We start from the raw sequence: 67928 nt of genomic DNA, 5'->3' as shown, positions 1-67928 counted from the left end.
GTTGTTTTTCCAGCAAAAACGTATTCGTACCGACAGATGTATGGCAAAATAGAAGAGCCAAGGAATGCCTTCCTTCTAGCCACGTAGTTTATAGCTAAATTGTTTTTACTGTTTTTTCTTTATTAAAAAATTCTTTTCTTTGTTTGGTTTTGTTTTTTCCCTCATATTTGCTCTGAATTCAGCTACAACGTGTTTCATGGATACAATTGAATTCAATACTCTTTTTTATTAAAAATTTTCAATGAACGACAGCGCAAAAAAACTTTCTTTATGATTTTGAATATTTTGTTCAAGTACTACAGAAACAAAAAAGAGAAAAAGAGAATAAAAGCTAAAATAAAGCTTTTTTCATATTGTTAAGAAAAAAGTATTTCAAGTACTCGATACATTGAAAACAATTTGTTGAAGCAGTTGTTAGTAGAAGAGCAAGAAGTTGTGGGAAAGAAAATAAAATTTATTATATGGGCAAACGCATCTATGAGTCTCTGAACTGCCATTATTTTCGGTATGCAAAAGAGATGAATGTTTAAATGAATGGATGGATGGATGTATGCTTTGTTTTTTTTTTTCATGTTGTTTTTGTTTTTCAACTAAGTTCGAATGTTAAATTGTCTGCTCGTTGGGGGTCAGAGTTGCACAAACTTTAAATTGAATAAACGAAAGTTTTCCTTGGATTTGAATTATGTCTGCGATTGGATGAATGGTTAATAATAAACGATAAGCCATTTCCTTTGTAGAGTAGCTGTATTAAGTATTTGAAATTTACATTAGAAATCCTTTAGCTAAACTTTCAAATTTATTGGCAGTGATTTTTTTTCTTAGAAGAAATGTGTTTTAATATATAATGCACAATGGGTTGGATTGGAATGAAATTCAAAGTTTATAAACAGCATGCAATAAGAAAGTTACGATACTATCATCCAGAATAAAATTATTGAAAAGCAAGTGACAAGTTACTAACTAACTAACTAACTAAAACTAACTAACTAACTAACTAACTAACTAACTAACTAACTAACTAACTAACTAACTAACTAACTAACTAACTAACTAACTAACTAACTAACTAACTAACTAACTAACTAACTAACTAACTAACTAACTAACTAACTAACTAACTAACTAACTAACTAACTACTAACTAACTAACTAACTACTAACTACTAACTACTAACTAACTACTACTAACTACTAACTAACTAACTAACTAACTACTAACTAACTACTAACTAACTAACTAACTAACTAACTAACTAACTAACTAACTAACTAACTAACTAACTAACTAACTAACTAACTAACTAACTAACTAACTAACTAACTACTAACTACTAACTAACTAACTACTAACTAACTAACTAACTAACTAACTAACTAACTAACTAACTAACTAACTAACTAACTAACTAACTAACTAACTAACTAACTAACTAACTAACTAACTAACTAACTAACTACTAACTAACTAACTAACTAACTAACTAACTAACTAACTAACTAACTAACTAACTAACTAACTACTAACTAACTAACTAACTAACTAACTAACTAACTAACTAACTAACTAACTAACTAACTACTAACTAACTAACTAACTAACTAACTAACTAACTAACTAACTAACTAACTAACTAACTAACTAACTAACTAACTAACTAAGTACTAACTAACTAACTAACTAACTAACTAACTAACTAACTAACTAACTAACTAACTAACTAACTAACTAACTAACTAACTAACTAACTAACTAACTAACTAACTAACTAACTAACTAACTAACTAACTAACTAACTAACTAACTAACTACTAACTAATAACTAACTAACTAACTAACTACTAACTAACTAACTAAACTAACTAACTAACTAACTAACTAACTAACTTAACTAACTACTACCAAACTACTAACTAACTAACTAACTAACTAACTAACTAACTAACTAACTAACTAACTAACTAACTAACTAACTAACTAACTAACTAACTAACTAACTAACTAACTACTAACTAACTAACTACTAACTAACTAAACTAACTAACTAACTAACTAACGACACTAACTAACTAACTAACTAACTAACTAACTAACTAACTAACTAACTAACTAACTACTAACTAACTAACTAACTAACTAACTAACTAACTAACTAACTAACTAACTAACTAACTAACTAACTAACTAACTAACTAACTAACTACTAACTAACTAACTAACTAACTAACTAACTAACTAACTAACTAACTAACTAACTAACTAACTAACTAACTAACTAACTAATACTAACTAACTAACTAACTAACTAACTAACTAACTAACTAACTAACTAACTAACTAACTAACTAATTAACTAACTAACTAACTAACTAACTACTAACTAACTAACTAACTAACTAACTAACTAACTAACTAACTACCTACCTAACTAACTAACTAACTAACTAACTAACTAACAAACAAACAAACTAACTAACTAACTAATTAACTAATAAAAATCTGCAAAGATCTGACATCTCCATTATTTCCAATAAGATCCCCTCGTAGAAATTTTCAATAGGGTAACCTTCACGTTTCTACCTTAAGAGGTAATTTCGTATCCGATTAAACTGAATTTTTCGGAGTTCATTAATATCATTTTTTAATATGGAAATTCGCAGTATTCTAAATTCCTGCAATTAAAAACTTCCAGTATATTAAAACTCTAGATTTTGTCGTCTTTCCCTCTCGTATTCGATCTTGATCTAATTCTACTGTCGTTTCGAACATATTTACATATGTGGAATCTTCACGGCAAGGTTAAGAGAGGTACCATGCGGCTTGAGGGCACCTCTGCCAACATCGCTTAATTTGAAACCGTTTTGCTCTTTTTGCTATAACTTTTACTGTTGTTCATGGTTCATGTGCCATCACTCTGTTAATTTTTCTTCTATCTTATGTTCAGTTAGCTAAGTACTTTAATTCATTTTTTATAATATTTTTTTTTTTAATTTTAAAAGATTTCATACGCGAATATATGTATAAATAAAACTTCACAATTATATTTTGATTTCTTGGTGTTATCATAAAATGTTTATTAAATTTCATTTAATTTTTATTATTATTTTTGTTCTTGTCATTATTAAAACAATTCTTTTACATTACAAGTTTTTTTATTAAATTTTAGTTTCGATTTTTTTTATTAATAGTATACATTTCTTTTGTTATTTTATTTAAATTTATTAATTATTAATGTATATCATCGTCTTAAAATTGTTTTTTTTATTTAATTTTTAATTATATATAAGGTTTTATAAGAAATATTGTTTTTTTTTTTTTTGACTAAAGAACAATTTTTAATTAGTTTAGATTTTAAGGAAAATTTTTGTTAAAAAATAACTAATTTTATAGTTTATAGAAAAATTAACAAATAGTTGTACAGCCAACATAATTAAAACAAATTAACAAATAATAATTTTTATAATTAATTAATAATTATAAATTTTTAAATAGTTTAATATTTATACATAACAAAAAACTTTTTTAGTTAACTTTTTTTAAATTTTATATAAAAAAACCTTAAACAAATTTAAAAAAAATATAACAAAATTTTATTTTTGTTATATTTTAAAAATTTTGTTTAAAGTTTCTTTTTTAATTTTAATTTTTTATCATAAATTTTGATATTTTTTTTTGTGTTATTTTTATATTTAATATTAAATATTATTGTATTTATTTTAATAAATTTTATTGTAAGCGAAGAATATTGTTTTTTATATATTTTTTGTTAATATGCAGAACATCAACAAAAGAAATAAAATTTTATTTAGAAAAGTTGAGTCGTTAATTAATTAAATGCTTTAAAAATATAAAAAAATGTCTAATAGACATTTTTTGAACTTTATTTTCATTACGATCTTTCTTATTTTTTTTTTTTCTTCAACATTTTATTTTTAATTCATTTCCCCCAAAATTCATTTAAACCCCTTTTTTGTAATTTTTTTATTATATCTCAAGCTGCTCAATTTTTTTGTATAATTATGCTTTTTTTAATAATTTTTTGTTTTTATATTTTTTAAGAGTGAATGTTTTTTCTTTAATAATTTCCTGAGGTTTCATTTATTTTTTTTTTTTTTTTTTATTTTTTCAATATATTTTTTTATTTATTAAAAAATTTGACTTAAAAATTTATTATGAATAAAAAAATAAAAAATACTAAAATGTTTTATAATGAATTTACAACCCAGAGCCTAAAGTAGAAAATTATTTTTTAAATAAAAAAGTTCTAATTTCAAATGTTTTCAAAATTAATTTTTAAATAGAGAGACTTAATGAAAACTACTTTTTAAACCGTTTAATATTAACTAGATATAATGAATTTAGAAACTAAATTATTTACAAAATGTTATTAAAAATATTGTAATTTATTACACAAAGCAGAAACCTTCAAGTACCCAAGTGGGACTCGAACTAGAGCCTGAAAATTTTTCAATTAATAATATAAAATTTGGACATTCTTTTCATAATATCGAACTTGCTACAAAATTTTTTCTTTTTCCGACTCTTTGCTCTCTAGAATCTAGATGATCTGAAAAACTATAAAAATATCATTGAAAAATTTAGAGAAATAGTTGGCCCCAAGTGATACTTCAACGCGAACGTGAAGAATATTCAGTTAATAATATGTAGTTTAGACATTATATTGATAATATCGATCTTCCTACGATCACACAAATACAGAATTTGATCTTGCTCTGTACCTTTGATCTCTATATCGATCTGATACTGTAGAACAGTGAAACGCTTCATGAGAACCTATGCTCACACTTGTATAGAAAGCGAACAAAACCAGTCAGAGATCAAATTGTTTACTCTCTGCGATACTAGAGTCTAAAATCTAGATGATCGCAAAAACTATAGAGGACACTTAGCTGGATTTTTAACGTACAAAGCTTTTAGACATTATGCAATAATTCTTAGAGCTAAAATTTGTACTAAACGCTCAAAAACCTAATACTTACTCTCTCACTTTCTCTTTTTTCTCTTTATTTTTAAAACTCACTATTCTGTAAGTCTTCCCTGATGTAACACTTGAGACTCTGTCTAAAAGAATTCTAATCGAAGACTTTCAGAAAGAAATTCTGATCTAAATTTTTGGAAAATTCTACAAAGAATGATGGAAATAGGTTGCTTCTGAATCTATACTAGAGTAAGATGAAAGTATATTGACAACTTATCGCTTGTAGTTTCGAGAATTACTTTCGGTCATTTTGTTTTAAGACCTTTATCGTAACAGTTACTATTCTAAAATAGAAGGTTCATTAGAAATCCGTTGCTTTAGAATCTGCTTAACAGTATGAAGAAATTATATTGAGAATTTATCGCTTGTACTCTCGAGAAGATCCTTAATCGTAATGTATTCTGGAATTTAGTAGAGTTTTAAGAAGAATAAATATGAAAAATCGATCATAATCGTTAATAGTATGGTTTTACTTAAATCAAGTACAAAATACTTCTTGACTCAAGTACGGATCTGTTAAGTATGAAAAACCTGAATTTAAGCTTTTTTTAGGTTCAAAGTGAGTTCATGCACTTGTTGCGAAATTGAATATCATTCTGATTTGATCTTTAAAGAATATAGAATAAAGATTTATTTTCCGAGATTGTCAATCGGATGTAGTTTTGAACTTGTATACAGAAAAAATTAGTCGATAAATCCGTACTGAAATCAATCCGAAACCGTGAATTTTTGTGAGACTGCAATAGTTCCGAGGCGATGTTCGGGAGACACGACAGTAGTTAAATAAACTCTTGAAATATTGAGATTATTTTGAATAAATTGAACTTACATCCTATATGTTCTTTAAAAAACATTATAAAGATTTATTGTGATTTCAAAATCATTTACTTGATCCCTGGCAATACTCGCGACTCACGAATATTAGCTTAAAATCGTAGTGATCGTAGACCAGGCCTCGGAAAATAAGCTCTCAGACAAGTTTTGTTCTTAAAACAGCGAAAGGCAGAGTTCATTTGAGAGCTCACTGCGTTTTATTGTTTTAAAAAATATGCGAGCTTACAGCAGGAGAACAAGAGATCTTTTTGCCCATATTTATCCTAGGCCACGAACTCTTTGAACGAGACTAAAATTGATCAAAAATATGTAGGGGCTTTTTAACGAGCAACTAAATTTCTAAAAGCTCGTGACAATGTTTGGCCGTTGTTGAAGCTTTTTGATGGAGAGAGAGTGTGTAGAAGTCATTCTTTTGGAGGATAATTATGAAGTGCTAGGGATTTCCACTATATTTCTTAAAAGACTAAGATATATAATGTAAGTATGTGTAGCCAACTTAATATCGAATGAAGGCCGATCATTACGAAAATCTAAGCAGTACCGATTTTTGTAGAGATATTAGAACATTTAGCATAATTGTAAGCTCAAAAGCTCTAATCGATTCAGAAAGTGATAGGTGAGCCGATTGGTATACTTTAAGGTGGGTGTAGAACCAATAGGATCTAATAAACATTATGATTATAGTTGATATTACAACCTGCTTTTCGTAGTTTTCTTTCCTTTTATATTCAGATATTTAAACTGACCCTTTTGAGCTTTAGTTCTCGATGTCTGAAAACAAAAGCAACTATAGATTATGGCTGTATCTACAGCTGCTCTCTTTAGTAGTTGTACAAAAATTCTCTTATAATCGTGGACCCATGTGGTTTTAATTCATTTACTTCGATAATAGAAATCATGAAAGCTTTTAAGGAAATCGGAGACTTATTTAAGAAATTAACAAATTGTTGATAAACAAGTAAGAATTTATAGTCGGACATGGCCTAGTTTTGAAGTGATACTAGAAGATTTAACATATTTATGAGCTCAGAAGCCTTATTCGGGGAGTACGGTTGTATGGGTGCTATACGAAATAATGGACCGATTTTAACCATTCCAATTCAATAGGCCTTGGGTCAAAAGAAGAGTGTGTGCGAAATTTCATCAAATTAACTTGAAAATTGCGACCTGTAGAGGGCGCACAAGGTTTACATGGACACACAGAAACAGATTCTGAGCCGATTGGTATACTTCAAGGTGGGTGGGTGTAGGACCAATATTTTTGGTTCTTCCTCCACATTATAGTGGTGTAGGGTATAAAAAAGCTTTGAAGGGAGATTATACAAAGTTTTTACTACAAAGTTTTCAATTATTTTGATACAAATTTTTTCCAAATTTCAAATTTTATAGAAAAAAATTTACATAAAATACTACTTTTTACTTAAAAATTTAGCAAAATTTTAAAACAACTACTAACTACAGCTAATACATAAATTAAACTAATTACTCTACTAAAAGGTGAAATGAAAAACGAAAATTATTTGAAACTAATTTTGAAAACATTTTCATTTTATAGTTTGTATTTTTCCTTAAATATTGTTACTTTTTCATGTTTTTTTTAGTAAAAAAAATGTGTTAGAAACTAAATTAGAAAATACATAGTTTTTTTGTTTATTAGTTATTGTTGATATGTTAAGGATATAAATATTGCTAAGGATTTCATATTAAATTCAATTCCATAATATAGAATCCTTGATATTGAGTTTCAAATCTGTATGTATGTTTTGTTTACTAATTTACGGGCAAACCGTTAAAGGACAGTGTTAAAGGAAACCATAAGTTTAAGGAAAATTTAAAAAACAAAGTGGAAAATAATAAGAAATTCAATAAACTTTAACTTTGGTTTGGAATGATAATAGATTAGAGATTTTCAATATTTGTAGTTGTTTTAGTTAATAATTATAATAAATTATCTACATATTTATATAAATAAATATACATACATACATAAATATTTTTTTTTTTTCAAAAATTTTTAAAGGATTTTTTAGGCTTAAGGGTTTTTTTCATTTAATTTTATACTATTTTCTTTTTGAGATTTTTATTTTTTACTCATAAAGCCGAGTTTTTGTTCTTTAGAAGGATAAATTTAAATTTTGTTTATAGATTTTGTTTTTTGGTTTTTCTTGGCTAATCATAATTTAAAAGAGAGTTATTGAAATAGAGAGAGAGAGACAAAAATAGTTATTATATAGTTAGTTACAGTGTGTTGAAGACAGAAAGTTGGGTTATATTTTGAATATTGAACATCATGATGTTGTTGTTGTAAAAAACAATCGTTTTTATTATTTTTCTATATAAGTATTACTTCAATGACTCTATAAAAAGTTTTTCTTGGCTGCATCCGTTGTATGTTTATCGGTATCTTTAAAGTCTTTCGATGTTATGGGTGGTCCGCGAGATTCAAATGTTGGTTTGCCCATGGCCAAGGCGGGATTTAAATCGAGCATAGTGCGTGGACTCATGGCAACAATACTGGCACCAATGGGACCTATAGAAAGTGTTAAAAGAAATACATAAACAAAATTTTAATAAAAATCTATCTATCGAAAATTTGATTAAAAAACTAAAAATATATTTTATTAAAAATGTATAATACGTTTATAAATAAGTATACAGAATAAAAGCCATTTAAAAGCAAGCTGGAAAAGCTATTAGTTTAAATTTTTTTTGGTAGATAGTTAAGAGAGGAAAATTAAAAACATGCTTTATGGAAATTTATTACATAGGAATAGATTAAAAGCAAACACTATTTACATGCAATTTTGTTTTTAATTATTTTTTAACAATTTAATTTTCTTTTTTATTTACATTTGTTTATTTTTTTATTAATTTTGTTTTTATTATAATTTTTTATTTAAACTAATCAGTTGAACTAACAGGATTTCTAAGGGGATTTCTTTTAATGTGGTTTGGTATTTTTTAAACTTATCTAAGAATCTCTTTTATTTAAGGGGAATAATTAGTTACTAAATATTTGTCTATTTTTTATACAGCAGGTGACAGACATAAAACAGTTTGATCAATTACCGAGCTAGAAGGTCACGATCATAGTTAAGCCTTTGGTCTCGATCATATAATATTGATAGAAGAGACAATAGTTTCGATCTTTCAAGAGACTCGATCATAAAAACGACTATAGACTGTTTGATATATTACAAAACTGATACTATAGAAAGCCTATAGTCACGATCATAGTAAAGTCTTTGTTCTCGATCATATAATATTGATAGAAGAGACAATAGTTTCGATCTTACAAAAGACACGATCATAAAAAAAAACTATAAACAGTTTGATATATTACTAAACTGATACTACAGAAAGCCTATAGTCACGATCATAGTAAAGTCTTTGGTCTCGATCATATAATATTGATAGAAGAGGCAATGGTTTCAATCTTACAAGAGACACGATCATAAAACAGACTATACACAGTTTGATATATTACTGAACTGATACTATAGAAAGCCTATAGTCACGATCATAGTAAAGTCTTTGGTCTCGATCATATAATATTGATAGAAGAGACAATAGTTTCGATCATACAATAGATACGATCATAAAAAAGACTATAGACAGTTTGATATATTACTGAATTGATACTATAGAAAGACTATAGTTACGATCATAGTAAAGACTTTGGTCTCGATCATATAATATTGATAGAAGAGACAATAGTTTCGATCATACAATAGACACGATCATAAAAAAGACTATAGACAGTTTGATATATTACTGAATTGATACTATAGAAATCCTATAGTCAAGAACACAGTAAAGTCTTTGGTCTCGATCATATAATATTGATAGTAGAGACAATAGTTTCTTAAAAGAAGCTTTCATCTCAATCATAAATGAGACAATGGTTTTAATCATAAAATAGACTTTTGCCTCGATCATAGAAGAGACTATAGTCTCGCTCATAGAAATCCTTTAATCTAGATCATGGAAGAAACTTTAGTCTCGTTCGTAGAAAAACTAAAGCATAACAGAAACTATAGTTTTGATATTAAAAGAGAATATAGTATCGGTCACAGTTCCGATCATAAAAGTCCCTTCAGTATCGTAAAAGCGACTATAGTCGCGATCATAGAAGACTCTTTGATATATATCGTATAAGAGACTATAGTCTCGAGCATTGGTAAGACTTTGATCATAACTTATACTATAGTCTCGATCATAGAAGAAACTTTAGTCTCTCGATCACAGATATAACTATAGTTCTGATCATAACATAAACTATACTTTCGATCATAGCAGAGACTTACAGTTTCGATGATAGCAAATACTAAATATAGTCTTGATCATAGAAGAAACTTTAGTCTCGATAATAGAAGGAACTTTAGTCTTGATCATAGAATTAACTATAGTTCCGATCATAAAATAAAGTATAATTTCGATTATAGCAGAGACATATACATAGATCATAGCAAATACAATATATACTTATGACCATAGAATAAACTTTAGTCTCGATCATAAAACAGACGATAGTTTCAACTGTGGATCATAAAAGTAAAATTATTCAATTTCTATCATAGAAGAGACTTTGATCTCGATCTTAGAAAAAGCTTTGATCTCGATCTTAGAAAAAACTTTGATGTCGATCATAAAAGAGTTTTGCAAATCGACCATAAACGATCACTATCGATCACAGTTTTTTAAGCCAAATTTTAATTCTTTTTATAAAAATCACAAACTTGTTTCAATTTTGTCACTTACTGTATGGAAATAAGTAATTACAGGGCTTGGGGAAATACATTTTTAAGTGATGGTTATAGGTGGGGGAATTATAAATGGGGGTGACTACTTTATATTTTATTTAATTTAATATATAGTTTTTTTTAAAGGAAAAAAGTATATTTTAATTTTGATTTGTTAAGAAACACACCCTCCCATTTCATTTTGCTTCCGTTTATGAGGCAGAAGTGTTATTTTTTGAGCATTTTCTTTTTGGAAAAATGTGTCATTTGTGTTTTTTTTTTTTTTTTACTTTTTTGTGATATTAATATGAGCGTTGTCAATTTGAAACTTGTTAAAAGGATTTTGCTATTTTGTTTGTTTTGTTAAATGAGTTTTTAGTCAAAACCAAAGGCCACATCTGTAAGATACAAAATAATTATAGATTTTTTTTAAAATGTTTAAAGATTTTGGTGTTTTGTTAAAAATTATAATAAAATTGTTTAATTATTATGTAAACTAGAAAAGAGATGTTGTATGATTAAGAATCTAATTTTTACAAATAATTTTGTACAAATTTGTTAATAACTAATGTATGAAATAGATACACTCTCCTAACATGATAGTCAACTGATGTAAAATAGTTTTATGAATTTTTTTTAATGTTTTAAATATGTTTTTGAAATTTTAAAACATTTTATTTTTATACAAGTTTACCTTATTTTACTTATTTTTTTATTTATCACATTTGTTTTTGTAATTACACACACTTACATGAAATAACATTTTTATAAAACATACAAATAGAAAAGATTTTGGAAAACACAAATTTTTTTGATCAATTTTTAACAAAACTTTATTTGTTTATAAAATTTACTAGTGATTCCTTAACTAGAGGTCTTCATAATGAGAGTAGAATATAAATAAGATATAACTCGCCATCGTAATCAAGACTATAATAACGATCTTGATCATGGAAGAGACTGTAGTGCCAATCATAAAAGAGACTTACGTCACAAAGAAGGAAGGAAGAGAAGGAAGAGTATCGATTATACAAAAGACTACAGTCTCCATCATAAAAAACTATAGTTTCGATCATAGAGGAGACTTTTGTCTCAATTAAGCAAGATCATAGAATGGACTATATTCTTAAACTTTATTCTCAATTATCTAGGAGTCTCAAGTTCAGATTACGGAAGATCTTAGAAAAATATAGACTATCGAGAGAAGAAGAGTAGACCACAGTGTAGATCATAGAAAGATACTTTATTCTAAATCATGGAAGATACTTTAGTTACGATCATAAAAGTAAACTTAAGTCACGATTAGGGAAAGGCTCGATTATAGAAGATCATAGAATGAAACTATAGTCTCGATAGAAGATACTATAGTTTCGTTAGAAGAGGCTGTTGTCTTGAGAAACTATAGAGTCGATCATAGAAGAGACTACAGTTAGGATTAGAGAAGGGAACATTATTCTCAATCATGGAAGAAATTGTACTACCGATCAAAGAATGGGACTGAAGTCACGATCAAGTAATAGTTTATTTGCGACCATAGAAGATACTCGAGCATAGAAAAAACGATAGTCTCGATCATAAAGGAAACTATAGTTTCGATCATATCGGAAACGTTAGTCTTACACATACAAGTGTCTATTGTATCGATCATAAATGAGACTTTAGTCTCGATTATGGAAAAACATAGAGGAGACTATAATCTGTAAAGAAGATACTAAAGTTTTCATAGAAGATCGCAAACTAGATCTCTTGATCATAGAGGAGACAATAGTATCGAGTGAGACTTTAGTCTCGATCATACAAGTGACTGTCATTTCGATCTTAGAGAAAACTTTAGTCTCAATTATGGAGGAGGAAAACTATAGTCTCGACAGGAGATACTAGACTAAGATCTCTTGATCATGGAGGGAACAATGTGTAAAAGAGACTATAGTCTAGATTATACAAGTGACTATCATTTCGATCTTAGTCTGAATTGTGGAGGAGGAAAACTACAGTCTCGACAGAAGATACAGACTGTAGTCCCGACCATAGTAGAAGGCTTAAGACACGATCAAGGAAATACTATCATCTCGCTCATAACTACAGCCTCGATCATAGAATAAACTATAGTCTCAAGCTTAGAAGAGACAAAAGTCTCGATCATAAAGAGATTCTAGTTTTAATCGTAAAAGTGGATACAGTCTCGATCTCAGGAAATAATATAGTCCCTATCATAAAATACCCTTTAGTCTTGATTATGGAAGATCATAAAAGAGACTATAGTCTAGATAGAAGATACTATAGTTAAGATTGTTTCAAGTTTCAAGCATAAGTCTTGATCAGACAAGTGACCATCGTTGCGATTATAAAGGAGACTACTGACAAGCTCGAATAAGAGCCTATAGTTTCGATCATAAAAGAGACTTTAGTCACTATTATGAAAGATCACATTAGTGACTATGATCTATAGTTTCAATACCATATGAGAGAACAATCTTGTTCTTAGAAGTAACTATGGACTCGATCATAGAAGAGACTATAGCCACGATCATAGAAGACAGTTCTCTTTCGATCATAGAAAATTTTATTTCCAAACGTTTCGATCATAAAGGAGACTACAGCCAAGCTCATATTAGATCATAAAGGAGACTTTTGTCACTATTATGAAAGATCACAGTAGTAACTATGATCTCGATGGAAAAGACTATTGTTTCAATAGAAAATACCATTGAAGAGAGTACAATCTTGTTTTTAGAAGTAACTATGGACTCGATCATAGAAGATAGTATAGTCAGGATCATAGAAGACAGTTCTGTTTCGATCATAGAAAATTATATTTAAGAGATTATTCTTGAACATAAAAGAAGTTATAGTCTTGATCATAGAGTAGATTTAAGTCTCAATCATAGAAAGAAATTTTCTTCCATTGATAGAAGAGACTTAAATCTCGATCATAGAAGACGCAAGATGCAAAGATCACTAGTAAATTTCATATTAAAGCCAATAATAAAACTGAAAAATTATAAAAGACAAAATACAACACACACACACTCAAATTCAATTCAATGGGGAAAAAAAGTATAGAAAAGTATAAAAGAATTTTAAAGTAGATTTAGAAACAAATTCTTCCAATTAAATAATCAAATACCAAATCCAGCGTAGATTAAAAACACATACCGCAGCTGTAGGTTTATCTCAAAACGTTTGATTACTAAACAAAATCTCCAATACAATCCAAGGCAAAAAGCGAGAAAAATGCGATAAAAATGTTTCAGGATTTTCAAAAATTTTCTTTTTCTTTTTTTTGGTTAAAGATGATGGAGTAAAATGATGAAGATCATAATGAAGATGAAGAAAGGAAATGTATAAAATGTTTAAACAAATCCATAATGTTTTAAGCAAACACAAATGGAATGGATGGGTTATCCTGTATTATCCGGGTTTTAAATAGATATGATCTTTAGCGATATGATGTTAATTTTTTTTAATGTTAACATTTAAATATTCTTTTAGTTGGACTAGTTTTGTTGTAGTTACTGTTGTGGTTTTTTAATTATTAAGTGCTTTTTATTTGGATGGTGTGTTGTTGCATTGATTTCATGTTTGTTTTTTTAGGTTTTAGGAGATGATTTACGTCGCAATTGAGCTGGATTTCAAAGCAGTCTTCCCATTTTACCTTCACGATTTTTGCTAAGCATGGCCGTATATTCATCTAAATTTTATTAAATGTTAAATATTGTTGAAATGAAAACATGTTTGGTTATAAATAAATAAAAAATACATTAAGTTATAAATATTTAATTAACAATAAAACAAAATAAATTTAAAAAAAATATTAAATAAAAAAAGGTTTAATATATGTAGTTACGATGGGGTTATAAATAAATATTGTTATTGTTGTTGTTATACAAATATTTATATATGTATATTCAGGTAATATTAAATGCATTATTTGTACAACGTAATTATTTGTTTTAATTTATAGAAATATTTAATTTTATTATTTTAAATTTACAAGTGATTTTAGGTGCAAAATCAGTTTTGGCTCTGGATGCTATGCGAGTTTTTTTTTTTTAATTTAAATACAACAATATTTTATTTTTATTATTATTAATAAATATTTTTACAACTTTGGCTAAGCAGTAGTTAGTTAGTTTGTGTCTGTATTTGTTCTGTAAGCCAAAAATTCTATTCAAAAATTCACTTGTTTTTCATTCATTCCTTAATAAATATTTAATCAAAAATTATTTTTTTTTTTAAATTCAGCTCTGTAGTTTTTTTTGTTGTGTTGTTGTAGAAACTGCAAAAGTGTTCTGTACATTTTTTTTAAATTTTTGTGTTAATCGTTTAAAAGCTTCATTATCTGTATACATTGTTTTATAAAAAAATTAAAACAAATTTTTTGATTTTTTTTTTTTTGGAAAATAAAAAATTTAGTTTGATGGGGCAAAACAACGACCAAAAATATGCCAAATAGTATAGAAGAATTATAATTGTTTATCCATTCAAAAAAAAAAAAACAACAAAATTTAATTTATTTACACTATACACACACACTTTTCCGATTTTCTTCTTTATTTCCAGTTGTACATCGTAAAAAATGCGTTCGCTTTTCCTATATCGGGTACTTGCTTTCGAATCGTAACTAAAAAATTGTTTATAAAATGTACACTGGCCCGGAATTGATATAAGATTTAAATTTTTTGAATCTAGAGTCCCTACACAGATATACACGCCTGGTACCAAATTGACACCAAATTTTTCAATAACATCCGTTGTCAAGTATTTACGTACTACATATAACAGCAACATGTAATGTAGGCCACGCAACTTTGCCAACATTGCAACAATTCGTTGTCACAATCTAAACTTTATGCACACCCGTTGTCTAAATGTTAACAAACGTGGTAAGCTCACGTTTGTTGCGTGGTCTACATTACATATTGTTATTGTATGTATATACTTGACAACGGATGTTATTGAAAAATTTGGTGTCAATTTGGTGTATATTTTTTTTTTTTTTCCTCGGACTCTTAACTTTTCGCCCAAAAAAGGGAATTTTGTTAAGAAATAGATGTGATTACAGATGTTCATCCTTTTGACTCTTAAGCCCCTAGTTTCATCAGATAATGGACTTTAATGTTTCCACCCAAAAAAGTCGAAATTTGCTAAGAAATAGATGTGATCACAGATGTTCATACTTTTGAACCCCTAGTTTCATTAGAAAACGGACTCTTAAGTTTTCATCCAAAAAAAATCGAAATGTAATCTCAGATGTGGACTTTAAAGTTTTCACTCAAAAAATTTAAATTTGCAAAAAAATAGATGTGATCTCAGATATTTATTCTTTTGACTCTAGCGCCTTTAGTTTCACCAGATAATGGACTTTAAATTTGCTAAGAAATAGATGTGATATCAGATGCTCATTCTTTTGGGCTCTAGCGCCTATAGTTTCTCCAGAAATTGAGTTTTAAGTTTTTACTGGAAAATTGGAATTTTACTGGGAAATAGAAGTGATCACAGATTTTTAACCTTTTGAACTTAGACCCACTAGTTGCTCCATAAAATTAAGTTTTATGTTTTCACTCAACTAATGCAATTTCGGTCCATTTTGGCTCTAGTTTCGCTAGGAAATGGACTTAAAAGTTTTCACTCAAAACACCGAATTTGGGTAAAAATTAAATTAATTTTTAAGTTTTCTCTCAACAAAATGCAATTTCGGTCCATTTTGGCTCTAGTTTCGCTAAGAAATGGACACTTAAAAGTTTTCACTTAAAACACCGAATTTGGATAAAAAACTAAATTAATACAAGTTTACGATTCGAAAAAGTACCCACTTAAACTCTAAACCTTTCCAAATACACAATATCGTTTCGCCTATTTATCCTCAACTCATAAGAAATGATCTCCTATCAAATCCCTTTTCTGGCTGCCAACATTAACCTATTAAATACTCACCCGATTTTGGACTAACTAAGTCTTTGGTTTTATTATTCATACGTCTAGGACCGGTACCAGATCCCATGGGGCCGGAGTTAGGTCCAGAACCGGGTGTACCACAACCGCTTACACCTCCTGCTTGACCTAAAGCAAAATGCCACAAAAAAACAACGAAACAACAACAACAAAATATTTACAAACACAATACATAGCAATTGCTCTCCACGCGCCACAAAAACTCACCTGGCAGCCTGGGTGGACGGGGCTGTTCGACCGGAAGCACACGTCTACGTTTCTTTGGCAGTTTGGCTCGTGCCTGTGTATGCGAATAGTACATGGCAAAGTTGCTAACAATAACGGGCACTGGCAGTGCAATGGTTAGCACACCGGCTAGAGCACATAATGCACCCACAAACATGCCTATATAGGTTTTCGGCACCATATCGCCATAACCCACTGTGGTCATTGTTACTAGGGCCCACCATAAACCCAACGGTATGCTATTGAAATCATTGTGGGGATTCGTTTGTATTCGTTCCGCATAGTAGACTAGACTCGCGAAAATTACAATACCCAGCACCAGGAAAAATACCAGTAATGTCAACTCCTTGGCAGAGGCTCTAAATGTTTGTATAAGAATTTTAAGACCCGACGAATGTCGCGTCAGTTTAAACAGTCGCATGATGCGTATAATGGAGAAGAATTCCAATATATCGGCATTCTCCAAATGTGAAGCAAAACGTTGTAATACCAAATCTATGTAAAAACTGAGGGTGGCAATGTAATCAATGATATTCACTGAAGATTTAATAAAGTCACACTTATTCGGTGATGATATAAAACGGACCTATGAGAAAAAATTAAAAATATAAATCTATTTCGTAGTTTTAATTATAAACTAAAGTACTTACTAGTATTTCAAACGTAAACCAGGCATTACAAACACATTCAATATAGAAAAAAGCTATGTGGGCATTTGTCTGAGGTTTATCCAAATACCAGGAGGAACTGCCATTTGATGTGACTACCGTTTTATTCACAATATACGGTACTCTCATATCCGGGTGGGTTTTCAAACAGAATGATAATATTGAAATGCATATAAAGAACACCGATACAACACCAATTATCTAAATAAATTAAGCATAGAGAGAGATTAGAGACGAAAAATAAACTTTCATTAGATCCATTCTTACTTTTGCGGCATTTGAACTATATGGCTCATCGAATAGTGACCATATTCGTGGTTTTATTTCCTGCCACCATGATAGTGTTCCCTTATAATAGTCTTCTTCGAAACCAAATTTTCGAGCTAATTCCTCTTCGGACGGTTTTTCTGTATCTAAATCTAAACGATCTAGTACGGCAAGAGTTTCTTGAGTGTCACGATGCTGTGCGCGGTAGAGAGAAAGAGAAGCATTGAGAGTTATTTATTAAGGAATGGACTTGTGTTTGTACCTGGGTGTAAGTCATCCAACAACAGGGTTCAACTTGATTTGAATCTAAACCCCAAAATTCCAATTCTTCTTCAAATAGTGGTCCACATACATCCGTAGGATAATGAAGTTTACCAGTTCTGAAAAAGAAAATACATTTTATAAATAAATTTTTTCCCGTAGATTTCAACATTTTTTTCTATATTTTGGACAATAATTTCACCTCTATTTAGTATAAGGTCTGGGCTAAAGTTTAGTTCATAGTCTGGAGTATAGTATAGTCTATAGTCTGCACGATAGTCCATAGTCTAGACTATATAGTGTTATCTATAGTTAGAACTATTGTGTGGAACTATAGAGTGGACTATAGCCTAGGCTGTAATCTGGAATATAGTCTAGTCTATAGTCTGCTAAATAGTTCAGCCCATATATACTATAGTCTGAATAATAGACTAATCTATAGTTGAAACTATTGTCTAGTTTATAGACGGGACTATTGTCTAGTCTTTTGTCTGAAGTATAGTCTGGTCTATAGAGTGGACTATAGCCTAGGCTGTAATCTGGAATATAGTCTAGTCTATAGTCTGGCCAGTAGTTTAGCCCATACTCTGAACTATAGTGTAAACTATAGGCTGGACTATAGTCTAGTATATAATCTGGACTATAGTTAATTCTATAGTCCGGACTATAGTTTAGTCTATACTCTGGACTATTGTTAGTCTATAGTCTGGAGTATAGTTTAGTCTTCTGTAGTGTGACTATAGTTCAGTCTATTGTCTGAACTATTGTTTAGTCTATAGTATATTCTGGACTATACTTTTAATTTATAGTCTGAACTATAGTTTAGTCTATAGTCTGGACTATAGTTTAGTCTATTGTCAGAACTATAGTTTAGTCTATAGTCTGGACTATAGTTTAGTCTATAGTCTGGACTATAATTTAGTCTATAGTCTGGACTATAGTTTAGTCTATAGTCAGGAGTATAGTTTAGTTTATAGTTTGGAGTATAGTTTAGTCTATAGTCTCTTGTATAGTTTAGTCTATAGTCTAGACTATATTTTAGTCTATAATCTGAACAATAGTTTAGTCTATAGTCTGGACTACTTTTTAATCGATAGTGTGGACTTTATTTTAGTGTATAGCTTATATATAGATTTATATAAGTTTGTAGTCTGGACTATAGTTTAATCTATAGTCCGGGCTATATTATAGTCGATACTCTGGGCTATAGTTTTATCTATAGCCTGGACTATAATGTAGTCTGTAGACTAAACTATGGTTTTAGTTTTATAAACTAAACTATATTCTAGTCCATTGTCTAGAGTATGGACTAGTCTGAATTATAGTCTACTATATTATATGTACTATAGTCTAGTCTATCGCCTGGTCTATAATATGGACTTTAGTCTAGTCTTTAGTATAAACTATAGTCTAGTCTATAATCGGAAATATTTTCTGTAAACATAAATAACACAATCATAAAAACATATACTCACCTATAATAATTCAACACCTGGGCAAAAACTCCCGGATGTCGATCAAAAAAATATTCATTTAGTAGCGGATCATAGTTGGCCAACGCTTCCGTTAATTTTGACAGTCTAGTGGCTGGGATTTTCTTTAATGTTGCCTTATATGTCTCATGTCTAATGCCGCCAACATTTAAAACAACCCGATTTTCTGAATCCATATTTATTAAATTCATAGCTGTATGAGAGCGGGAATAATAGGAATTTTTTTTCGGTATATAAGTCATGATGATGAGCTAAATTAAAAACAAAAGAAAAACCAAAAACAAAAAGAGCCAAAGGCTCCTTTATATTACTGACCTTACGTTTAAGTGTGTGTATGTTTTGTTTTTTTTTTATTCGCTATATATAAGAGTATGTTATGATGGCGTATTTGCTTTTTTTTAATTAATATTTTAATAAAATTAATTAAATGATTTTCTCTTTGAGTCCTTTTTGAGTGCTTGTTACAAAAGACGACAGCGTAGAGCGTATGATGATATACTATGATGCGATGATTTTTCTTGATTTAATTTTTTTACAGTTGTTGCTGTTTATCTCAAGGATTATATAATGGTTGTTGTTATTAATAATAATATTAAATATTAATAATAAGTATGTATGTATGTTTGTTTTATATAAAAAAATGTTGCCGATGTGTTAGTTAGTTATAGACTACTAAGCATTACAATTATTTTTATTGATACATTTGGAAAGCTAAGTTGCAGCAACAGTTAACAGCATTTGTATAGCACTAAATATGTTGTTGTTTTTTGTTGGTTGTAGTTGTTCTGGTTGATTGATCGATTGATTGATGGACAGACAAACACGCTTTCACACACATACTATTAGCTGGTTAATAAAGCCATTGTTGTTCTTGTTGTGGCAGCAGTTTAAGTTTTTGCTCTTGTTGCACTTGATATTGTTGCATTATAAAAGCCAACACATACACATGCAACAATATTTACACATGTGTATGTGTTTGTGTGTGGGGGTTATGTATATCTATCTTTTTAGTATTATTTTTAGTATTTATTTATTTAATTAATATATAATTTTTTAATTAATTTTTTCTGTTTTATTTTTAATTATTTGCAAATATATCGAACATTCAAGGCGTATGTAAAATCAATGTTCAGCGCTGTAAAAGAATTAAAAGCATATAATTTTAATTAGTTAATTTATAAATGAGATATCTGTGGCAATAAGGAAAAAGTTAATAATAGTTATACTAGACTACAATCCAAATTATAGACTACACTATAGCCCATACTATAGACAACTCTTTAGTCCATAGTCCAGACTATAGACTAGATAATAGTCCAGACTTTAGTCCAAATTATAGACTATACTATAGTCCGGACAAATAACTATAGACTAGACCACAGTTCATACTAAATATAGACTATACAGGCAATAGACAAGAATACAGTCCAGATTTTTGCCCAGACTAAAGAGTATAATACAGTCCAGACTAAAGACTAGACTGTAAACGATACTAAAGACTAGATAGTCCAAACTAAAGTCTCAACTAGACTATAGTCAATAATATAGTCCATACTAAAGTCCAGGCTATAGTCCAGACAATAGACTAAACTATTACTAATACTATTGATTAGGCTATAGTCCAGACTATAGAATAGACTATAGTCCGAACTAAAGACCATAAACTAGACAAGAGTCCATATTGTAGACTAGAATATAGATTAGACTATAGACTGGACTAAAGTTTAGACTATATTCCAGACTATATACTATAGACTAGACTATAGTCCAGACTATAGCCCAGGCAATAGTCAAGACTATAGACTAGACAATAGTCCAGACTAATGTCCAGACAATAGACTAAACTATTATTTATACTATAGATTAGGGTATAGTCCAGACTATGGTCCGAACTAAAGACCATAAACTAGACAAGAGTCCATATTATAGACTAGACTACAGTTTAGACTATAGGCTAGACTATAAACTAGACTACAGTTTAGACTATAGGCTAGACTATAGACTAGACTATAGTCCAGACTATAAGCTAGACTATATTCCAGACTATAATCCAGACTATATACTAGACTATAGCCTAGACGAGGCTATAGTCCTGACTTTAGTCCAGACTATATTTAGTCCTGACTTTAATCCAGGCTATAGTCCTGACTGTAAACTAGACTGGACTATAGAAAAGACAATAGTCAAGACTATAGTCTAGACAACATTCAAGACTATAGACAAGGCTATAGTTCTAGCTTTAGTCCAGACTATAGTAGACTAGACTATAGTCCAGACTATAGGCTAGACTATATTCCAGACTATAATCCAGACTATAATCCTGACTATATACTGGACTATAGCCTAGACAATAGTCAAAACTATAGACCAGACAATAGTCAAGACTATAGGCGAGGCTATATTTAGTCCTGACTGTAAACTAGACTGGACTATAGACAAGACAATAATCTAGACTATAGACTAGACAACATTCAAGACTATAGACAAGGCTATAGTCCTAAATATAGTCCTGACTTTAGTCCAGACTATAGTCCTGACTTTAGTCCAGACTATAGTCCTGACTTTAGGCCAAACTATAGACTATACTATAGTCCGGACTAAAGACTATATTGAGATGAGACTAAAGACTAGATAGTGCCGACTAAAGACTAGACTATAGTTTATACTATTATCCATACTAAAGTCTGTACACATTCTGACTGCAGTCAGAATAAAGACCAGAATATGAACTATAGTCCGGACTATAGACTAAACAATCTAGTCTAACCTTTAGTCTGGATTATCGGTTTATAATCTACACAATATAGTAATGTATAGAGAATCTAGAAATATAAAAACATATTTTTTGTCTAAATCGAAATATGCACTATTTCCTTAAGGACACAGACATACATACATATTGAGTTGTTTTATTATTGCTTAATTAAGCCCACGTGTTTGGGTGTTATTTTTATATCTTCCATTAGGGTTATTGAACTAATAAATAAAACCAAAAAGTGGCCAAATAAAAAAACTTGATAATCAAATAAAAGTTCAAATACTATAAAAATGCTGCTCTGCTTCGCTTTACTTGACTTGATACATACATACATATGTATGTAAATATGTGTGTTAACTACTTTCATCAAGCAAAATACATATGAATGTATACGTGTGAGTTATAAAACGGAAATAAAACTGAAAATTTATAAAAGTTCTGCTGGATTTTATGGCTTTTATTTTTAGCTTTGTTTTTGCTGTTTTTTCCTTATATGTATTTGTATTAGTGTCACTTGATAATTTGTTGTCTTTTTAAACACACTGTTGCTATTGACTGTCAGTGTTTCTTCCTTTAAATAATTTCTATATTTTGTTGTAATAAAACGCGCGTATTTTTCTTTTTTTTTTTTTGTAAAATTTATTTAGGTTGTTTTTCCTTTTAACGAGCATGCGCTTAATATGAGCACAAAACAAGGATAATTAAGTATGTAAAGATAGTAACTGAGTCTGTTTTTAATTTCACACACATACACACACACACACTCACACCCTTTAAACACCCGCACTCTTTGTTAATGTGGATATGAAAAATACATTAAATGACAATTTATTTAGAGTGTTTAATCTCTATAGAACATAAAATATTTAGCAACCAGTGGAAATATTAAATTTTATTCTTTACACTTCATTTGAAAATACATTTAAACACAAAATCAAATGAAGAGGTTATAATTGAGTTTGTAATAAAAGAGATAATGTGGTTAATGTAAACCACATTCTAAATAGATCTTTATTAAATTTAATATTTTTCAGTTAAATTGTTGCTATTGAGAAAAGAAGAAATAATTTCTTAGTTAAAATTAGCTTATAATTTCTTAATACAGAATAACATACTAACGACTACTACTTACTAACGGCATTACTTGACAGTAGTACAGTAAGGACTTAATTTTAATCTTATGTAAGCATGTAAATACTTAATGGCGTAATTTGCATACAAGAAATCAATAAAAGTCTCATTTGGTTAAGAATGTTTTAAGCAAAACCTAGACAGTATAATGAAATGTGAAAAGTTCAAGAGTTTAAATGGTCTATATAAAAGGTACAGTATGGGTATTTTACGGACTCCATCAGTCAACACATATTCTCAGTTAATGCAAACATCGCACAAAGAATCACTCTAGCTCAACGATTCAACCAGACTGCTTTCATATATCGACCTATAAGGTAAATCAGATATACACTCTCCATAGATCCATACAATCTCCATAGATTTAGTAAAAATTTGAACTCCTCAATTCCCTACCAGCGATTGAAAATACTGATCTCAGTAATGTCGGTGTGACTGAGTTGACAATTCTTAGTCGTTGTTCGTTGATGTCCTAGTCGTTCCGGTACAAAGAACCGAATGTTGCAGTGAAACCAAGGAAAAGTTCACACCAGGGGGAATCATATAGGCTAATGCCAATCTCCCTCTGTCACCCATTGCCAAAAAACACGAGAAACACTATTCCTCCCGGAATTGCAACAACACATACATTTAACAGAACTTCAACATGCACAGCACAATAACAGCTTTAACAGCCATTACCATACAAGTTTGCCACAACCTTAATCAAGCCCGACCAAGTCAACATACGGTGTTCGTACTGTTAATCCCGCCAATCTCTTCATAGATATTTTTACATAAGATTTCTTCGACAACACCAAGAGATGGCTTGTGAATTACATGTGTGGACGACAGTCATTCGTGGAGTTTAGGAACAAGAGATCCAAGTCTCGTGGAATTAAACAGGGAGTTCTCTAAGTTGGAGTCCTTACGCTGATAACCCCGGACAGCGACCAAATAATATCCTACACCGATAACTGCTCGATATTGGCCACGGTTTGATGTCCTTTGCGGTTTGATAAACAGTTACTAATGTGATCTTTTCAACTTCTTCAGCGACTCCCCTCACTACATGGACAAAAAAAGATCTGATATAAAAATATATTTTTGCATCAGATCTCTCCGATAATACCGAGAAATGGCCAGTGAATTACACGTTGGACGACAGTCATTTATGGAGTTTAGGAATAAGAGATCCAAGTCTTGTAGAATTAAACAGGGTGTTCCCCAAGGTGAAGTCTTTTCTCTAATCCATTTTAATTTCTATATGTCTAAACTACCAACACCAACGGACGGTGTCGAAATAATATCCTACGCCGATGACTGCACGGAAAATATATATACGACATAATCCTAGACAACTCTCTTCCCTACATAGAAAGTTGGGCTAGAACTGGATCTGACAGTCGATGGTGAAAAAATTCTGCCGGTAAATCACCTCCTTATGTCCTTCGCAAACATCACTGCAATCTTCAATCTGCAATCTTCACCCTTTGTAAGCGAGAGAGTGGACAACCTGGTTGACTCTAATTCTTCTTTCGTCACTGATGTACTTTTTGTAAACGAGGGAAAAGATTTTTAGTGTCCCCTTTGTAAGCGAGAGAGTGGACACTTAAAAAAACAAACTTAAGCTTTTCGTACTCTATGGGGTGACGATTGACTTCCTTGTAAGACAAGCATATAACAGTTTGTCACCTTGACACGAATGTCGAGTGCTTTACGTGAACACCTACCTTGACGGCCTTATTTCACGGTGGTCTTTTTCACCCACTGGGTAGATTAGATACGGTCTACCACGCGCCGCTGATTCCTTCTATGAAGAACTCAGGTGCCAATTTTTGTACATGGCTGGGCCGGTCCATGTACAAGAACTTTGAAGAACTCGAGCTATCTAATCTCTTTCCATAGTACCTCCGTTGCGGGGTGGCAGGCAGCATAGGATCAATCCCAATGCAAACCCCGACAAGGAAATAGCAATCACTGGTCTAAAGTCAATAGAAGGGACGACTACCCCAACATCAGATGAAATCAATCTTTGGGTATACCGGAATGTGACCACCCTTATAATGTCATGAAAGATTGCATTATTTAAAAAGCAATCCCCGTCAACTAATGGCCTATTCCAGTGCATTACTTAACCTCTTAAAGCCAGCGCAAACACACTACTGAGATGGCTCTGTTGCTCTGTCACATCACCCAGTGGCAACAGCACCGGAGAGAGAATCCAGACATATTTGGCATTTGGATATACATATCAGTCCTTAACCCAACATTCTCTTCCCGCGAATTTGGGTATAAATCACAGCCACTACGTGGATTCTAAAGGAACCTCAACCAATTGACCGGTTAGGACTTGGTCCTGTGGGCAACCGGCCACCCGTAGTGCCAGATTATATGGTACTCTGGTTATACACCATGTCAAATTATTTCAAGGAAAGGCCGAGGATACATTTGATCATCACCAGTTTATAGTCCCGGCAGACTAGAGGTATTGGTACCACCTCTATACCCCGGGATTGCAATACACCAAGACGGAGTTTTTCATCAAGGAAACATGCTCCAGGGGGGGGTGGTTGTCGCCTGGACAGTGGGTGGCTAGGGGTAACCCTAAGTGGTAGGTTAAATAGGCAGTCCGGGACTGTCCTACCGAACTGCTGGGTAGCGGTCCAAAGCTGTCAAATCACAGCCCTTAAAACAGTAACAGGGTGTATTCAAAAGACGTCAGAAGATCACCTACATGACGAGACGAAGAAGTTTTCGGTTGCTAATGGGATGTCATCGGAACGACCCCCCGAACCACTATCTAAAGGTGTTAGAAAACCACATCAAATACTGTTACTAGAACAAAAAATTTGATAATTCTTAGAATGAATTAAATTTGCAGTTTAGTTGGGAACATCAGTAACTTTTATTTTGGGGTCACCCTATGTATTAGTTTGTATGTCCTTTACCTTCGTAAAGAAAATTGAGGTTTTACTAAAACTTGTAAGATTTTAATGAAACTTGTATTTAAAACTATTTTGTATAGAACAAAACAGAAGAAATTTGTTTTAAAACGCCCTTATAAAATAAACTTTAAAACCCATTATTATGAGGACAAAACCACAAAAAAACACTATGTATTTCTAGAACATAGCACCATATTTGTTATATCTCAGTGTGTATGTACATATGTATATGTTCATGATTTATTTACTGCTTTTGTATTAAAGCTAATTTATTAAACACATAAGTATTTAATAATCATGTTAGAAAATTTCCAATACATTAATTTCAAATAATCATTATACTATTTTTACTCTATAATTTAAACATATTTAAATAATTCTATGGTAGTATTTCATTTTCAACCACTCATTTTAAATTAATTGGAATTATTATGAGTGTATTTCAAAAAAAATAATGAAAATCAAAATCCAAAAACAACAAACTTTAAGAGGGGGTTTTCAAATTGCTGTTAAAACATTGATTGTTATTCTAAAATAAACAACAACAACCATTGAAATGAAAAATAATATATTGACTCATCCTTAATGATAATTTCAAATATTAAAAAAACTAAAACACTCACACAGACGGACTGACACACCAACTCAAACATGAACACACAATTTAATTATTTATATCAGCCATAATGTATAGATTTTTCAGTTTTGATTTTGTTTTCTGATTCTTCTTCTTAATATTTCTAATATGATTTCGTTGATGTTTAATAATGATTTTTTTGTTGCTATTGTTTAAGTTTGTTTTGTTATGATTTCTTTCAATAGAAAAAATAATTAAAATTTATTTACACACTTCTGGTTTAAAGAAGCGCAAATAGACACACAGCTACACACACACACAGCCACATTGTATAAAACGCCTAGAAAATAGCAACAGTTTTTATTAGTATTTGTTCGGAGGAGACGAGCACACGATTATTGTTGTTTGGAAAGCAGAAAAAAAAGGTGGAATCATTGTTTTGAACCACAACAATATAAATAAAACAATATAAACAATTGCAAAAACATTTAACAAGAAAATAATAACAAAAATAACAACAGCAACAACAATTTTATACAATAACAAAATATAAACACGAATGTACTAAGAATAGCAAATCACTATGATGGTTTTTTGTTCTTGTTATTATTATTGTTTTTGTATTTTTGCCAAGTGTCTGTTGAATAGACAGAGTTTTCAAGGTATTAATTGTATTTTTAGTATTAGTTTCATTGCAATATTGTTTATTCAGTTATTTTCTAATTAATTTTTATTGGAATTTAATAATAACTAATTGTATAAATATTTACTTTAAATGGAAATGTTTTTATTAAGTTTAAGGAGGATTTTGGGGGTTATGGTAGTGCCGTTCAAAATTATGAAGTGGTTAGCAGTTCCTTTAATTACCAAGTAAGGGGTTAAAGGTCTAAAATTTACGTATACAACCATTGGTTTACGGAGAATATTGCTAAAGAATAAGAATATGTAATCGGGATAGTATGTAGCAGTCATTGAAAAGTATGCTATTAGATAAGTGGTCTCAATTGAAAATCATTCCATTAATTAACAAAATATATATCATTCCCTTAATATACGTTATCTGAAATCTACTTTATCGAATTCTAGAAATGTTTACATATTTACCCACAAATTTAAAGTGAATTTGGAATGTTGGTCCTATAGACGATTTTACATAGGTCTTTAGGGATCTATCATTTCGATATTTATTAGCTCGATATACTTATTTGTGAGATTTATGCCAAATTTTATAATCATATATCAACATTAATATGGACATTAGGGTGACAATTGGCAGCGTACTTTGAATTTGAATGCGTACGATATAGCAACTTTGTGGAATAACATGGGGAGGAAAAAAGTGCCATTTTTGGTACTTGTCTCCTTCATGTATGTCCCCTTCTTCTGTTCCCTTGAGTGTTCCAGTTTAACGCAGTTCTGGTAATGTCGTATGTTTGCTTCTCGCCATTTGCATCTCCTAATTTCACTGTATAGGGTTTGTCCAACGCCAGAGCGTGTAGTTAGGTATGGTCAAAACACACATAGGATTTTAAGAAGACAACGATTTACTAATACTTGCATTTTATACACGTATTAGCGTTCCAAGTTTCACAACCGATCAGAAACGTAGATTTCACATAGTGTAATTTGGATGATTTCCAAATAGATGTTAGGTTCAATATTTCCGATCGAACCTTCGTTGGTGAATATAATACCCCCTTAATAGCATAATTGGCTGACGTCATCTATTTCATCTGCACCAATTACAAATAGATCTTGGGAGTCTGCATTAACGCGTAATGTTTTAGTCTTCTAGACATTAATTTTCAAGCCTGATAATTCCGCCGCCAGGGTTACGCCTCGCAAGTTTGCCGCTAATTCTGAGTAGCTGTGCTCCAGTAGACAGATATCATCAGTGTAATCAAGATCCTTTAAGCGACCCCCTAATCCTCAAACTATCCCCTTACCGTTATCGAGAGCTCTACCAAGAATCGTATCCAGAACTATATTGACTAGAAGTGGTCATCTCTGCCATGTTTTATTCTGTAGGAGGCGTTACTGTATAGGCTCTTTATGAGACGTATGAGTTTGAGAGAAATTCTCGTATTCCAGTGCACTCCAAATCACTTCGTGGTTTAGTTTATCGAATGCCTTCTCGAAGTCTATAAAGCATATATAAACGTTGGCGTTACCCTGTCCGAAATCCTTCGGGCAATTATTTGTGCTTCCTCCTTATTAAGGACGCATAGCAGCGTAATTCCACGCCTTTTTCGGAATGTTTATTATAACACTTTGTCATCTCATTGTTCAGGTTCTAGTTCTTCCAGAATAACCGAATGATTGGCAGTATTATTCCGGCAATCGTATATGGATTAAACTTTAAAACTTTAGCAGAAATTCCGTCAACACTTGGAGATTTGTTCCTCTTAAAAGTGCCGATGTATGAGTCACATATGCTGTTAATCCGTATGGAACGGTTACTATCCGAGTGCGGTTATAGTCATCCTAATATACCTCAACCTGTTTCTCTTTTGTTGTCGCAAGTTCAACGGTCGCATCTATTAAGGCCCTTTGCGATGCTGCATGACCACCCATCATTTTCCTCAGGACGGATGCTCCCCGTCTCTGATGATTTCGTCTAGCCAACATTTTTTGTCTCGACGAGCACTACTTTTCGCTTCTACATCGAGCTGCAGATGTAATTTCACTACGAGTGCAATCTTTACTAAGTTCAGATTCAATATTCTGCCTTGGTTCGATTGCTTGCTCGGAGATCCACTCCTTACAGCGACGATTCCTATGTCCGAGATTTCGAGTGGCAGATTCCATTAACAGTGACTTCACATTTTTCCATTCCATTAGCTCTCCCTCTTGGCAAGGTCTAGCAGCATTTCCCAAGGCTTCGGAATACGAAGCGACAACTTCAGCATCGGATAGCTGAAAGCCAGATTCGAACCTCTGCGACTAGAAATGGTGATCGCTCGCTCTGTATGTACTTCTAAGACTACGCACATTTAAAAGAGAACCATAAAATTCACCGCTTATCGCCACGTCGCCAATTTTATTCTCTGTTGTTGGATCCGAGGGGACCCCTGTTGCCTTATGGATTCTGCTGGAAGGGAATGGCGATCCACCTATTACAAGATTGTTCGCCACAGACATACCCAGAAAAGGTTCACCATTAATTTGAGAGTTTACAATTTAATGTGAGAGTTTATAATAGCGGACTTTTTGGAACTTTATAGTAACAACTTGTATTTTTGAATGTTGTATAATATGGAACCTAGGAACATAAAATGAAACACATGTGACCTTTTTATGCTTTGACTCAGCTCAGCAGATATTGACCCCAGGACAAAAATTTTGAGAAATGATGTCCTAGAAGGAACCATGCTTTCATTTTCGGTGGGTCGGAAATGCAGGTCTAGGGACAAATATAGACCAATCTTAATAAAATTTTGTGCATAAGGAATTTCAAACCATTAACAAGAAAATATTATTATAAAAGCTTTAAAGTTTAAACATATTTTAAGTGTTTCATGAACTCATTCCTTTAACAGACTGCAATTAGTATCTTTCAAGAGGTCCGAGGATTTTTTTTGTTAAACAAGTAGTAAGTGAGATCTTTTACACAATTTTCATATATAAAATAATAAAATTACAGAGAGTACCGTCACCATTACCACCACCAACCATCAACGCCACCAACTTTGACTTGTTCCAGTACAAGTACTTTTCAGTTTTCTTCTCTGTAAGTTTTTGTCTCAGTGTATGTGAGTCAAATGGGTGTATGTGTGTGTGTCTGTGAGCAAATGAAAATGTACCCTACAAACATTTTCTATTGCGGAAGTTACCCGTGTGAAACTTCCAAACGTGCTAAAAGCTCGCTAGCGATGTTGCGGAAGTATAAGAATTCTTGTCACCAGTCGGGAAGAACTGATGCCGAGCTGGGGAACGTCTAAGAGTAACGTGGAAGATACTTCTGGAAGACCCGCAGAAGAAACTTCTAGATGACTCTTGGAAGTAAGATATTGCCAAAGACTCTTCTAGATGTGACTAGGAAGTCACTTCTTGAAGTGACTACCTAGTATCATCTAGAAGTGTTCCTATCTTATCTTCAAGAAGATGAATTTTCTCGTCTTCTAGAAGATGAGTTTTCTCTTCTTCTATTTGTATACTCACCAAAATATAATCTATAAAAATAAATCTAAATAAAATGAAATTTTATAGTTTTTATTGAAATAATTGATATTAAAATAGTAGAAAAAATAATTGATTTAACAACTAATCTAAAAAAGTAATATATGTACATTAGACCGACTCACAAAAAATGGTGCTTGAGTTACCCCCTCAAAATATTCGCTGTTATGTAATATGATGTTACCCAAAATATTTTCGGTTAAGTGCTGTCCATTAGTGAGCTGGATAGTTTTAAAGAAAATATCGTATGGGAACACTATTCTTCATGTTAAATTCAATATTTTACCCAGCTTCAAAAAATCTTTGTTATGTTTTATAATGGTTCCCAAAATATTTCTAGTCTATCGATGGCCGTTCGTGAGCTGAACCGGTTACAAAAAAGTCCCTTTTCAGTTATTTTGTTTTAAATTATACAGCAGTTCTTAAGCAATATATACAGTATGTGGTATCATTTGAAAAGTTTTTTGAAGCCAAGTCTAGTGGTGCGCAAAATTTGCAAAATTGTGCATACATTTTATTTTTCTTAGTGAAAAACTTAACAATTTTAAATATTTTGGAATATGACAATTATAAGCAGACGGTTATTTATGATTAATACATCATTGGACGCGGCTTTAAAATACTTTTTAAACGATACACCGTATTGGATATTTTGTTTCAAAACAAAAATTTAAAAAAAAATAATTCCAAAATACCTTTTTTTAATTTAGTCCAGCTCACGAACGGTCATCCCTAGACTTAAAATATTTTGGGAATCATCATAAAACAAAGCAAGGTAAATTTTGAGAGGGGTAACAAAAACACGTTTTTGCTTTCCATACAGAGTGGGAGTGTACATACATATGTATCAAAAATTTAGAATTATTACCTTATAATAGATAATTTTCAGGAAATCTGTATTAATATTCCAACTGTTGACTGGTATACTTCCAAAAATTGTAAAACGTTGGACTCTAAAATATTTTTGTAGTTCTTCATAAATTTTATGATCAATCCATCAAATTGTAAGATTTATATTTTGGAACGCATTAATCCTTCAACAAAATAAATAAAAATAAAATAATTAAAAATTAATTAATTAATTTATTTATTATTTTGAATCAATAAAAACATTACCTTTCATGAACATTTTTTAAATAACTTGGAATTAAACCATCTATAAAGATCTGAAATTACTAAGCCATGGATTATTTTTAAAATTATAACTAACGATAGAAACACCTTAACGACCCTAAACGGGATATTGTTTTTGACACTAATACTGCAATACTATTTTTTGTTTGCTCTCTTCTAATTAAGGAGTTATACACGTTCAAAAACTATCTACTTAGGTTTAATATCTTGGGAACGGCATGCTCAATATTAAGAATATTAGTATCATATGATAGGTCATAGAAAGACCTGATGTTAATAACTAAAAAAGTACCTATAATTAGAATAATTAAATCCAAAGCTATATGAAAATTAATAAAATTGTATTTATTTAAAAAAGGTGGGTTTAAAGATATCTGATTTCAATATTAATTATCTTATATGGGCAATTTCGTGTCGAGTGACCCAAGTCAAAAAATAATGTATGTATAAATTAGTAGTATTAATTTCAATATAATGATTCCAGATAGGGTTTGAATACTTTAAGTAAAAATCTTAATGTATTTTGTTTTTAATATGTTTTGTTTTTAATATAAAAAATATTTTGTTTTTAATATAAAAACATTTTTAATTAAACATATTAGACTTCGTTTAAAAATAATGGAAATGGAAGCCGTTTAGAGTTGTTGACTTATTCCTAAAATAGTATTTTAATGCAAAATATGACAACTTACTTTTTAATTTTATTTATATAATCCTTGAAGATAATTACTTTTTGGTATATATTTAATAAACTTCGCCAATTAACAAAACCTTCTTAAATGTTTATTAACAGTTGACTTTTAACACAACACTGTCATATTGTTTTTTATTACTTAAGATTCACAATATATTAATTACACTATTTTTCTATGAACATTAAATTCAATAACTCATTTAAGTTTTACAATGAATAATTAAAACTGAACATGACTGGACAAAACACAAAACATCACTGAACTTAGCAAAATTTCTGCATTATTTATTTTTATTTTTTTCGCGTTCACGCTAAAAAATGGAGTATTTATATTTTTTTGTTTTTGTACTCTTTTTACTATCATCCGGAAGTAACCTAAAAGAATACTACCAGACGGCGAAAACTAGAAATCAATGTATTTTGTTTTTGTAAAATGTGTGCTCTCGTCTGACAATCGTCCAGAAGTGACTACAATCCACACTTCCAGATGAATAAAATACAACATTAATGTGAACACTCTTCAAACTGTCTTCCAGAAGTGACAAAAACATACAAATCAAGAAGATACAAATTAGGAAACAATGTATTTTGTTATTGTAAAATGTATGTTCTCACCCAACTCTCATACAGAAGTCACAAAATCGTATACTTCCAGATGAAAAAAATTCAACAGTCATGGTTTTTTGTTTAAGCAAAATGGATGCACTCTTCTAACGATCATCCGGAAGTAACTTAAAAGTATATTTCTAGAAGACGAAAATTCGAAATCAATGTATTTTGTTTTTGTAAAATGTGCGTTCTCGTCTGACAATCGTCCAGAAGTGTTTCTGACGTGGCGTCTGGGGTGATGCGCAATAGTTTTGTCTTCTAAATGTTTGAAGGGTATACAACCTCAATAATTTTTGTTGGTCATACTCGTATCTCCAAGATATAAAAGAATTTACACAGAAGAAGAAACACTGTATTTTTTTGTTTATTTTTCAGATTTTTTTTCTTTTTGCTTTTTTTTCAACAACTATATAAATTAACACAGCTTTTAAAAACATTTATTTAAAAGATTTTATTAAACTTTTTTTTTGCTTTTTGATTCATAACTAATTAATAAATTGGAAAATGATTTAATAAGGGCTGGTAACACAATTAAGCTTTTTTATGGCAACTAAATTATAAACTTTTCTTTTAGTTATAATATTTATTTAAATAATTTTTTTTTTTTTCGTTATTTAAATACTTTTTTTATTATGATTATTTTTTTCTACAGGAAATTTTCACTTCATTTATAAAAAAGGAAACAAGTAAAAAAACTGTTAGCTTCTTCTAAAACTTCATCGATTTTTCTCGTTTGGTTGGCACTTGGTTTCTTGACACTTTATTTTTTTTCGTTTTTTTGGTTAAAACTCTTTGAACACAAAATAAATTATTCAAATTTTTTTACACAAATAATATTTAACAAATTAGTAAAAGCCATAAATTATAAATAATATTTCATTACAGATTAAATTAACTCATTTCATCAAAAAAAAATGTGTTTTGAAAAGTTTTTACAACTTTAATTTCTCACCACAAAGGAATGTATCTATATCTACCTTTTGTAATTTGTTGTTAAAAAAAAAGAACTTTATTTTCTACAATTATATATTTCTTTTTAGAATATTTATTTATATTTTAATTTTTTCGTAACTTTATTAAATTTTATTTGAACAATGTTTTAAACACTTTTTTAATATTTTTGTTTTTATCTTTTTTTAATTGTTTTATTATTATGTGGGTCTTAAATTAAAAAAGTAAAATGCGTTAAATAAGTTTTTCCTTTTTGGTTCCCAACAACTTTTTACTCAATCAGCAGCTACTTTACTAAAACTGTCTAACGGGGACGTATCGCTCTTTTTCTGTTCAGTTCAGTTTTCCTCTGCTGCTTCTTTTTGTTTTTTCCATAAACTGTCCAAAGTGAGAGTGTGTATATGTGTGCGTGTGTGTATTTTGTTTGTATTGTTTGGCATAATAACAAATTTATTGTACAAGCGCAGCACCACTCAAAAACTCTACATAAAAATTCATGCATTCTCATACAAAATTCGTTCGTTGTTTGTTAGTTCGTTCCTTTGCTCAACAACAGTCAACCGGCCCAAAAAAAAAAAAAGACATACCAACAACAGCAACAATGAAAAATTACATCAAAAAAACCTTTTCTTTAACAAATAAAATCCACACTACCACCCAAAAACTCCCTCCCCCCTCTCTTAATTTGTTGTTAATATAGTAGTATTTTGTTTTTGTTGTTGTTGCTGCTTGAGTTTTTTAAAAACACAGCTGACATATACTCGACATCATGTGTTTGTTGTATGATTTACGTTCCTTTGCACACCCACACATACACAAAGACTTTTCACTCTTGGTCTCGTGTTTGTTTGTATTTGAAAATCTATTCTCTGTTCTGTATGTTTCAGGGATGGAAACAAAGTGGAAACAATTTCTTCGATATTACTGATATAAAAATTAAAAAAAAAGTGTATAAACGATTTCATTTTTTTGTGTATAACACATTTTACTTTAGACAAATTTCAGTTTTTCTATAGTAAAACTTGTGTATAACAGTTTTTTCTATAAAAAGTATATGTATAACAGTTTTTTCTTTACAAAATTTGCGTATAACAGTTTTTTTCTATAAAAAAAATTGTGTAAAACAGTATTTTCACTAGAAAAATTTGTGTATAACAGTTTTTTCTATAAAAAATGTGTGTATAACAGTTTATTCTAGAGATAAATTTAAAGTATAACAAATATTTTCTGTAGAAAAAATTCTGTATAACAGTTTTTTACATAGAAACATTTGTGTATAACAGTTTTTTCCATAGAAAAATTTTGGTAAAACAGTTTTTCCTATAGAAAATTTTGTGTATAGCAGTTTTTTGTTAAGAAAGTTTCTTATAAAACAGTTCTTTTTATGGAAAAATTTGTGTATAACCGTTTTTTCCATAGAAAAATTTGTGTATAACAACTTTTTCTATAGAAAAATTTGTGTATAACAACTTTTCTATAGAAAAATTTGTGTATAACAACTTTTTCTATAGAAAAATTAGTGTATAACAACTTTTTCTATAGAAAAATTTGTGTATAACAACTTTTTCTATAGAAAAATTTGTGTATAACAACTTTTTATATAGAAAAATTTGTATATAACAACTTTTTCTATAGAAAAATTTGTATATAACAACTTTTTCTATAGAAAAATGTGTGTATAACAACTTTTTCTATATAGAAAAATTTATGTATAACAACTTTTTCTGTAGAAAAATTTGTGTATAACAACTTTTTCAATGGAAAAATTTGTGTATAAGAGTTTTATCTATAGAAAAATTTGTGTATAACAGTTTTTTCTGTAGAAAAATTTTTGTATAACAGTTTTTTCTATAGAAAAATTTGTGTATAACAGTTTTTTCTATAGAAAAATTTTTATATAACAGTTTTTTCTATAGAAAAATTTGTGTATAACAGTTTTTTCAATAGAAAAATTTGTGTATAACAGTTTTTTCAATAGAAAAGTTTGTGTATAACAACTTTTTCTATAGAAAAATTTGTGTATAACAACTTTTTCTATAGAAAAATTTGTGTATAACAACTTTTTCTTTAGAAAAATTTGTGTATAACTACTTTTTCTATAGAAAAATTTGTGTATAACTACTTTTTCTATAGAAAAATTTGTGTATAACTACTTTTTCTATAGAAAAATTTGTGCATAACTACTTCTTCTATAGAAAAATTTGTGTATAACTACTTCTTCTATAGAAAAATTTGTGTATAACAGTTTTTTCTATAGAAAAATTTGTGTATAACAGTTGTTTCTTTAGAAAAATTTTTATATAACTGTTTTTTCTATAGAAAAATTTGTATATAACTGTTTTTTCTACAGAAAAATTGGTATATAACAGGTTTTTATATAAAAAAATTTGTGTGTAACAGTTTTTTCTATAGAAAAATTTGTGTATAACAGTTTTTTCTATACAAAAATTTGTGTATAACAGTTTTTTCTATAGAAAAATTTGTGTATAATAGTTTTTTCCATAGAAAAATTTGTGTATAACAGTTTTGTATATGTGTATAACAGTTTTTCCATAGAAAAATTTGTGTATAACAGTTTTTTCTATAGGAAAATTTGTGTATAACAGTTTTTTCCATAGAAAAATTTGTGTATAACAACTTTTTCTATAGAAAAATTTGTGTATAACAACTTTTTCTATAGAAAAATTTGTGTATAACAGTTGTTTCTTTAGAAAAATTTTTATATAACTTTTTTTTCTATAGAAAAATTTGTATATAACTGTTTTTTCTATAGAAAAATTTGTATATAACAGGTTTTTATATAAAAAAGTTTGTGTGTAACAGTTTTTTCTATAGAAAAATTTGTGTATAACAGTTTTTTCTATAGAAAAATTTGTGTATAACAGTTTTTTCTATAGAAAAATTTGTGTATAACAGTTTTTTTCTATAGAAAAATTTGTGTATAACAGTTTTGTATATGTGTATAACAGTTTTTCCATAGAAAAATTTGTGTATAACAGTTTTTTCTATTGGAAAATTTGTGTATAACAGTTTTTTCTATACAAAAATTTGTGTATAACAGTTTTTTCTGCAGAAAAATTATTGTATAACAGTTTTTTTCTGTAGAAAAATTTTTTTATAGAGAAATTTATATATAACAATTTTTTCTGTAGAAAAATTATTGTATAACAGTGTTTTCTATAGAAAAATTTGTGTATAACAGTTTTTTCTATAGAAAAATTTGTGTATAACAGTTTTTTTATAGAAAAATTTGTGTATAACAACTTTTTCTATAGAAAAATTTGTGTATAATAACTTTTTCTATAGAAAAATTTGTGTATAATAACTTATTCTATAGAAAAATAACAGTTCACTCTATTGAAAAATGTTTGTATAACACATTTTTCTATAAAAAATAACACATTTTCTAAATAAAAAATTGCGTATTAAAAATTGCGTATAACACATTGTGCGTCAAATATTTTTATGTATAACAGTTATTTCTTTTACAATTTTTGTGGTTAACATAGAAAAATAATGAAAATATATTCTTAGAAAAACGTAATTTTCCATCTCTGCACTATTTCTATTTTATTCTGTAATATAAACAAACTGTTAAATTTTTTGAATAATGTCTATAAAACAGAACAAAATAAAAAACAAATATAATAACTTAAACAATATATATATCAACAGATACTTTTTTTGCTGCTGTTTACTGAGAGGGAGGCAAAGTAATGCACAATTGCTGTGTTCAAAATTTTGAAATGCTTTGATTTTCTTTCAAAATTTTCAATTGAAATTCTGAAGGATTCAATTAACAAACACTAATAGTAGTTGTCTTTTAAACTAAATTTTATTGAAATGTTATTTTTATTCAAAATATTTTTTAGCAATTTGTTTAATTTTTTCAGACATATTTAGATTTTTAAATGATTTATTAAGTAATTTAATGTGGAAAATAATCTGCTCTATGCGGGAAAACTTTCAACACTTTGTTGTAATTATTAAAAATAAAATAAATTTTGAAAACTGTATGATAAAAGTTATAACCCGAATGAGTCGGATTTATTACTATGTAAGTTATGGACACCTCGGCGTATACGCATTATTTTTATTAGTTTTATTTTATCAAATGTTATTCGTCATAAATATTTCAATATTTTGTGTTATCAAATTGTGATAATTTTGTATGTAATATTAATATATTTTCAAGTTCTTTTATAGGCTGAAAAAGAGAGAAGTTCTTAGAAATATTAACGTACATATTTCATCAAATAAATTTTTTAACTAAATGCCCATATTTCCAGAAATTATTTTATCCTAACCTTTTTTGAAAGAGAAAAAATATTCCGAACGTTTTCTATAAAAAGAGAAAAATTTTTAAAATTTTCTAAAAAAAATGAAATTTAAAAACAAAATTGTCCGAAATTAAAAAAAAAAATATATAAAAAGACGAATTTTTTCCAACATTTATATAAAAAGAAAATTTTTTATGAAAAAGAGAATTTATTCAGAAATTTTTCTATAAAAAAGAGAATTTTTGAAAGTTTTCCATAAAATAGGAAATTTTCCTAAAAATGTCTATAATGAAGAGAATTTTACGAAAATTTTCTATAGAAAAATAAAATTTTTCAAAAAATGCCTTTCCAAAAAAAAGGAATTCTCTGAAAATTTTCTATAAAAAAAGAGATTTATCCGAAAATTTTCTATCAAAAAGAGAATATTCCTAAAATTTGTTTTATCAAAAAGAGAGTTTTCTGAGAATTTTCTATATAAAAGAGAGTTTTCCGAATTTTTTTATAAAAAAAGAAGTTTTCGAATATTTTCTAGAAAAAAGAGAAAATTCCGATTTTTTTTATCAAAAGGAGTGTTTTTTGAAAAAGTTCTTTAAAAAGAGAGTTTTCCAAAAATTGTCTATAAAAAAGAGAATTTTTGAAAAATTTTTATAAAAAAGAGAATTTTCCGAAAATTTTCTATAAAAAAGAGAATTTTCCCAAAGTTTTCTATAAAAATGAGAATTTTTCCAAAATGTTCTTTAAGAAATAGTATTTTAAGAAAATTTTATGTAAAAAAGAGGAATTTCCGAAATTTTTTTTATAAAAAAGAGATTTTTCCGAAAAATTTCTATAAGAATTTTCCCAAAGTTTTCTATAAACAAGAGAATTTTTCTAAAATGTTCTATAAAAAAGAGAATTTTCCGAAAATGTTCTATAAAAAAGAGAATTTTTCCGAAAATGTTCTATAAAAAAGAGAATTTTCCGAAAATTTTCTATAAAAAAGAGAATTTTCCCAAAGTTTTCTATAAAAAAGAGAATTTTACCAAAGTTTTCTATAAAAAAGAGAATTTTCCGAAAATTTTCTATAAAAAAGAGAATTTTCCGAAAATTTTCTATAAAAAAGAGAATTTTCCGAAAATTTTCTATAAAAAAAAGAATTTTCCGAAAATTTTCTATAAAAAAGAGAATTTTCCGAAAATTTTCTATAAAAAAGAGAATTTTCCGAAAATTTTCTATAAAAAAAGGAATTTTCCGAAATTTTCTATAAAAAAAGGAATTTTCCGAAAATTTTCTATAAAAAAGAGAATTTTCCGAAAATTTTCTATAAAAAAGAGAATTTTCCGAAAATTTTCTATAAAAAAAAGAATTTTCCGAAAATTTTCTATAAAAAAGAGAATTTTGCCAAAGTTTTCTATAAAAAAGAGAATTTCCGCAAAATGTTCTTTAAAAAAAAGAGAAATTTCCGAAATTTTCTATAAAAAAGAGAATTTTCCCAAAGTTTTCTATAAAAAAGGGAATTTTCGCAAAATGTTCTTCAAAAAAAGAGAAATTTCCGAAAATTTTTTATAAAAATGAGATTTTTCCGAAAACTTTCTATCAAAAAGAAAAATTTTCAAAAAATTTTTATAAAAAAAAAAAAATTTTCCAAAATTTCCAAAAAAAGAGAATTTTCGAAAATGTTTCCCAAAAATGAGAATTTACCGAAAATTTTCCTCAAAAATGAGAATTTTCCGAAAATTTTCTAAAGAATTTTCAAAAAAAAATGTATAAAAATTTTCGAAATAATTCAAAAATAAAAGTGAGATTTTAAAAAATTTTTGAAAAATTTTATTAAAACCGAATTTTTACAATTATTTTTTAAAAAGAGATAAGTTTTCGAATGAAAAGAGAATTTTCTGAAGTAATTAAAAAAAGAGAAATTCCGAAAATTTACCTTAAAAAGAGACAAATTTTCGAAAATTTTCCAAATAAAAATACAATTTTCAAAATAAGTTCTTAAAAAAACTCTGAAACTGTTCTAAAAAATATAATTCCAAAAATAAAAAAAAAAATCTAAAAAAAATGAATTCAAAATTTTCTATAAAGATCAATTTCAAAATTAATTTTATTTCTAAAAATTAGTTGTTTACCAAAAACAAAACATTCCTTCATAATTTGTCCATCAATACATATTATACAAGTTCAATAAAAACTTCAATTGCCTCCTCGGAAAAACTGTTTTTTCTACATAAACCAAAAGATATACTTTATTATACTTTTTTAATTATATTAAATGAATTTATTAATATGTATAGAATATTAGATAAATCTAAATTTAAGTAAAGGCAATCAAATTTCTTCTCCTTCTTTCCTTTAAAACATATATAATTTTTTTTTCATACTTATTTTAGCTTTTTTGAGAGTATTTTATATATAAGTTCCCCTTTTTAAGATTTACGTATGTATTTAAATTACAAAAAAAATATATTAAAATATAAAGAGAGAAAAAAAAAACAAATTAAAATTATTTTATAATGGTACTACAAAAAAAGTGTTTATATAATAAAAATCTGGCTATAAAATTTTAGGAAAATTTTTGCTACAATTGTTGTTAAGCTACTATTTTAATTAATTATATTTTTAAGAGCAATATTCATGCAATATCTTAGGATGATGGTGATGATGTTGATGAATGCCACATTTTGCCCATCTCTAAAGCTTGTAGTTTTAATAAATCTCTTTGGCCGCCATTGGCTTGTAATAAGAAGACACTTTGCTAAAAAGATTAAAAATATATTTATTAATTTTATTTTAATGGATACTACTGGAAGTTATCATTTATACAGTTATAATTTCACTTACCTTCACCTCTTTAGAGGTTAATACATCCATTTTATCATATATAATGGCATGAAGTCCTAGATCTTTTAACATTTTTATAGTATCCTTACAGTTATTATCATCACCCCAACAGAAAACAACTAAACCACGACTTTTGGCTAAATTCACCTAAAATAAACAAACATTTATATAATTCTCCAAATAATTATAAAAAAAATCATATAAAACACTTACTTGTGAAGGATCTCTTAGTAAATCCTCAGTATGAGCTACAATACCCAACAGCTCCATAGCCAATGAATTAAATACTGCCGTCTCAATATTATTACCTCTAGGATCCAAATACTTTTGATACTTTTCCGTTTGACCCAAAGTCAAGAACATAACAGGATAACGATTTTGTTTAAAACGCAACATTGTACAGATATCGGAATCGAAACAGCTAAAAATAATACGCCTCTTGCCGGCTTTGCGGAAAACAACATCTAAAATACAATCCACATATAAGTTACGATCTACAACATGTTCAAACTCCTCCTCCATGGTGCCGTCCTGTAAACGTTGAGACCATTTCACTTCTATATTAAAACCCACATGAGGATCAATAGCCTCCATGACATCCGCCAATTGGGGAAATGGTTGATGCTCCTGCAAATCATCATTGTGGAAAGAGCGCTGAGCACGCGACTGCCCCTCGGCGGTATGATAGACTTGAAGATTCTTTAATTGTTCCAATGTCAACTCACGCATGGGCAAGGCCAAGAAATCATGTTCCTGCATGGTGTTTTTCGCTTTTAGGGAAACATATATCATAAAATCGTGGTAAACCACTGGCACTAAATCCTTGCTTAGTTGCACATCAAATTCCACCATATCGGCACCATGATCGGCCGCATTTTTCAAAGATGTTATGGTATTTTCTCTAATTAAAGTATCATTGGCCTTGAAAGAAGTACCAGAGCCACGGTGACCCACATCTAAACCCTTCCATTTATCATTCCAGTAGCGCGAATAAGTAATGGACATGTCCAAGCTAAGAGATGGCACTGGTTTAACAATTAAATAACCCATTTGCATCATACCCAAGGGGCGATGACGCGATGCACAGGTAATAGGCACTTCCAGACGTCCCTCAGACATTTTAAATAAATTTGGCAAAACATAATGATAACCCAAGTGATGGGGCGGCTCATCGGGATCAGCTCTTGAGGAATAGGTATACAGATCGATTAAATAAGCGGTATTTTCAAAGTCACTTATAGTCAAATGGAATATGACTAGTTCGTCGGGACCACAGGCGGTGCCAAACTGAGGCTGTGGCCTTATGACACTGTCATCGGCCTTTAAGACAGTAACTTCGGAAAAGGCAAATGCTGTGCCACCATCTCCACCATTTTCTCTAGTGTCATGGGTATCATTAGACAAAGAATCTTCCAGAGGGGATATGCAGCAGTTAGAACCTGCCAGCAGGTTGTCACTGCCACTAGGTATGCGCAAATTCATGGGTGTAACCTTGACATGCATTAAGCGACGTTTCATGCGCTGTTTCCAAGAAAAGGGAGCATTAAAGAATTTCAACTGAACTATGGTTTCAGAAGTCAGCCAACCACGATCGATTCTCTCCACGCCATTTAATTCTCCAAACACATCCGTATTAGCGTTATCAAACTCTTCAGCCAATTCTGGTATTTGTCTAGCTTCCAAATGGGTTTCCCAACGTCGAACCAAATGTTTCTCGGTTGTGGGTTCAATGGCACAAACCAAATAACGATATTCTGTTGCGCGATCTCGTGGTATTGATACCTGCACACTCCATACATTCGAATCTGGAGAAGAGTTTACGGAAAATTTGTGTGGTTGTGGTTTGCAATAGAAGACCTGCCGGTTTCTGTTTGTATTTTTACAAAACCGTGGTTATTGCGTACATACCCTCATCCTTGGTCATGAGGACACAGCCACTCAAATGCCAGTTGCCCAAAGATTCACAATTGCCCACCAAAGCCAATTTTTCATGAGTCATCAGTTCCTGATTCATAAGAACCTTAAAATTCCATACGCGTTCGGGAAACGAACACGAATTACTGGAGGTGCGCGTATTCGAGGGAGGAGCCAACATGGCATCACAAGCCTCGGCTGATTCATCATCGGGGTAAGACCAACGCTGCATTGTGATTTGTCTCTAAAATAAGTACAGTTAGAAAAACAAAAGAAAAACGAACAAAATTCAACCTAGAAGGATGGAGGAGTTGAAAGAAAAATGATAAGCGCAAAATTAGTGTTACTTGCTGTTAGTTAAAAATGATTTAATCTTTTCCTTGGCAGAAAATACAATGACACGTAACATATTTGTTTACCATCTTACCTTAGTTAAAGGGGAATGAGTTTGTAAAATTAAATGAAATTATTAAGGTTGAAGTTTGCCTTTAATTTTCACTTTTCCGGTTAATAGCAGTAACACCCAAATGTATTAAAATCGATTCTTTCGGGGGAGGTTTGTTTCCTTCTTCAATAATGCGACGACACAAAGAACTAAAAATGTTAATATTTCTGCCTTTATCTCGTTTGAAATGATTGTCGTACAAAAGAAATCAGTGGAAAATTTTATTGTTATTGAAATTATTGTTGTTTTTACGTTTGTTAATTAATAATCTGTTTCCAATCTATCAGTAAAGCTCCTTTACCAAACTGACCCAAACTGCATTCTTTTAGTTTGCACGTTTGTTGTTATTTTTCTGTTTTTTTTTTTCCAAATATGAGGCTATAAATTTTGAAGGTTAATCATTTTTGTTCCCGTTTGGTTTATTGCGTGTCTGTATTAAACTTTTAATAGTTTTTTTTTCGAGCTGAGTATTGAAAACTATTAAAACAGCACGTCTGTAAAATTCACTTTCTTTTCGTTATTCTTCTATTAAAATGGCTTTTTTTCGCTTGATACAAATAAATTACTTTATCAACAATGCAAACAACAAAATCAAATGAGAACAATAACTCTCAGACACTGGGAAAAAAAGAAATTTTTATAAACTTCCCTTCCCAGATGTGAGTGCACTGTTGCCAATTTAACGTTTTTCTTGTGAAATCTGATGTTTTCGAAACGGCAATTGCATGTAAAAATGTTTGACGTTTTTTTGGCGTTTTTTTACAAGAAGATATATTTACAGCTGCGTTCAAAAAAATAGGAGTGAGACTTAAAAATAATTATGCAGCTTAATTTTACAAAGAAATATTTACAGAAATCCAATATTTTTTCACGATATTTATTTGTTAAGTGTTTAAAATACAAATCGAATGAAATTTTTTATATAGGTTCATTAGTTTTTTTGGTATTCACTTTTTTCGAAATCCATATCAGATTTCAACTGTTCAAAAAAATAGGAGTACCGTATGTTATATAACCTAAGTTAAATTAATTTCCATTATTCGTAGTAAATATTAAAAGTATAATATAAAACTGTTATATTTAGATGATTTTAAGTAATTTTAAGCTCAGTTCACAATTATTTCATTTAAAATCCTGAAAGAAAATGTCAGAATTGACGAATATGAAATCTGTTCAAATATCTTGAAAATTATGAAAATGACGCGAAAAAAAATATGAAAAATCTCATGGTAATTTCATTAAAAGATTTTTTGAATACTTTAAGAAGTCAAATGTTTTAAAATCTCTCATAAAAAATAAACTTTTTATTCAAATGTGATAAGCGCTTCCCATAAGCGCTTATAATTTTTAAAATTAATCCCATTAGGGCGTCCCAAATTTGTGAAACTAAGCCAAATTGTAGTTATTAAACACCGTGATCAATATTGAGTTAGTTCACATCAATTTTTAAACAAATCTTTTTTGAAAACCTTTAATTTCAAACCATAAAGCATATAGTGAAACCCATAAAGTTTACCAAGTAATGCATTTAGTGGTGGTTTCATACATGGATGAATTTTTAATGCATGAATACGACAACAAATTACATTTTTTAGTCTAAATGAATTCAGAAAATATATTGGAAGTCCATTAATCAAAAAATATTAAGCTCTAACCAACTTTCAAAGAAGTCGTATAATAGGAATGATTCACAATGGGTCTTGACAAAAAGGGTATGGTCTAAAAATTTTTAAAATGGTATCGTAGACCAAATGTTGTAGGTAAACATATTACCCCAAGATATGTTCTCATATTCCCAATAAACAAATTTGATAAAATGGCGGTGATGTCGTATGAAACGTTATTGATTCCGAATTGGTGGAAGCTCGGTCCATAGGAAGTAGGCCATTACATGGTTGTCGACTTACTGATTCTAAAGCAAAACGTAAATAGTCCTTGCGTATAACTTTTTTAAAGTTTTCTGAATAAATAACTGCATATTTGTGGATAATCGGCCACGACATGTGTCATCAAGCCCCACAAAACCGTTGTCGGAAAGACATTAAGTTCCGGAGGCTCATATACCCAAATTCTAAATAAAATCCTGACAAAAATGACTGATGTTGTACTGCTACACATTAGTTAATAATATTTTAAATGAAATTCCCTTCGTTTTTGTTTTTATTTTAAAAATATTTGAACTTAACTCGAATACTCCTATTATTTTGAACAACAGATTTTTTATGTAAATTTAAAAAAATATATTTTTTTTAATAAATTTCTTAAATATTTAAAATAACGACTGTAAAAAATAGAGAACAAGTTAAAATAATAAATTATAAAAATATTTAATTAAAAATCTAAATCTTTCAGTAAAAAATTTATATTTAAAATTTTTGAAATTTTCACTCCTATTATTTTGAACGCAACTGTATAATAAACATACGTTTGTATATCATATATAAAATATTTTCCAAACAAATATTTATTCTGTGAAATTTTTTTTTCACATGTCATAGTTTATAATGAAAAATACTCTAGTCTATAGTATAGAGTTTGGAAAATAAAAAAAGTCCAAGTAAATTTCTATAAATATTCCACGCGTTAATAAAAATCTAAGATACAGGTGAAGGGTAATTAAGATTCGGCGTAGTCGAATATAGCATCCTTTTTTATTGAAAATTTACAAAGTCATATATATTTTTTTGGGTTCAACAATAGTGCCTTAGTGGGAACAGTTTTTTGAACTATCTGGCATCATTATTATTATTGTGTTATCACTTCAATGTACATAACATCTTCTGTTTTTATTTTTGTAGATTTCTGAAAAGAAAACACTAAAAATAAGCGAAATAAATGTTTACAAATAATAAAAATAAAATGAAGAAACAAACCAAAAAGAAAAGATTAAATCCCCCTAAACTACTAGCCCTCAATGAAGAGGAGTTAATACAACAAGTAGCCATGCGTCCAGTAATCTATGATCGTTCCTTGAAGGCATATCGGAAGACGTCACTACGTAAACAGTGTTGGGCACAAATAAGTGAAGCCATGGATGTCCCGGTAGAAGAATGTCGTAGACGTTGGCGCTCTTTGCGTGATTCCTTTGCCAAGCACTATAAACTTTATCAGAGAAGCGACCAACAACAGGGTAATAAACATCGTAAATGGGTATTCTATGATAAAATGCAATTCTTAATACCCTTTTGGACAGTGTTAGGTGGGATGCAATGAATTAATTTTATTAACTGTTTTAATAACTACATAATACATTTTACAGCTATGATCTAGATAAAATATTAGATGAACTGGGAGATCTTTCAGAAGATGGTCAGAGCATAAACTGTGAACCGGTAGATATGAATGCTGCCAATGCACCGATAGAGCAAATTGAACAATCTACGTCAAATTCCAAAGTAGTAGAGGAGCATGCTGAAAATCACAACCATAATACCAACAACATACAACATTCTTCTGTGTCTGTACAGGCCACAGATTTTATGTCTATTTCCATGGAAACTCCCGAAGAACATACAGTACAACTTAACCATACGAATGTGGAAAACAATGTGTCACAGGGTCACAACTATTCTAGGCAACAACATCATTGTAATAATCATAACATCTCCACATTTACTGCCGAAACAAACACCGATACTTACGGCTTAACATTAAATTCAGATGAAAAGTTTCTGCTGAGTTGTGCACCCACTTTGAGGCGTCTAACAAATAGAAAAAATGCTCTAGCCCGTCTAAAGATACAACAAATACTATTTGACATCGAATTTCAACAAGAAAACAATTAAAAATATTATTAACCATTGCGGTTAATGATAAACATCTTTTTAACTTCTATATGTATATAAATTATCTTATCGTACCAATGTATTTAGTTCAGTTAAAAAAAACACTAAACAGAATATTCATTCTATGCGAATATTAATCAGTGTTTAGTGACCATGTCATTTAGTGGAAAATAATGATGGCAATTAGTTGCAATTCGGCAAAAATCAAGTGTAAAAGTTGGCTAATTTTGTTGGTGTTTATATCGGTTTTTAGGAACACTTTAGGTAGGTTTCGATTGCCTGTCTTTGAGATTTATTACGTGTTTGTCTTTATTTATATTCAGCATTAGAATGTTATTCTTGTGATTCAACCGAAGATGCTGAGTGTGCTACTAAACCTGGTCAGCAAATCGAAGTTGAGGAGTGTGCTTCGGAAGCAGATGAATGCGTTCAAGTGGTTGGTAAGTGATAAATTTCATTAGATAAACGATTTTTCATTATAAGAAAAACTTTTCACCAAAGTTTTTTTTTTTAAAATTCATTAAAAAAACATGTTTGTAAAAACTTTTTTCACTATAAGCTTTTATTACCAAAAAAATATTTTTATAAAAAAAAGAAAATTTTGACTTGAAGATACTTGGTGATTCATAAAAGTATTTTTTCTATAAAAACGTTTCTATATAGAAAAAGCTTTTTTCTAATAAAAACTATGATGAACTATAAAAAATATTTTAATAGGAAAAAAAAGATGATTACTAGAACTTTTCACTGCAAAAATCTTGTTTTTTATGAAAAAAACTATTCACTATAAAAGCTTTTTTTACGAAAAAATTGTTTAATCTGGAAAGCTTTTTATCTTAAAACAAACTTTTCTTTATAATTTTTTTAAAAAAGAAAAAATGATTATATTCAGAGAAAGCTCTTTTTATTACAACAAAGCTTTTTGCTTCAGAAAAACCGTTTTCCTTTTCCTTTTTTAATAAAATATTTTTATCCATTAGAAAAAGCTTTTTTATAAGAAAAAGTTTTCTTATTCATATTCCACTCAAAAGCTTTTTTACTACTTAAATATAACAATGATTTCTTTTATTAATTTTGTTCAGTTGCCGGCATAACCAGACGTGGTTGTCTGTCACGCCTCTTTCCTTCACGCTACTGTCCAGAGCCCTGTGCTCGCTGCAAGAAAAGTCTTTGTAATCGTGATGTATTTCCCACCGACCGTCTACGCTGCTATCAATGCAGTGGCTCTTCCTGTGTTAATGTGGAAAAAAAGCCAGAATTGATACTAACGTGTCCATTTTACAAAGAAGACGATCGCTGTTTTACTAATGTTCTGCATGCCAGCAATGTTATACGAGGTTGTGAAACGACTATGGGAGATACTAATAACTGCCCACATGCTTGCTTTAAATGTAATTATAATGGCTGTAACAAAGAACCCGGAATGACAGAGCAAAATTGCTTACAGTGTACACATTCATTTGCCACGCCAGATCCTTCCTGTTGGAGAGGACAAGATGAAAGGTCCGATAAATGTGTGACCAAAACTAAAACTTATTGCCAGAATAAGAACTTGTATGGTCATGTGGGAAAATGTTACAACCCATTTTAATGAACAAACAGGAGTAGTACAACGTGGCTGTTCTTCCAACAAACCCTGGTATCCATCGGGTAGTATAATTGAATGTTATGGCGAGAAATGTAACACCGATTGTTTAACCATATCATGTAATGTTTGCTCTTCTGACGACGATCCACGCTGTATGCAAGGAAAATTTTTAAAAACAGAAAAATGTGAAGAAAATACTCAGTCGTGTTTTACTTGTGAATCAGGAAATCATGTAACAAGAGGTTGTGCAGATAAAAAATTCTATGAACGCTATAGAAACGCATCAATTGCAGGACAACAAGCTTGTTATTTGTGCCGCGATGCAAATGGTTGTAATCGTACACCCGTTAGAACCTGCTATTCTTGTTCATCGATTGATAATAGAGATTGTTCTCTTATGACATCGCCTTTATATATAGCAAGACGAAATTGTTCCTCATATGATGATTTGTGTGTTAGTACAGTGATTACGAAGGCCCAGCACACTTATGTACTGCGAGGTTGCTCTTCCCATTTAGCAGAGTGTACGGACAATGATCCTTTGTGTGTGCGTTGTAATGGCAGTCTATGTAATACTATACCCATAGATTTGACATTAAATGAGGATATGAAATTGCCTCTAATATGGGATAAAAATGGAGAAAATGTAATCGATGGTAAAAGTGGCGGCATTACTAAGGTTTCACGGGAATTAAAGTTGTATTTATTAAGTATTGTATTTTTTACTCTATGTGTAGTTTAAAATAAATCCGTGTCGATTAAAATCATTAGTTTTAATACAGTTTTTTTTTTTTTAATTTTAATACTAAAATTCTTGTGATAAATACATAATTATGAAACTTTTTGTTTTAAAACTCCAAAATGGATAAATAATTTTAATAAAATAATATTTTATTAGGAAAATCCCATTTCATTGTATGTATTGTCAATCTGTTAAAATGGTGGCATCACTATGTCTTTCATGTTTTGTTTTTCTATTCCTTTGCAATGTACAAAAACAAAATGCATTGTTGGCGCCAATTTACTGCTATTTACTTTTTTATTCAGTTTTAGTTTTATTCTTATTGGCAAAATGTAGTTTCTAAAGAAATTGGTGAAATTTTAGAAGAAAAAAATTAAAATCGTTCGTAAATTGTTTACAAAATGCAAATTAAAAGTGTATTAATTGAAAAATATCTTAAAAATTGTAAATAAAGTGAAAGTGTATAATGTTAAAGTATTTTAATAAAATTTCTATAAACTTATAGAAATCAGCAAAAAAATTGGCTACAACCTACTTAAGGAATCCTAAATTGTATCCACAGGTATGAGCTAATGATATTTCTCCGAGTTTTTAATATTACTTGATTATAAATAAGAGTTCCTAATTTGTTTTGTGTATTTTGGGTTGGGTGGCTGCAGGCCAGATGTCTTACTTTTAGCGAACGTCTACTGTATTCACTGAATTTGTTTATTACCAATTTATTGGACCAAACTACTGATTAGTAGTTTATGATCTAAGGTACCGACTAGTTTATGGCCTAGTCTATAAATAATATCCATGAGTTAATGATATTTCCACATTATATTTTGACATGCTCCGAGCATTAATTATTTATAGATTATAAATGAGAGTTCCGCATCTGTTTTGTGTATTTTGGGTTACATGACTGCAGGCCAGAAGTCTTATTTTTAACGAACATGAAGTGTATTTAATGAATTCGTTTATTGACAAATTAATGGATTATGCTATTGACTAGTCGTTGGATAAATCTGTTGACTAGTTTATGATCTAATTCACCAACTAGTTTTTGTCCATAAGTAAATTTATGGACTACTTATCAAAAAATAAAAAGTACTTTATACACTGTGTTGTACTGCAAAAATTGCGTCTCGTACGCACCTGCATGTTAAAATTATTCCTCAAAGAACTAGGATTGGTCCAAAACTAATTGAAGTATATATATAAAAAAAAACATACACAACAAACATGATCCGGCACATGGTTATATGTAATACAGACTATGGACTATGTTACCAAAAGAAAAAAACATATTTTCCCGTATTACATAGGACTACCAAACTGATCATGTACTCCAATAAAGTTTACAAGAGAGTTGTTTTGGGATTACCCAAATGGATCCTGTAATCCCCTAATCTTTTACAATACCCTGCAAAATTTTTTGAGTATAACTACCCTAGGAGGGTAGTGCAGCTTATAGCTGCCCATAAGAAATACCCGTGTTAGAGTGACTGGCTCAGCTAAGTCTGGTCAGTCGCAGTAAAAACTCTCTGAATTTACAAAGTTTTTTTTCATATGTGATTCGACATTGTGGAACATCAAAGCCATCTTTTATTTTGATTTTTTTGGAATTTTGAAAATTCTATGAACATACTTTATTGCCACCTACATGTCAAAAAATTAAAATCTGGCTAAAGCCGAAGCGACATCTTGCGTTCAGTAGCAGTCATTCCTAAATTATTTAATACAAAATAAACAGTAAATACAAAAACCCAACATTATTTATCAGGAGAGTGACATCATTTTATTTATTGCAATTTTCATATTTAATATTTGCATTAAACTGGCAACTCTGTTTCTAATTGGCAAATGTAAACGAAACTTCTAAATATTGTAAGAATTCAAACTAACTAACTAACTAACTAACTAACTAACTAACTAACTAACTAACTAACTACTAACTAACTAACTAACTAACTAACTAACTACTAACTAACTAACTAACTAACTAACTAACTAACTAACTAACTAACTAACTAACTAACTAACTAACTAACTAACTAACTAACTAACTAACTAACTAACTAACTAACTAACTAACTAACTAACTAACTAACTAACTAACTAACTAACTAACTAACTAACTAACTAACTAACTAACTAACTAACTAACTAACTAACTAACTAACTAACTAACTAACTAACTAACTAACTAACTAACTAACTAACTAACTAACTAACTAACTAACTAACTAACTACTAACTAACTAACTAACTAACTAACTAACTAACTAACTAACTAACTAACTAACTAACTAACTAACTAACTAACTAACTAACTAACTAACTAACTAACTAACTAACTAACTAACTAACTAACTAACTAACTAACTAACTAACTAACTAACTAACTACTAACTAACTAACTAACTAACTAACTAACTAACTAACTAACTAACTAACTAACTAACTAACTAACTAACTAACTAACTACTAACTAACTAACTAACTAACTAACTAACTAACTAACTAACTAACTAACTAACTAACTAACTAACTAACTAACTAACTAACTAACTAACTAACTAACTAACTAACTAACTAACTAACTACTAACTACTAACTAACTAACTAACTAACTAACTAACTAACTAACTAACTAACTAACTACTAACTAACGAACTAACTAACTAACTAACTAACTAACTAACTAACTAACTAACAACTAACTAACTAACTAACTAACTAACTACTACTAACTAACTAACTAACTAACTACTAACTAACAACTAACTAACTAACTACCTAACTAACTAACTAACTAACTAACTAAACTAACTAACTAACTAACTAACTAACTAACTAACTAACTAACTAACTAACTAACTAACTAACTAACTAACTAACTAACTAACTAACTAACTAACTAACTAACTAACTACTAACTAACTAACTAACTAACTAACTAACTAACTAACTAACTAACTAACTACTAACTAACTAACTAACTAACTACTAACTAAACTAACTAACTAACTAACTAACTACTAACTAACTAACTAACTACTAACTAACTAACTAACTAACTAACTAACTAACTAACTAACTAACTAACTAACTAACTAACTAACTAACTAACTAACTAACTAACTAACTAACTAACTAACTAACTAACTAACTAACTAACTAACTAACTAACTAACTAACTAACTAACTAACTAACTAACTAACTAACTAACTAACTAACTAACTAACTAACTAACTAACTAACTAACTAACTAACTACTAACTAACTAACTAACTAACTAACTAACTAACTAACTAACTAACTAACTAACTAACTAACTAACTAACTAACTAACTAACTAACTAACTAACTAACTAACTAACTAACTAACTAACTAACTAACTAACTAACTAACTAACTAACTAACTAACTAACTAACTAACTAACTAACTAACTAACTAACTAACTACTAACTAACTAACTAACTAACTAACTAACTAACTAACTAACTAACTACTAACTAACTAACTAACTAACTAACTAACTAACTAACTAACTAACTAACTAACTAACTAACTAACTAACTAACTAACTAACTACTAACTAACTAACTAACTAACTAACTAACTAACTAACTAACTAACTAACTAACTAACTAACTAACTAACTAACTAACTAACTAACTAACTAACTAACTAACTACTAACTAACTAACTAACTAACTAACTAACTAACTAACTAACTAACTAACTACTAACTAACTAACTAACTAACTAACTAACTACTAACATAACTAACTAACACTACTAACTACTAACTAACTAACTAACTAACTAACTACTAACTAACTAACTAACTAACTAACTAACTAACTAACTAACTAACTAACTACTAACTAACTAACTAACTAACTAACTAACTAACTAACTAACTAACTAACTAACTAACTAACTAACTAACTAACTAACTAACTAACTAACTAACTAACTACTAACTAACTAACTAACTAACTAACTAACTAACTACTAACTAACTAACTAACTAACTAACTAACTAACTAACTAACTAACTAACTAACTAACTAACTAACTAACTACCTAACTAACTAACTAACTAACTAACTAACTAACTAACTACTAACTAACTAACTGAACTAAATACAATAGAGCAACAAACGAACCATGTGGAAATAAAAAAATAAAATTTTGTCAACATCTCGTGGGAATCGTAAAAACTAAATTTGTTTACTTTTCGAAAGAAAAATTTAATAAAAATCAAAAATCCCAATTCACTTTTATTTATGAGCTATAACAAGATTAATATTTTAAAATATTTATACATCTTACTTACTGGCATAATTAAAATTTGCTTTTAAGCAAGTGGCAAATAATAATCGAGGCTTCATATTTGACAAGCTGACTGCTTTCTGAAATTAACATTTGTGGGTGAAGAACCACTTAAAACGCCCCTTAATAGTCATATACTCTAACCGATTATTTGTGTCGTTAGGCTTATCAATTTCATGTTTTCAAACAAACTGTTTAAAAACTATCATGGGAATAATTTCGAAAATGTAAAAAAATAGGCTGCTGCTGTTAAACACTCGCACTCATATAAGTAATCGAAAAGTCAATGAAATGCATCTAGAAAATATTTCAAAAAATATGTAATTCAAATATGTATGTAGGTATGTGTAGAGTTTTGTGACAGACAATTTGATTTAAGTATTAAACATAAATACATAGTAAGTAATAAGATAAGAAATTCATTAAAAACTTTAATGATTTTATCAATTTGTTGTGTTAAAATTTTAATGAATTTATTGTAGTACATATTGTGAAATCAAGACAGTATGTAATGATTTTGTTGTTGAAGCTGTTAATTTGTAGGGGCATTTACAAATTTGTTTGTGTGTAGTCACGATTGAGAACAATATCTGAAAGAAAGCCCTTAAGGGTGTGAACTAGTAAAAGCATCTGTTTTATTTTGTCTTTGGTAATCTGTATCTTTCGAACTCAATATTAATTAAACCCCCTATAATATTTGCTCTATTTTATGATTATTGACCAACAATGTTGTAGTTTGTCTGTTTATGTTTCTGTTGTTTTAGTACTTCTGTGATTCCTGCTGTTGCATAATTTGCTAAAGGCGGCTGACATCATTGTCATCATCTATGATTGTTTAGGGTATCATTTATCTATACATCTTCACTTTGTGCATTGTTTAGTCTCGTAAACTTAATTAAATTCCATGTGTTTGTTTAGCACTGTGTTTGCACTGCTATTATAGGCGTTAAAAAGAAAATTGAGATTTTCTTTCTTAAATAGCTGTTAGTTTGCTAGGATAATAAGTCAAGGTCATAAAATTGTAACATGTGCCAATTGTTTATTTATTGTAAGCAAATATTGTGTTAATTTTTGCTAAACAATAAAGGACGTGTCTAGACAAAAAGGCCCCCAAATTTAGTTATCTGCAGCGATTATTTGGGTGTATTTTTAAAATGTCAAGTTGTATTTGTTGAACACTGGGCTCCATGCAAATATTTGTATAAAACATCTGTCGTGATTAGATTGTGTTTTCCAAAAGGGCTTGTGACAAAGATTTTGAAATTATCAAATAAAAAATTAGTAATCTGTTTAAATTGTTTTATATCAGGAAGTATATATAAACTTAGAATGTGATATAAGTATAATCGAGAAAAGAAGCTTGACTTAAGAAATTTAAAATATTATTAAAAATCGTCCAGTTGAAAAATAAAGATCGTTCTATGATCACTTCTATTTCTGATCAAAATATCTTGTGTCCAAATGGGATAAAAAGATCGGTCTGTGATCATTAATTTTTTTTAACAAAAAACCTTTTTTCTATGAAAAGATCAATTATTCTGATCAAAAATAAATAATTTATGTGAAAAATCTTAAAAAACATAAAATCGTTAACATATTCTTAAATGAGCTTCAAATTAGGAAAAAAAATCGTAGGGAGATTATGTCGATTTGAATGAAGAGTCGGGTTTTATAAGAAGTTTTATAATATTTAAATTCGACGTAAATTGAGACTTTTTAGGAGAAAGTGCATCTTTGTTCACTCATATTTCTGATAAAGAATCGTTTCTCAATTAAAAACCAAGATAATTTATATTTCTGATCAAAAAACTTTAAATGGTTAATGTAGATATATAGATTATTTTTATAATCACTCGTATTTTTAAGTACAAATTTTCAATTATCAGCCTCCAATCAAAACAATCTGCGATCGTTCATAAATCCAATATATGGTTTTAGATATTTTCTAAAAGGGAGAATAACAAATTGTTGTTGTAACAGCTACTACTATACATTTATCTAATCTGGGTGTTATGCATTGAGTTCCAGGTCTAAAACTTTTGCTATATTTAAAGAGTTTGTCCATAAATCTATTGGTCATGGTGAAGTAGAATTGGTTGGAGAAATTTATATTTGGTGGGTATCATAAGGACCTTGAACACATGCTGGACATTCATTAGGGAAGGCAAGATCTATGGAAGACCAGTAGAATTTACAGACGCAACAGGCTGATCCATACCAACTGAAATTTTGCCAGAACTACTTTTGTTTTTCGCAGTAATTAATCTGTTCTGTTAATGGCGATGTGGGACCTCCAAGTATGACATTCATGTGGTGTTCTGCCATCGCAGAATTGATGGCATCTCAACGAATATCGTTTACGAGTGGCGTTTCCATATAACAATTGCGATCTAACGGATCCTGCACGTGCTTTTCTCGTATAAAAGAAGTAGCTTCCTGACATGCCTCGAGAGAGCATCCAACTGTGTGATTCTTGGGATAACATTCTCCGTAACATCCAAGGGGAAATTGTTCTTTCAGCATGATATTGTGTTTTCTGACTGGGAAGACATTCATTTCCTCATCTGTGTGCTGTTCAGAGGTTATTCATCTGCATCCGGTAATAGTCTTTAGAAAAGAATTTTGTCAGATTTGAATATTAATTTACTGTTCTTCCTTTAGTGAAGTAGACCACACTGGATCACCGTAATTAACCATTTAGCTTTAAAATTTCTTTACTCATACCTCTCTTTAATGACGGCTAGCGCTTTGAGGATACTGTGCCTTTACAATTTATGCGTGATTGCTGTGTCATGAAATATGGAGATAAGCATACTGTTAATGGAAACAACTTTGCAAAGGCAGAGACCCTCGACAATGCGTTCATTTCCGAAATGTCAGTCACCCCAGAACATTCTGCCTGTGTAAGGCAAAAAATTTCAATAAAAGTTTGTTTCTCTGATCTTTTCGCTTAATTGATCGTGAAAATCTTCGTATATAGATGGTCACTTAGATATCCTGTTAATTGGGAAACTTCGTTAATATCTTATAATACAAAATTTCATAGAAAGGAGAAAAGGATTGCGATCGGTGATCATAAAACTAATCGTAAAAACCTTATTGCATGTACATACATATATACATATGTATATCCTCACTTGTCAGTCATTAATGGTTGCATGTCCAACTTCAATTGCCAAGTCCCCGTTTCAACTAGTGTTAATAAGCTCTCTCTTATTCGAATTTGCCTTAAAGTGTTAAGTAAACATGTAAAATTGTGTTTCATTTAAGAGCAACTACTAACTGTTTTGTTGTTAACAACAATTATCATTATTATTTGTCAATTTTTGATAATATATATCAATTGGCTTTTGTAACCCGGTATCTACTAGTTTCTTCCTCTGTCTGCTACGTAGAAATAAACTGTAGTAAGTTCCACGTACTACTACTTACAATTATCTACTGTATTCACAACTTAAAGTGTTTTTTACTATAAACGTAATTATTTGTTATTATTTTTTTAACTCCTTAACTACTGCTATTGAAGTTGTAGTACATGCTACTTAATAATAAAAAAAAAATAGCAAACTATCTAAGAATTACAAGTAGAAAATACTTTGTCATGTAACTGGCGTTTTCTTTAGTAAGTTAAAAGTATTATTTTGCTGCTGTTGTTGTGTTTATTTCCTTATCCAGACTGATTTTGATTTCAAGTGCAAAAAACGGCTCACTATTCACTACTCACTCATATAAGTAGCAGCAATTCTTTGTTGACTGTGTTGTTCATGTTCAGTTATCTAAGATTGTCATGCTACCACTTGGTGTAGTTTGGAGCTGTTGTTTTTTTTGGATTCTTTTTTTCGCTTTTTGGTATTATTCCCTAGATAACTTACACTTGTTAACTTGTATTTGAAGTAGTACTTGTAATGAGTACATAAAAAAAATATCAACCAGTAGAGAAGTAGGAATTTCCATTGACGACTTTTTGTTATAAGTGTGTTAAAAATCCCTGTTGTTATCTTTTCCTTGACTTGGGTAGGAACGATTTATTTAGTGGCTTTTTAAGTATACACTGTTCCAAAAAAAGGGTTTAATTTAAATGTTTGCAAATAAATGCAAGAGTTTTTTAAAAAGCGATTTTAAACGTTTCATGCTTTAATTAATGCTTATGTGTTGTAGTTTGAAAATATTAAGTGTATTCATATAAACGTTCAAAGCCTAGTAAACTGTGCAATCTGTGCATTTTCGATTTTACATTGAATTTTTCACATTCTCTTCTAAATAATAGAGATAACCATTTGTGCAAATGTACAAGTTTGCACAGATGTTTCATGAATCCCTTTATTATATTTAGAATATTATGGTATTAAAATGTCTTTGAGTCAAGGATAACTTAAAAACGGTATCTACCATTTCACTTATTCCTTCACAGAAATTATTATATAGTATCAGCAAAAACATGTATGAAATCAGATCGGAATCATGAGGATTTCTCTAGAAAATCTAGTTTCCAAGATAAATGGACATATGATAACAAAAAATAGATTTTCGGTGGGAAATAAGAGTGATCACAGATTATCATTGTTTTGAAAAATCAAAGCGATCACAGATTACGTTTGACTCTATTTCTTCTAGTTTCCAAGATAAATGGACTTTTATGTTTTGGCCCTATCACTTTTAGTTTCCAAGATAAACAACTTTATGTTTTCTCTCAAAAAATCGATTTTGTTGGCAGATCAGTTTCCAAGATAAATGTACGATATCAATTCGCCGCCTCGCAGCTGCAATTTAGTCCCTTTAGATTTACACTCTTAATGTTATTTTGGCTAAGCCATTCTTGATTAAGATTCAGAAACCATCAGAAATCAGAATAGTGTTTGGAAATCAAGCCAAATATCGACCAATACGAAATTGAGAATCTTTAATTATAATGTAAAATCTATGCTATACTGCGCTAGCGAAATTTAGAAGAGCACCAAATTAATTGACAGACTATTGCAAACGTTCACTAACAAATGTCCAAGACATATGTACCATTGGCATTTAGAGGCTCAATCGTATAAGCAACGAGGACTTATGGATTCAGACAAACCAAAAGCCAGAACCATTGGAAATTAAAGAGCGAAAATAGCATTGGATAGATCATATTTTTCGAAGACCATGTCAAAATATAGCACGACAAGCAATAACGTGGAATCCACAATTAAGTCGGCGACCAGGTGCTGCCACTAAGACCTGGAGGAGAAGCCAATAATAGAGTCTTTTTAAACCACTGGGTGAGCTTTTGCAACGACTCACCACCGCCCCATTGTGTTTCTTGAATGCTGGTGGGAATTTACGTATACGGAATTTCTGGTCCTGTATACGTGCACTTTGATCGAGTGCTTCAGCTATATAATCTCTAGCCATTGATGTCCCGTTGCTTATCTTCCGAGATGCAAAACATCACTTTCGTTTACAACCACGCAGATGGGATGGCCTCTGATGAGTCGACAACAGCACCTTGAAACGTAATCGTTAGACCAATGTACGAATCCATCAAATAAGCCGAGACTTTGTTCTTACTCACAGTGATACACTGTGGTAATTCTGGTAAGAACAGAGTTTACTCTGAACATACCTGGACAAGGATGGAAAATTCAATGGTATCACTTTATAAGATACCTTTCATCCATCACCATTCAACCCAGTACACTACTCATTTATCCGACACACTTACTCTAGGTATACGGGTTGGCAAGGCTCGTATACCCCTACATTCACCCTGTATCATATACAATTAACACCAACTCATTTTCAACGCTTAGTCCCTCAGTTACTCCTCTGTGGGATATCTGTTGTCATTCGGCAACAGCACCGAAATTATACCGAAATATAGATTTCACCGTGCATCAGTCTTTCAACAGCAACTTACTCTTCCCGTGGATCCCGAAAGAACCTCAACCAACTGACCAGCCAGGACAAGTCCTGCGGGCAACTGGCCACCCAGATTATGTGGTTCTCCGATTAGAGTGAAATGACAACACTAGTTTATAGTCCCGTCAGACTAGAGGTACTGGTAGCACCTCTTTACCCCGGGATTGCAATACACCAAGATGAGGGTCTTTCATCAAGGAAACATGTCAGACAAGAAAGACAGAAGAAAAAGAAAAACTGTTATATAAATTACAAAGTATAGACTTAGCTATATTTGTCATTTAACAATTCTTAAGAGATCTTGTTCAAAAAAAGAGTTGAATTCACATGCAAACAAGTGAAAACGGAAATGAAACTGTAAATATTTGTCTATTATCGGATAAAATACTTTTGTTGTTAATACATATTTATAATGAATTCAAGTAATGCCGACTAAAAAGGTCAAGCATTTAACACTTTAGTTTTCTACGATGCTGTGACTTTTTATCACAACAAGCAACTGTTTGAACTCGTACTTGAAAAAAATGTTTGATTTTCTTTTCCCAAGTTACCAAGGCTAAATGTTATTAAACAATGCAAACAAACTTTAAGAATTAAAACAAAATTTCGCGGAAGTAAGAGACGGCAACTGAAAATACAGAGGAAATGAAAAAAAGTGTATAAGGTCAAATAAGCAAATAACTAACAATTAAGTATTCATGTAAAGATGTAAAGTAAATAAATCACACTTAATATTTTCTTAAATCCGTCCAAGCATCCTTTTTGCCTTTGAAAAGTTACTGGCATTATTTAGGCGTGCGCGTACGCTTTAAGTAAATAAACAGTTGAAATCATAAAAAGAAATCGCGTCGCCTTGCGAGATCTCGCGCCTACCGTTTTTATAACGGCCATCGATTGTACGACGTATGTTTTCATTTCGGTATTTTGACATTGTATTGCACGAGTGAGCGAGTGAGTGCAAGTAAAAATTACTGCAAATAGATGCAATAAAAAAAATAAATAAATATTATGGATTTTTTGCGCTGTCCTTCCACGCGACCAATTATAGCTAAAGTATCTATGATGATTTATTAGGTTTCTCTAACTGCAGCAGCAATGCAACAATCTACCTAGTAAATATTTTTGTATGCGTGACAATGACAATTTACACAAAATGTTTCGTAGAATTTTTATTATTTCAATTGATTTGGAAGCAAGATTTTTGTATTTTGACTGCAGCAAGAACGGGAGGAGAAAAGAAAGAAAAAAACTGATCATAAATGGCTCATAAATGCATCATAAAAATGATAATAAAATCTAAAGCGTGATGACTAACTAAAACGTTGTAAGGAGATTCTAAAGAACATGCAACTAAATAAAGTGCATGTTTTTTTGATGATGCTGCAAAAACGTTGTTGCTTAGTTGTTGTAATCATTTGTCATTCTGAGCATGGATGTAAGGCTATGTGTGTGTGTTTGTAAGCAGTTTGCGCTAAATTTGTGATGACCCTCAATTTTATCGCTAACTATGATAAAGCAACATGCAGTGCAGTGATAGAGAGACAGACAACGACAAGCGTGTGTGAGTGTGAGAGAGAAAGAGCGACTCAGGGTCGTCAAGGAAGTGTGGCGAAATGTGAACAATCGATCAGATTTTTATATTCTTAATACCATTTACTGGCACTGGATGAACGAGTACGCTAAAAATGAATACAAAAGACATGAAATACGCATACGAATAATAATTATCTTAGAAATGTGCCGCTGTGAACACATTTCGCGTACAATGACGCTGCAATTATTGAACCTTCTGTATTTTCAAATTTCCATCATTAATAACACAGGCGGAGGTAAAGGTAAAAGGCAGCGTATTGAGGAATTTACAATAATTCTGCGTGATTGTTGTTATTGTAGTTGTTTAAATCAAACAAAATTTACAACGACACGGACATTTTTGTATAGCCAAGGTGACGGATTCATCATCACAATGATGACAACAACAACGTATAAATAATGCAAGCGTTACAGCTCGTTATTGCGGCTATTAGCGAGTTTCAACGGAATACGCGTGAATTCGTTTGTCAAACAATCAGCTTTAATGCGTTTCTATACGTTTAATATTTAGAGAATTTTTGGAATGCACTGCAGGTATCCTTTTTTGGTCATCTCTACACTTGAACGAAAATACATACTCGTTGTACACACAAACAAATCACGATGTGCCCAATGCTTAGTGGAATGTGCGGGCATTAACGATCCCAGTAGGATACTTGCGAGGATAAAGATCGTTCATAATTATTCATCTTGGGTGGGGGAAGAATGGACAAATTTTCTTCTTTTGCTTGGTCTTAACAATTGTGAGTGTATGTGTGTGTGTGAGTATTTTGCAAATAAAATAGAAGTTGTAGCAAGCGAACTAGAATTGAGTTGATCTTGTGTGTGATGGCATGCAAAAAAAAATGAAGAAGAACAAGTAAAATGTAACACCCGCTGAGTTTGTCAACGCAGATGCTAATCACGACATTAGTCTGAGCAAGATACATGCGGTGTTGCTTCGCCAACAAAACTTGGCATTAGCACTACATGAATTCTCTCAAATCTCCCTCAAAAACTATGCCAATTTTTGTTTAGCCCATCATCATCATCATAATCAGCACTATCACCATGACTCTAAGCCTGTTTGGCTAAACAAAAATTGGCATAGTTTTGTTTTGGCCTGTCCTTAACTGAAAATGTACCAAATGTATCCGTTAAATTTTTACAAACCTTGTCAAATCAAGGTAATTTTTCGCACAATCTTTATTATTGTCATTATGGATTTCAAAACACACATCTCCTGATATCATGAACACAGTCATTGTAAGTAAAAGCCTAGGAATTTTTGTTACCATCCATAGGCCCTCTATACATACTACGTTGAGTCTGAGGTCATCTTGCAATTATTACTGGCCCTGAAGTTTGTTATTCTGTTGATCTCCAACAGTTTTTGGTAATTATGAAAATTTAGTTGAGCTATTTAAACAATATTTATGTGAAACATAATTATATGCACCTTAATGAACAAAACAAATGCTCATATACAAAAACTCGTGTATTTTTGTGTGTTTATCTTTAGTATAACTAAGATGTCATTTTGCTGACAGTTGTTGAGGAAATCTTTCTTAAAGCAAAAATTAACCTTGAAATGTTTTATTGGCAATTTCTGGAAATTAAGTTATTTTCAGTTGACCTTAGATTATGGCCAAAATGATCAATTACCCTCCTATAGGTGGGAAGATTACTTTGGCCAGGTTTTCTTGGTTGTTTTGTCGGTATAAGAAATGTGGAAAATTTAAATGTAATTGTTTTTAATTTGAGTGTGTGTGTGTGTGTGACGATAGCTTAATTTAACACATCTACATTTTGAACTTTAGTTAGTATAACTGAAGGTTGTTTGGAAATATGGAGAACTTGGATATTAATTTCGATATGGTCGCCTTGTTTTAACATTAAAGAATTCACTTTCAAAATTTTTTGGAACTAGATACAACACGATCGTCTTTTAGCGTTCCTTGAACTATGTCCAAAGGTGAAAACATGTTCGGGCTACTCAATTGATCCTGTCTTTGATATTAGATACAACACGCCCCCCCCCCCCCTTCAGTTTCCATTGTACTACTTCCGAAGGCTAGAAACATTTTCCGGTTATTCAGTTGCCCCTGTCTTTACTCGCAAATAATATTTAGGCGGAGTTGTTCACAAGAATAATCAAGTGGAGTTATATCGAAACTATCTAAAGCTTCCTGATTATCTTTTTGATGAAAATTATCTTAAAAGTAACATTTCTTAGGTTAATTTTCCGGATTTTGAAAGTTGTTATTACCGCTATTTGGCTGATTGTACATTCTTTAGCTGTGTGAGACCAAATTCGTTCCGATTTGAAGATATATTTGTTGTAAATGGATTCTTCTTGTAAACTAATATAGTTAACTGTGTCCTCCTTTCGTTCTCCTGATTTGGGTTATAATATTGGATGTCATTCTACAAGAAAAATCAAATAGACATAATAAAACTCCTAGATAATTCTCTCTTACAATATGATTGTTCTTAACTTTACATAAAAGGAGCTTTTGAAAAATTGCCTGTTTAACAGAGAGGATTCCTGAACCTGTCTCAGTTGAACTTTAAAAATGTAATCTTGTTGTAGAATCTACTGCAACCGAGAAAGGTTTCTTCAAGGAAACACAGTTTCGGTTCATATGCTCTTACTGAGTTACCAATATATAGCTGAGTATTATTAAATTGTCGTAGCGAACTTGATTTGATATTGTAAACTAACTTCTTAACGAACTTGATCTATATGATGATATTTGGTTGTTCCGCTTTCCTTAGGGACGTATGGCTCTATTAGTTGCGGAGAGATGATTCATTTCTCGTGAGAACGGTTTCGTTAATCAGTTAACCAAGGAAAACCAAAGGATCGTTCCTAGACCTAACTCTTGCACAATGGAATATTCGCACTCCCCTGGTGACCTTATATAAGTTGATAGATGACTGGGTTTTGAGTAAGACGGAACTCAGGTGGTCAAATATCACCACATGTAGAAAATCCAGACTGGTATGGCCTACTCTTATAAATGATAGGGCTCTTTTGTTAAGAACTCGATTAGGCTTCTCGCGTGCATAATTACTAGGCTACCCCCGTTATAGCTATTGCTGATGTTGTTTGGATGAGGAAGAGGAGGAATCGGTAAAACCATCCATCCATCCTATCAAGAGCACAGGGTACTATATCTTAGTGGAGCTCTTTTCCGTGGTTTGTACTATCTCAGAGATGCGTCACTAGTAAATATGATCGGTTTTATTAGAAGTGCCGACTGGTTCTTACGGGTACCATATGAACCACATAGTCAACGAGATTAGGGAGGCAATCCATTCTCTTTTATGTATGAACTCTCAATAATTCTAAGGGTACCACAATGGCCACAAGACCTATCCCGTAACTTAACCTAACTTGGCACTGTATGATTGGTCACATGTCGGAACGTATAGGTTACCCACATTATAGCTATTGTAGATGATGTTTGGATAACGTCGAGAGAGAGGAATCGGTACTACACCTTCTATGTAACTGACCAGCCTTATAGGAGCACAGACTACCATATCTTGGTGAACACTTTTCCATGATCTGTACTGTCTCAGAGATACGTCACTAGTAAAAATGATTGTATTTATTAGAATACCGGCTGTAATTTTCGTGGAAATAATTTTGTAAACTCACTTTATTAGCTACGCGGAACTGTACTTCTGTTAGACTAGTGCTATAACTAGCTTATAATAAATCAATAGTCTAGTTCATAGACCATTCTAGTTACTAATCCATAGACTATTTACTAGGCCAATTTACTAGACCAGTCCATATAGTAGTGTATGATTAGTCTATGTACTCTATTCATAAACTAGTGAACAGCTTAATCCATAGTCTTCATTCCTTAGGCTATATACCATACATACCATAATCCATAGACTAGTGTACAGCTTAGTCCATAGACTAGCCCAAAGGCTAATTCATAAACTATTCTGTATACTAATCTATAGACTAGCCCATACACAATTTGAAAAACTCGTGATTATTCTTCAACGAATATTCTTTCGTGAATTTAGCTTTTGAATATACCATGCTCTTTCCAAAATAATTATTTAGATTTCGAGCGGAGAGTAGGTATGTTGTTTAGATTTAAATTTTTTTAAATTTTATTACAATTCTTCTAAATACTTATAAAAATTTTAAAACTCATTAAATTTTACTTTCACTTGGTGTTAAAGAAATATTTTGTAAAAACTACTATAAACACAAGAAGTGTCATTAAATAACTAATAACTATTCCAAGAAGAGTTTTCCTTTCAAGCTGTTTAAGAAGAACTCTCTAAACCCATTGAAATAAGAGTGTTTTTTCTTGGATAAAACTTTACAATGCCTATTTGTCTGTCAACTAGCTTCCAAACAAGACCACAAGTACAGAGCCTATAAGTCTCAATGAATTTTGTTTTACTTACATTCTGCTGTAAAGATTCCATGGAATTCAAAACCAAGTTTTTTAAGTGCAGTAAATGATGCTTTGGTTAATTAGTACCAACACAAATTAAAAGTAATATAAACAAAAATATACAAAAAACAAAATTTACAACATTTCCAAAAATTTTAGTTCAAGTGTCAGTTTACATTCCAAAATATTTTGGGGGGACAGACAGACAGATAGACATGTTTAGAATTGCGTAATTTATGACAGTTAAATACTGTAAACATTACGGCCAAACAACTTATGAAATGTAATTGGAGACTTTAGGATAAATATGAAACGTTTACGTTTTATTACGGAATGGAACACGAGAGGCACTTGAGAGGAGCTCTAGAAAGAAAGAAAGAGAGTGTGTTGTTGTGTTGTCATTTAAACCCACTTTTGTTACAAAAAGTTGTGTACAAAAATAACAGCAAGAAAAGGATCCTTACAAAAACCACTTGACACTTGCTTGCATAACCAACCAAACAAAGCACAAGTGTATTAATTACAAGTGGCGTTTAGGGGTTCCAAGGATACTTAAGATACCAAAAAAACACCCAAACATTAAAACTAAACTCACAAATACATAAATAAATGTATTTTCTTTATCACGTTTTGTGATTTGCTAGACGAAATGTTTTTGTGGGCTGCACATGTTTGCTGTGATAAATTATCATTACAATAAAGGGCGGTTATGGTCATGAGACGTCATGTCTTCCAAAACACATTTTCACACTTTCTCTACATAAAAAAATTAATGAAATTTGAATACCAACGTGTTATGGCAGATGATTTCCTTGTATGATGATTAAATTCCACGAATAACACTTTTCAGAACGAAAAAAAAAACAACGAAAACAATAAAAATTCCAATTTAAATTTACATTTTTTCTAGAGTATAATTAATCTCTTTGCTCCTTTTAGAGGTATCAGCATCATTAACCAAGTACATATTTTGAAAGATATATAACAGAGTTGCTGATGTCTTAGATGGAAATCTTTAACCAGCTTGTTTATGTTGTAATTAATAGAAATTCAATTAGAAGTTAAAATTAATAGTTTCAGCAATATAACTACAGCCAATACAAACTCTACAGGGGTTGTTGATTCCCTCCATTAACCGACTCCATAACTCAAAGATCATTTGAGTAGCAACAGGCGGTGGTCACACGTCTTGCCTAAATGACTTCATAGCATTGGCAACAAGTCAAAGGTAACTTTTTTTTTTGTCTCTGTTAAACTTGCAACACTTAAACACCTACTCGCTGATCTATTAATGATATCTCAGGCCCTGCTAATTGTTAAGCCATAATCAGTAATATAATTTATTAATTTTTTTTCTTGAATTTAATTCAATTAATGGATTTTCTCAGTGTGCCAATGATGATTGCCTACAATTGTTAATACGTGTGTGGTATCGGCACTCTATTATAAATATTTTGCTTTATTATTGGGTTCACACATGGAGTGATATTGAAATCCATCATCAAAACAATACTTGTACTAATAACCAAAAAATACAATAAAACAAAAAACTTCTCTATCATTTATCACCCGCAAAAAAAATCTCTAAAAAATTCTATAGTTTTTGTCTTTTACACCTAAAGTGTCAGTATGATGACAATGATTGTGATCCGTTGAAGCTAGAGTTTTTTTTTTTTGGTGGCATCATCAATTAATTTATTTACTTCATGGTGCTTGATTG

At 30.3% G+C, this 67928-nt stretch overlaps 3 protein-coding genes across 11 annotated transcripts; 1 reads left to right on the top strand and 2 right to left on the bottom strand.

The window, feature by feature from the left end:
• Positions 1 to 7298: 7298 nt before the first annotated feature.
• LOC119609540 (potassium voltage-gated channel protein Shaw-like) lies at positions 7299 to 34461 on the bottom strand. 7 transcript variants are annotated; one of them, XR_005231935.1, is made up of 9 exons: positions 34429 to 34461; positions 19425 to 19693; positions 17951 to 18068; positions 17689 to 17883; positions 17404 to 17622; positions 16736 to 17339; positions 16511 to 16636; positions 10762 to 10971; positions 8139 to 8361 (listed from the first exon to the last, which is right to left on the bottom strand). XR_005231935.1 is itself a non-coding variant. In XM_037964369.1 (8 exons), the coding sequence occupies exons 2-8, from the start codon at positions 19682 to 19684 to the stop codon at positions 8189 to 8191; spliced, it is 1695 nt and encodes a 564-aa protein (XP_037820297.1). In that variant the 5' UTR covers positions 19685 to 19693; positions 34429 to 34461; the 3' UTR covers positions 7299 to 8188. The 7 variants fall into 7 exon arrangements, 4 of the variants coding, with proteins under 4 accessions (XP_037820297.1, XP_037820298.1, XP_037820299.1 ...); XR_005231933.1 differs by lacking the exon at positions 10762 to 10971 and adding an exon at positions 13730 to 14264 and having other exon boundaries at positions 8284 to 8361; XR_005231934.1 differs by lacking the exon at positions 10762 to 10971 and adding an exon at positions 13730 to 14264 and having other exon boundaries at positions 8284 to 8361; positions 16511 to 16627.
• A 6415-nt stretch (positions 34462 to 40876) lies between these two features.
• LOC119609536 (glycerophosphocholine phosphodiesterase GPCPD1-like) lies at positions 40877 to 44497 on the bottom strand. Of its 3 annotated transcripts, XM_037964366.1 has the most exons (6): positions 44114 to 44497; positions 43844 to 44010; positions 43411 to 43710; positions 41716 to 43307; positions 41503 to 41649; positions 40877 to 41416 (listed from the first exon to the last, which is right to left on the bottom strand). In XM_037964366.1, the coding sequence occupies exons 3-6, from the start codon at positions 43646 to 43648 to the stop codon at positions 41306 to 41308; spliced, it is 2088 nt and encodes a 695-aa protein (XP_037820294.1). In that variant the 5' UTR covers positions 43649 to 43710; positions 43844 to 44010; positions 44114 to 44497; the 3' UTR covers positions 40877 to 41305. The 3 variants fall into 3 exon arrangements, with proteins under 3 accessions (XP_037820294.1, XP_037820292.1, XP_037820293.1); XM_037964364.1 differs by having other exon boundaries at positions 43844 to 44497; XM_037964365.1 differs by having other exon boundaries at positions 43411 to 43660; positions 43844 to 44497.
• Positions 44498 to 47594: 3097 nt separating this feature from the next.
• LOC119609537 lies at positions 47595 to 49998 on the top strand. Its single transcript, XM_037964367.1, is given in 4 exon segments — positions 47595 to 47910; positions 47970 to 48086; positions 48729 to 49225; positions 49227 to 49998. Coding segments are annotated over 4 exon segments (1455 nt in total). The 5' UTR covers positions 47595 to 47819; the 3' UTR covers positions 49977 to 49998.
• Positions 49999 to 67928: the final 17930 nt, after the last annotated feature.

Source organism: Lucilia sericata, unplaced genomic scaffold, assembly GCF_015586225.1.
Source record: "Lucilia sericata isolate MDLA Ls3-8-SP2 unplaced genomic scaffold, ASM1558622v1 Contig001001F_arrow, whole genome shotgun sequence".
In the NCBI taxonomy this organism is placed as follows: domain Eukaryota; kingdom Metazoa; phylum Arthropoda; class Insecta; order Diptera; family Calliphoridae; genus Lucilia; species Lucilia sericata.
Note: the sequence above shows the minus strand (reverse complement) of the source record. Positions and strands in the feature narration are given on the sequence as shown.

Coding starts and splice junctions, on each gene's coding strand:
- LOC119609540 (XM_037964369.1), bottom strand. CDS start 19,684: ATGACTTATATACCGAAAAAAAATTCCTATTATTCCCGCTCTCATACA. Junction 17,623..17,688: donor ATAGTTCAAATGCCGCAAAA/GTAAGAATGGAT, acceptor TAATTTATTTAG/ATAATTGGTGTTGTATCGGT. Junction 8,362..16,510: donor CTTAGTTAGTCCAAAATCGG/GTGAGTATTTAA, acceptor CACTTTCTATAG/GTCCCATTGGTGCCAGTATT.
- LOC119609536 (XM_037964364.1), bottom strand. CDS start 43,648: ATGCAGCGTTGGTCTTACCCCGATGATGAATCAGCCGAGGCTTGTGAT. Junction 43,308..43,410: donor CCTCATGACCAAGGATGAGG/GTATGTACGCAA, acceptor ACTCTTCTCCAG/ATTCGAATGTATGGAGTGTG. Junction 41,650..41,715: donor TACTAAGAGATCCTTCACAA/GTAAGTGTTTTA, acceptor TGTTTATTTTAG/GTGAATTTAGCCAAAAGTCG.